The sequence below is a fragment of the Sciurus carolinensis genome, chromosome 7, assembly GCF_902686445.1.
Source record: "Sciurus carolinensis chromosome 7, mSciCar1.2, whole genome shotgun sequence".
NCBI classification, from domain to species: domain Eukaryota; kingdom Metazoa; phylum Chordata; class Mammalia; order Rodentia; family Sciuridae; genus Sciurus; species Sciurus carolinensis.
In genome coordinates, this window is record NC_062219.1 from 126232596 (window position 1) to 126304684 (window position 72089).

The window sequence follows — 72089 nt, forward strand, 5'->3', positions numbered from 1 at the left end:
AAGCTCCAGGAATTTACCGAATAATAGGATTGTCTTTTGTTATTCACAAGGAATTTCTTTTGACCACACTTGAAGTTAGTAATGGTGACTTTCCTGAGGCCCCTAAACAGCTTAAGCAAAGGTGTGATAACCAGAAATATAAATGATTGGAATTTTCAATCTTACTTATTGACCTCTAGGAAAGGGGTGGGGGCTGGAGATAAAGTTCTATAAAAACTCTTCAACAAGGAATTTAATGAACTTCCTGGTGTGTGAATGCTTCATTGTGCTGAAAGGATGATGTGCTCGGAGAAGGAATGGAATCTCCATGACAACCTCCCCTCAAATACCTGACCCTGTACATCTTTCCTATCTGGATGTTCCTAAGATGCATCCTTTATAACAAACTATTAAATGTAAAATAATAATAATATACTGAATTTTTCAATAATTTAAAACTTCTCAAAAATCATCAAGACAATAAAAAGAAAAGCCACAGAATGGGAGAAAATACTCAGAGCACCTACATATGCCCAAAGGTTTACATTCAGAATATAAAAAGAACTCCCTCAACTCAAAAATAAAAATATAAATAATCCAATTTTTAAAATAGCAAATGACACAAATAGATACCTCACTAAAGAAAATATGCAAATGACCAGTAAGGACATTGAACACTACTCGACACAATTAGTCATTGGGAAATACAATGGTAAAACCACAAAGAGATGGCAGTACACAGCCATCAGAATGGTTAAAATAAGAAAGTCTGACAATATCAAATTTTGGAGAGGATATGAAATGATCCAACCTTGTTTATATTGCTGGTACAATTATAAAATAGCACAGCCACCCAGGAAAACCTTTTTTTTTTTTTTTTTCAGTTTTCAAAGCAGTTATACATAGGTATATCCTATGATCCAAAAATTTTACTCCTAAGGTATTTGTCCCAGAGAAATAAAAATATTTGTCTACAAAAAATGGTCATTGCACTTTTAATTATAATATAAAAACCAGAGAAAAACGACATGATACTTTTGTTAACTTATTTCTTTCTGCCCATGAATGCTTTTGTTGTGTCTAGGTTAGTCGTATAAAGAGTTTGAATAGCCGTGGAAGTTTTTCATGGAGGATTGAGCTTTGAAATAACTGATGAGAAACTGAGGAGGCTTTTGAGAATGGAAAATGCTCATGGACTACGTGGTAAGAAGAGATCCAAACACCAAAGCACACGAGAGGCTTTGGGTTGGTCATGAGTACCACTGGGAGGTTGTGGGTACAGGCCACAAAAGCGGGGTGGAAGTGTTGTAGAACCAAAGAGGGAAGCCTTAAGTGAAGATTTTCAGATTATCTCCCCACTTAACTATGAAAAAAGATTGTAATGATAGCATTTCAAAAGACACTGAAGGGGTAACATCAGCATGATGTCAACCACACACACACACACACACACACACACACAAGGATCATTTTGACAACAATCTCTGGTCAAAAATACCTTTGCGAGAATCTCAGAACCCAGTAACAAGTTCCAACATTCCAGTGGAGCAAAAGAAAAAAAAACAAAAAAACAGAGAATTGACTTACTTAAGAAAGTTAGAAGAACTGTTTCACTTTACCCATATCATTTATTCCCAAAGTAGACAAATCTCACTGTAAGAGAAACTCTTATTAGACAAAATTTCTTCCATGGGGAAAATTTGGAGCATTACACCTCAGCAGTGTGGAATGCTACCCTGGAGGTTCACATCTTTCTTGCACCACCCAGAATACTGAGGTGATAGGCAAAACCAAGTGGTTGGAAGAGTCATGGAGAAGGTAAGAAGGCAGCACATGCTACTTACAGCTCCATGAACTACATCAGGAATTCCATCCACTAGGTACTTGGGACTTCTTATCTGTGAATGATCCCTCCTCACATTACTCCTAGGAACCCCAAAGACTCCATGAGACTTACTGTCCCACAACCCCAGTCTGGCTGTCTGAGTGCATCCCCATAGCAGGTGAGTGCAAATGTTTCTCACACACAGCTGACTCAACTCTGCAGCATTAGAACAAGCCACACAAACTTGAACATTTCAGGGTACTGTTTTAGGAAAACAAGAGGCTGTTAGCACCTGACTTGTGGGATCAAGAGAAGGCATATAATCTTAAGAACACCCCCATACAGAAAACACAACAACAACAATGAAATCACAGAGCAACATTGCTGTGGTTTGGATCTTAAGCAAACCCAATACTCATATGTCGAAGGCTTGATCTCCAATGCAGCAGTGGTCAGAAGTGGTCAGAATGTTTAGACCATGATGACTCTAACCTCATTTATAGCTTAACAAACTACTGGGAGGTGCTGAAAACTTTTGGAGGCAGGGCCTAATTGGAGGAAGTAAGTCACTGGGGCTATCCCCTCTCTCTTTCTCATTTTGCTTTCTGGCCACCATGAAGTGAGCCCTTTGTTTCACCATGTGCTTCCCACCATGATATTTTGCCTTGCACAGTCCTAAACTCAAGTCTTAAATGATGGAATCAATTGATGATAAATCATGAGGCAAAATAAATCTTTTCTCGCATTAAGCAGATTTTATTAGGTATTTCATCACAGTAGTAGCTGACTAATGCAAACTTAGATGTGCATCAATAGGCAAAATAACTTATGCCTATGTACAGTAGTACATAAATATATTTATAATAAGTATAATAGGTATACCATAAGCATATTTATGTACTAGTGAAATATATTTATGTACTACTATGTTATTCAGCAATACAAAGAAGATTTGATAAACATATCTATGTGAATGACTCTCAGGAGTTTTTGAATAGCAGAACATGTGGAGGCTCCTGAAAGGTAGGATAGAAAGAAAAACACTAGTTTATGATAATACAAATCTCAAAGATTTTTTCATGAGACATGTAGTGACTGGGAAGAAGCAAAATGAAAATTTTGGAAATGTTCTGTGGTGACATACATTTATCAAAACTGATTGCATGGTACACTTAATATCCAAAAATTTACCCATGCTTATACCTCTTAGCCATTATATTAAAAGTTAAGCCTCTGATCTTAATACAGGATAAAACTTAATACAGGTAAATATTGACTTTGCACCTTGATTTCATATAGACCTTTCCTTCTCAGTGTCTTTAGCATTAAAATCTATAGGATTTCTGCATCAATTTCTGCTCTAACTCCCTTTATTAAAGAATCATTATGGTAAAATTATTTTAAAACTTAGAAATAGGCTTAAATTTATATCTTCTTCCCTGATCTAAATATAGATTTCTGGGAAATGCAAATTCTTCACTCATAATTCCTCCTCAGTGATGTCACCTTCTATTCCTTAAGAATTTTACAGTTTCCTTATAGTAAGTTAAGACATTTGGCCACTGAGTGCACAATGGTGAATAAGATATCCTTATCTTCAAATGCTAGCGACTTATAAACCTGTTGTGATTTTGATAAATTATCCAGGCAGCATACTGACTAAATAACAAAATTCATTAAGGAAGGCATGGTTAGTTTTACAAGAATGAGAAATAAGAGGGAAATTCTAATAGTTTTTTTTTGTTTTTGTTTTTGTTTTTGTTTTTGTTTTTTTGGTACTGGGGATTGAACTCAACCACTGAGCCACATCCCTGGCCCCATTTTGTATTTTATTTGACAATTGATCTGTGACTTTGAAGTATAAATAAGATAACAAATACAGGATTGAGGCCCTTGGAAAATATATTGGGGCACTGAGCATATAAGTGGAATAAGTATATGGTTGTTGGAATATATAGCACCTTGGTAAGGAAGAAAGGGATCCAAATTTAAACAAATTTAAACCCAATTGTTGAAAAGCTGTGAATTACATGCTTTTAAATGTATCCCTCATGAGTAGTGACTTTTCCCCCTGCTATTACTCTTGTTTGTTTCAAATACTGCTCCTACTGGTTTACCTACTATCCATGTGAAAGACAGTCTTATAATTTTCATAAGTCACATTTAAAAATGATACTTCTTTCACATATATTTGCATTTATATAGCTATATGCAAAAAAAGAAAAATCAGACATACAAACACACAAATACTCACACATGCACATGACATTCATGATTGATTTGGAGACTGGTGGTGATTAGATGCCCAGGAAAGACTTTGAGACTTAATTGCAGCTAACCAGTTTTTCTCATTAAATATCATAAAAGCACAAATACTCTGCCCTATGGTAATATATCATCTGTGTTAAGGACCTCAGGTGAATTAAAGCTAATTAATAATCAGAACTAACCATATAAAACATGAGCTAGAAAATGATGCTATACTCCTTGTGCTTGCCATTACCCATTCTAGAAATTTCTAAGAAACTATCTGAAGCCATAATACAACCATCCATAAGGACCTAAGGAATCAATATGTCCTTGTGTCATATGTTGATAATATATAAGGGTCAATAATGTATTCGTTAAGATTCTCCAAAATTTCTAATTTAGAGCATCTGATTTTTGGAACAGTAATTTAAGTAACATTGTAAGTGATTCTGAATTAGCCACTCATCTAAAGAAATATTCACCATTATCTAGAATGTCTATGAAGGAAGAGACCTTTCTGATTTGTTCATCAATATATAAAAATGCTCTTGCCTGCTAGTTTACATTCCATAATACTTGTGATTCAAATGAAATGAATGTTGATGAACATGTGCATAGCTAAGACCACAGTGCCTTTTATCACTGTTTTTCTCAATCACCTCCAAAATTATAAACAGATCTGAGTCACTTATATTTATATTCCGTTCCCACAATGAAATCTCCTCCTTGTCTCCACACCTGTCTCTTTCTTTCCTCAAACCTTCCAAGGAACCATCTGCATAATTAATAAACTCATATTCTCAAATTACTTACCTTAAATTTTCTACACTGCCTGGCATTCATTGAAGTTAAACTCTTCCCAAATGATACCAATTCATTCAGAACCTCCTTGTGAGAAGGTAATTCTACCCTCAATACCTCAAATTATGATAAATGAGTTACTGTCTCATTGTTTCTAGACCATTAGTCCCTTCAGTCTTCTTTTCAAACTATATTGACTCATTCAAAGCCCATGTCATTTTAGTTGAGCAACTCTCTAGGTATTTCCTGTACTATAATCCCAGCCAGACTGTATGAGAATCACTTAGAGTACTAATTAAAATGCCATTTTAAGGCAAGTGTGTTCTAATTCTCTAAATCAGAAATTCTGAAAAATCTTAATTTTAACAAATGCAGTGTGTGAATCTTATGGATTCTCAAGTTTGAACACCTTTGTTCCTTCTCTTCTCGCTGCTGTCATTTATAGGAGTCACTTTGTCTAAACAGGCATTTAAATTTTGCCATTAAACAACCCAGTTTCCTTCAATACCAAAAGTTCTAGGTATTACTCTGAAGTACTTCAAAAGTAAGGTGAACTTTTGAATATGCCACATTCTTTTCTTCCATTTCCAAGATAGTTGCCACCTTTCATCCTCAGGTACACATTATAATGCTGAACTCATGAATTTGGTCTTCCTGCAGAGTTACTCCAGTGCCACAATCTTGGAGTAAAATTGCCTGAATCACCTTCTGTCCTAGTTTTCTTCTCAACTACTCCCTATATGTCTTGCAATTGAACAGAAAGATAACAAAATATTGTATAAGTATTGGTGTCTCCTAGACTGTGAGAAATCATGACTCATCCTCATAGTGATTGCATTACATTTGGTTTACAAATAAAAATTCAACTTTAAAAAATTTAATGTGAAATATCCAATCGGAAATACGTGGTACCGTTCTTTTTGAACTTGAGTGGGAATAGTGCCTGATCTAAACATATTGCAGGCAGACTGAAGAATGAACATAGTAGATTAGAAAATCCATGCAGAATAGTCATCAAGTCTGAGTCATGATTTTAGTAAACCAACTAAAGTAGTAGGCACTTAAAAGCAATGACCGAAAAGCAGCAATAAGTAAATCTGTGTTAGATAATATTTAAAAGTCAAAAAGCAGGTAGCACAGTAACCGGTCTAGGGCGGCTGGTAAGGAACAATTCTCTCTCCACTAAATGAAAATTATTTTGATTAATATCTGTGTCTGCCATTTGAGCATAAGCTCCATGATGTTGATGAGTTTCATATGCTGTATCTGCCATATATAATCTCATATCTGATGCATAACAGGTACATAACAGGAAATCAATAAATATGTATAAAGTAAATGAATAAGAATTGAATTTGAGAAAATGAGACATTTTATTAAAATAGGGACACAGAATGAAGGGAAAAAAACAAGCAAACAAAAGCCAAGTGCCCATAATTGGGGTCCCAGAATATCAATCCAAAAATTTAGAAAGGTGGGCATAGAATCTTAAAGTAATGACACCAGGGAACAGGAAGTGTGGTTGGTTACACTTTTCATGGGGTAGACTAGGTGCCTTACACAGCAGTGATGGTCATATTGAGGCAGGGAAACAGAAGCAATTCAGAAAAAAGATACATTAGATTAAATTATAGAAGTAAATATGATTTTTTTTAAAGTCTGTGTCTCAAAACTTTAGAAACTTTGTTGGGACTAGACATTTGGATGAAAGCACTTGTTGAACTTAGAGAAAGATAGAATGAAAAAAGTGAAATAAATGTAAAAGCGTGAAATATATTACTTGGTATTTTATTTTGCAAGTGTCATGTTTCTTTTGTACCCCTTCCCTCAGTTCAACAGTATTATATACTTTTTATGAAAATGACTATTAAATATATTAACTTCCATACTGTCCTGTGCCTAAATCATTATCAAGAAGCAATTAAGGGCCTTATCAATGACTGATGAATGAAACTGAAATCACAAAATCCAGTTCTTCCCTAGGTTCTGCATTTCTTTCCAGCTTTTGTGATGAGGTTGCTCTCTTTTTTCATGTTAAGCAACCGGCAAACAAATATCAACCTTCTTATTTATTCTGGGAATCCCAGGTCCTCCTCCCTAATCTTATTAGTGCCCCTTTTACCTCCTTGTTCCTCAGAGTGTAGATGAGGGGGTTAAGAGTTGGTGTTACTACAGTGTAGAAAAGGGTGAGAAACTTGGCCTGTTCATGAGCATAGGGACTTTTGGGTTGAAGGTAGACACCTGTGACGGTACCATAGAAGAGGGAGACCACAAGAAGGTGAGATGTACAGGTGCCAAATGCTTTCTTCTGCCCTGCATTCGACTTTATCCTTAGCACTGCATGCACGATAGCATCATAAGAGGAAAGGATAATGATCAAGGGCACCACCAGGAGAAAAATGCTAGATATAGACATCTGGGTTTCATTATAGGTAGTGTCTGTATTGGAGAGTTGAATGAGGGCTGGGACTTCACACACAATGTCATCTATTATCCTGGAGCATAAGGGTAACTGGAGGGTGGCAGGGGATTGGATCAAAGACTGAACCAGACCAGTTCCCCAGGCAAGGGTAGCCAGCTGCAGACAAACTCTGGGATGCATGGTAGTGGTATAGTGCAGTGGATGACACACTGCTACACAGCGGTCTATGGCCATGACAACAAGAAGGACACACTCAGTGGCTCCAAGCCACAGGAAGACATAGAGTTGAATGGCACAGCCAATGTAGCTAATAGTCTTCTCTGAACCCCAGAAATTAACCAACATCTGTGGCACACAACTGCTGGTAAAACAGAGATCTAGCAAGGAAAGGTTGGAAAGAAAGAAATACATGGGGATTTGGAGCTTTGGGTCCTTCATGAAGACAAGAACTATGACCATATTTCCTGCAAGTGTCAAACAATAAAAGACCAAAATGATCCAAAAAAGTACCTTCTCCAAATAAGGTTGGTCAGAGAAACCCAGGAGGATGAAATCACTGTGGCTGTCATTGCAAATTGTGATCATAGCTTCTGGGGCAATTGCCTCCTTGTGGGATGGCTCAAAAGTAATTATTCAAAAGCCCAGGATGATTCCAGTACAGAGACAGGAAAAAGGGCAGGATGGCTTGTTTGATTCCTTTCTGTTCAAAGATGAGATTTTTACCTGGTGTATTTTGGGAAAAATTACAAGATTTAGTGAAGTGTTTTAATATTTTTATATCTACCATTCATTCTGTTTCTCTTTCTTTTACATTTTCTTCAATTTTGTTAACTTCACTATAAATATTATGCAAAAGTATCTAAGCACTTGCTAGTGAAAATCACTTTGCTAAATATTAGACATGCTGCATCATTGCTCTTAAAGAGTGCACATTTACCACATATATTGGATAATTTTGTACGTTTATACAGTACTGTTCGCTGCATATTAGCTTTCCATCTCTCTGTTTCCCTTTTTATTTCTGTCTTTGAATCTCAGTTTTTCTTTCTCCCTTATTTCTCCTTCTCTTTCTCATCTCTCTTATCATTCTGCCTTTCGCAGTTTCTGTTCTTTACTCCTTATTTTTCTTCCCTTTTCTATTTCTCCTTTTTAATTTATCTTTTAATTTTTGAACTTGAATATACTTCAGTCACCTTTATGCTGTGTGATCTTAGGAAACATATATAATTCTTTCAGTCTTATCTGGTTCTCTCCTTAGATTTTGCATCTGAAGATTGAGAAATCGTAGAACCCACCTATACTTGTTTGAAGACCTAAAAGTGAAGCCACAAAGAAAATACTAAAAAGAACCCCTAATACATAGTAACTATGCAACATGTGTTAGCTCTGATGATGATGAAAATGATGAGGATGATGACAATATTCAAAGGATTTTTTTCCAGGGGCAAAAACACCAAAATATATAAACAATGTTTTGCAGAGTGTGAGTAAAAGTAACATTTAGAAAAAAAAAAAAAGAGTGTTGTATTTCTATATTACCTTCTTTGCAAAAAACTTCAAAAGCAAATACACCCTTTTTAAAATTTTTTCTTACACAATACCTCTATTTTATTTATTTATTTTTATGCAGTGCTGAGGATTGAACCCAGGTCCTTACATGCTAGACAAATGCTCTACCACTGAGCTATAATCCCAGTCTCTTTTCCATCCTTTATAAATTAGGCATATTTCTACTTCAAAACAGACATATCTATATTTGTATTTAATATCCTTTTTATTTGATGAAGAATATCACTTGATTATTTATTATAGTGCTTCACATTCTCTATTTTTTAAAGAATTTTCCTTCCTGTTTAACAACCTAATTTTATGTATTAATATACTTATATGCTTTGGCAGAGGTAATGATGAAAGTAATAAAGTTTTCTATAGAGGATGAAAAACTTGCAAGGAAAACATTAAAATCATTAAAATAATATGTTATATCAAATGGACAACTTGATCCACAATTCTAAGAAAAACTGACATAATATTTACTAAATATTACATAGTCATACTCTTTAACTTGATCCATATATTAGAATCAGATTCTGTTAAAATTTTCACAATTAGTAATTCTAATGATTAAATAATATTAATCTACAGGATATACCTCAGGCAAGTATTTTTTTTTCATGTCATTTAGATGCATTGATCTCTTACAGTTCATATTTCCTCATGTTTTTAAAATTTTACTCAACTTTTCTTTGCTAGTCCATGCATTTTAGAAAATCTATACATTCTCTCTGACTTTTTTTCTCTTTTCTGTGCCATTGTTTCTATAGAATTTTTAAAAAGTACTGATGAAATGTTGGTACTTTGGTTGTAAATTTGAGTTTGATATTATCACGGAAGAATAGTTTGATGTTTCAAAGAATTTCCATTCTGTAGTTTTTTCCCATGTCCAAAATTAATAAATTCTTATTCCATTCTTTGATTTTTTTTATACACTTCATAGCAACCAACTTCTGGTTTATATTTGTTATTTGTTCAGATTGTTCTTCCTTCCTAGTTTCTTTTCTAATACTGGTGTCTATATATTGTATCTATCTAATTCTATGTATCTACATTGCTATCCCTCCACCTTATCTCTTCCAGTTCCTCATTAATTTCTAATCACTAGAGGGATTAGAAATTATTTTGTGTAAAAGGTTTTGATTAAGGGACAGTCTTAGCTTAGCTGGTTTTCACTATGCAAAATGAAAGAATTCTCTTCATCTTCATTTCTATTGAGATTGTCTTCTTCCTGCAAATAACCATTGTCCCAGTGGTTTTTTTCAGCTCACCTTCTCTGCTTTTCAAAAGGGAGTTTATGAAGAAAGCCAGTTCACTGTGATTTCTGCAGTTATAAACACAGAGTACAGCATCTCCATTTCACTTTTAAAGTAGGTGACTCTGGTGCCTGAGTAGCCCTTTCCTTAGCCCAGATGATTCCAGCAGAGCAGCAGTGAAGAGTTCTGTGTGAACTCAGATTAGTCGCACGCCCACTGTCAGTGATCTGCCTCACCACACTGTATGTATCTTCCCTATGGCCTTGTCTGATACCATGGGAGAACTTTTGGCACATTGACAAGTGTTGCCCCGAAGTGCAAGAGATTTAATGACCCTAGAGGAAACCCTCAAAAAATTGAGGGTGGTAGCAAGTGGGTACCACTCTTACTTCAGGTGAAAACATTCTTTTCCAGGATGATCCTGAGAGAACTGAGCTCCCGCTGCACACAATCTGCCTATTATATCCCTGCGTTTCTTATATATCTTACCTGTTTCACTCTTCTGAATCAGTTGTTTGCACCTAATTCCCTATCCTAAGGAAGGCTATTGAAAATCAGATCTAGGATTTAACTGTGAGGGTCAGAGAGGAGAGAGAGAGAGAGAGAGAGAGAGAGAGAGAGAGAGAGAGAGAGAGAGAGAATATGAATGGGAATGCACAGTGCTTTAAGCCAGGGCACTAATAGGGAGGGTCAGACACTGAGACTTAGGATCTTAGGATGGTGGATAGCTATATAGTTGCATCTCAAAAACATGTATTTTCAGATTGATTTGACCCTTCCAAACTTACTGAACCAATCTCCTCCAGATTGCTAGATAGAATCTTCCACTGGCATGGAAATAATGCAAACCCTTTACCTGAGACAAGTTCCTCACAAGATAGTACAGTCTTCAAAACTTCACTGCCCTCACTTAACACCCCAGAGCAATGACAATGGTTCCTACAACAAGAAAGATATACCTTATTCTAAAAATTGTAGAACCTAACAACAATCACCAGGATTCTTCTAAGGAGGAAATAGTATATAAAAGTGGATAGGGGAAAGTTTATAGACATGCAAATATTCTTCCATGACTTCCCAATGACATTCCTGGAAAAGAATACTGAATTCAGTTTTAGGGTACTTCAGAGTAGCTTATTTATAATTTTTATATAATGATATTTATGTTAAATGAAATGAAGTTGCTAAAATTGCCTTGACAGAATATTGAGATAAGTACTCCCTGTTTTGTTCCAGAGACCACTCCCTTTATTAGAATAGGGAATGTAATAGTTAAAGAGACAAGGTAACCTGGAGAAGCTTAATGTTAATAGGCTGACAATAGAAAATGTTTTCATGGAATTAGGCTCTACTTTAAGGATGAACAATAGAATTTCAAATATACAGAGACTAGATGAGAGCTTTTAACTCTCAGAAGCCATCTAAATATAATGAAGAGCAGGGTTTGATCAGAAGTCAGAATGCTTTGCCCACAATGATCTTGGTGATGACTAGTAGACTATAATCTTTTTAGAGCCTCAATAGATACAAAACTTCTTGAGTTATGTAATTGGAGCAAATTACAACTTGTTGAAATTGAAATGGAAACTGCAATGAAAAATAAAAGATCTTTCATCCAGTTTTCTTATCTAAGCCAGTTCTCAGACTTACATACCATCACTTAAAAAGAAGGGAAAGTCTTTTAAAGAATTTTAGAATGCCACTTCAAAATTATAATATAAATATTTCAACTGATATCTCCTTACAGGGATCTAGGGCTATTTATCAGAGTAATTATCCAAGGGGAAAAACAGATATTGAAATAAAAATCTTGAAGACTGATTAACATAGGAGCACATAAAATACCATCATGACTGCTAGCTGGAGGGTTATAGAATGTAGAAGACATAAGATCCAGGTTTAAGTCCAATGAGTAACTAGTCAGGTAGGTGTCTAGACCTGCCAATGGTTATTTCCTGGATCCATGAATGTGTTATGGGAATAGAATATACTTAACAGCTGGAAAAACTCTCTCATTGATGCCATAATGCAGTAATAGTCAAGGGAATACCCATAAAATTGCACTTCACCATCCAAGATCAGAAAGAATAATGAATCCTGTAGAAAATGCATAGTTTTTTTCAGTCTTTAAAATACAAAGGTTGAAAATCTAAAAGGACTATAGTGGATGAAAGTGCATTGAACATTTAACAAGTGGTTGTCCCAATTGCAGCTGCTGTATCAATTTGCAGAACTTTTACCAGAAAAAAATTAATACAGTCTTTGACAAATTGTTGATATGTTGAAGGGATCATTTTCAATCTTGATCAGTAAAGAGAATCAAAAGCAATTTACAGTTCTGTGGGAAGGACAATAGTTCATATTGATTGTCTCACCTTAGAGCCATGTTAATTCTCCTTTCAGACAAAATATATTCTGCAAGGAGATTGAATGTCCTGACTTTTCACAGAATTTTTGTGTTCCATTATATTGATGACAGTATCCTAATCAAACCAAATGAGTAGGAAATGTCAAGAAGTCTGAATATACTATTACATGGATGCCAGAGTGGGACATGAACCCTACAAAAATTTAGGACCATTACATTAGTGAAATTTTAGAGGTTACATATCTTTATTTTTACCATTTATTTAACATTAATATTTTATTTAATATTAAAGAGAATACATTGTATTTATATTTCTTGCCCCAAGAAAAAAGGTATGGTTCTTGATGGAATTCAATAGATTTGAAGGCAGCATATACTATACCCAAGTATCCTACTACAGACTATTTGTAAGGTCACTGAAAAGGTTACTAACTTTAAATGGAGAGTAAGGAAGGGATTTATAGCAAATATAGCTTATTTTGATTAAGTTATATCAGTGAGTAGCCCTGTCACCTATCACCTGCTGCTGCTCCATCAGTGCTACACTCTCAATTCACATCTATAGTCTCATGGGATTCCCAATTGATCAAGTGCTGGGAGAATAAGACCCTCACTCAGGACCTTTAAAAATGGTCAACCTTAAATTTGCACATGAACAAATGCTGCAGTATAGTCCAATTCAGAGTTGCCATAAAGGCACTAGTGAGGAAAAATTCTTTCAGTGAGCATAATTGTGCACAGCACACTTGATAGTCTTCTTTGTTTAGAAGGAAAAATGGGCTAGGATATGAATATATATGAATTTCAGGGAAACACTTGCATTGTTGGTCAAGGGTCTGGAAGGGGAAAGATTAGAATATCAGACAGGGATGTCCATGTGGCTACATGTGAATGGTTCTGTGAAAGTGGGAACAAAAAGTGTGAAGTTTATGTTGCATCATAATACCTATCAGAAAGCTCTTGCCTTAGATGAAGTAATTCCCAAACATGTGGATGGTGCTCATATTCTAGTCAATTCATTTTCTATGCAAAGAGTCCTCAATAGAGTAGATATGGTGGAACATATGAAGGCTAAGTACATGCCTAGCAGCATGGATGGTCTTGGGCCAAGACTGATGCAGAAATTTTCACTGCTGAGTGTGTGACCTTTCTGACTGTTAGAAAGGCAGAGTTCAATGCTGTGCACATGCTACTTTGGTACCAGGCATGAAAGAGACCAGCCAGTCTATTGGTATTTACACCTTTAAACTCAGAGCATGGAATCATTTTTCTTTAAAGCATTTGTTAGGTGACTGAAAAGGTTAAGTGGAGAGTAAGGAAGGGATTTATAGCAAATATAGCTTATTTTGATTAAGTTATATCAGCGAGTGGCCCTGTCACCTATCACCTGCTGCTGCTCCATCAGTGCTACACTCTCAATTCACATCTATGGTCTCATGAGATTCCCAATTGATCAAGTGCTGGGAGAATAAGACCCTCACTCAGGACCTTTAAAAATGGTCAACCTTAAATTTGCATAGAGTGCAAATTTAAGGGCCACTCACTCTAAAAATATGTATTTGCCTTGCTTGCCTGCAGTGTTTTTCTTAGACAACTATGCCTGACTTATTGACATTAAATCATATTTATATAAATGCCTTGTAGTAGGGATATATGAAATATTGGTGTATGTGTGACTTCATGTGTGTAACTATTTGATTCACTGATCCTGAAATACATTTTGAAGATGGACTTGCCCAGGAAGCAGACTCAGAAATAGAAATTAACATTTAGGAGGAGGTTTATTAGGGAAGAATTTTTGTGTCAACATCTTTGAAAGGAAAGGGGAGGAATCGTGATTGATGAGAAGGAAATGTCAAGTTGTAATTCCAGATCTTCCTAAGTTTCACTGGACCCTTTGCAAGTGAGATCTGAGCAGGGCATTCTAATTTCCAATATTGTATACTCCTTTAAATGTTCAGATCCACTCCTTTGCATGAATTCTGGAAGTTCTCAAAGGGACACTATATTTAGGGAGAACTTATAAAATGACAGCTGACCTCAGATCCACAAATTATATCCACTGTCTGCTAATTCTTTTCATGTTGTATTCTTCTCTATCTTAGCTAACACCTCTATTGATCACATGATACTGAGGTAACTGAGCCCCTGGTCCTTTTGGCTTTAAGATAATTGATTTCAAGTATACTCTACAAGTCAGAAGATGACAGAATAGAGGAAAAGTGCACTCCCCGGCAGTTCCTCAACACAGCATCTAATCAGTGGAAAGACTTCATTTTAGCAAGGAATTCATTGAAATTCAGCATTGGACAGTAAAATAATCATAGAGACAAAGTTAGAAACTTTGAACATAAAATAAGAAATAATACATTAGAGATGCACCAGCTTTTCCACAGTCAACCTGTGGAAAACCTGATCTTAAGTGATTCAGGGATGATGGGAGAAAGTATTGAGTGAAACACACCAAAACATTCAACCCACAAGCAGACAATCCAGTGCAGCAGGAACGAGTTTTAAGTGGCCTGGAGGCATCTAGCAGAAACAGCAAACTGGAAACTCATAAAGACAGTTGCCTTCTTCACCCCACAACTGCTTATCGTGGGGTCCAGAGTGTGCCTGAACCAACGTGATTAAAACATGTACATACAGAATTGTGACCAGGGCAATCAAGTTTCAGGATACTAAGGAGGGAGTTCCCCCTTTGTTGCTGGCATCCCATATGAACAGCTCAAAAGATGCCAGTAACTAGGCAGGCAGGCACATCTGCACTCCAGGTCTGATCCTGGGTGATCCACATCCATTTCCAGTGAATAAATGAGGCTTAGACTCTTCACCCTAAAGGTGGAATTTGGGGGAGATCCCTGAGACCAAGATGTCTAGCAGAGATTGAGATTTGCCCAGTAATAGGGGATGTGGGTCAGGTTTCAAATGCCCACTGACAGAATTTCAAACACCAGCCAAGGTTAAACCTCACCTACTGGAACTTTCAATTTAGAACTCTGCACCAGCCCCACTGTGGAAGTGCATAGTGTGTCAGCACTCCCTAGGGTTTTCCAGCCTATATGGTGAGACGAGAGAGACCTACTATGGCGGCTTTGGTTCCTAGCCACGGTGGCTAGCAGCTTGATGAGATACACAAAAGTGGAACTTAATAACCCCCAGCCCTTGACCCAAGGGTCACAGAACCCACAAATAAATGAATAAATAGATAAAAAATAAATAGAAAGACACAACAGCATAAGCAATGAACATCCATCCTTGTCAATAGTTTTGACCATCTCAGTGGAAATAAATCCTTAGTTTCTCAGTAGGAAGTTTTGTTTTTTTTTTTTTAATCCCTTCCCCTTTTTATTTTTATTTATTTTTATTTTTTGCTGTTTCCATTTTTTAATCTTGGGTTTTGGCATACTATTATCACAGGCATATTTTTTCCAGTCTTGTTGAGAATTGCTATACTAATTCTTTTTTTTAAATTTATTTTCATTGTACTCAAATGGGATACACACTGTTTCTCTGTACATGAAGTAAAGGCATACCATTTGTGTAGTCATAGCACAAGAAATAAAAGCAAGAATCCCCTTTTTAATTTTAATTTTATTTTTTATTATTAATTTTTTTTACTTTTTTTCAATCCATGTGATGGTGTGTGTGTGGGGGGTGTGTGTGTGTGTGTGTGTATGTATGTCTTCATTGTGCTGATAGGTTTGAGAATATGTATATGTATACATGTAGATATTCATATAATTTTTCTCTCTTTTTAATTGTTTTCATCTTCACCTATGTATTATTTAGCTTTGGCTTAACTTTAGTGAGGTAAAATTTTGTATGGGTTTGGTTTGTTTTAATCTTGTATTTGTTTCTTTGTTTTTACCTTGGTTTTTATTCTTTTTATTATCCCTTCTTCACTCTTTTTCCCCTACTAATAGCCAAATTTTCCTGTTCCCTCTTTCTCTCTTTCTTTCCTTTATTATTTTTAGTTATTTTTATCTCTCCATTTTTGTTTATCTCATCTGTTACCTATCCCCTGCTTCTCCTTTGTTCACTTTAAAAATATTTCAAATTTTCTCTTGCCTTCCTACCATGTCTTCTCCTCATTTAAGGAACTGTAATTCTATTGTCTTATATAAATATATAGTTTGTGTAATTCCTACTATATTCATGTTGTAATTATTAATATAGTGAATGACAGAGTAGACACATGCTGTCTAAAGTCTGATCTATTTCATGGTTGTTTATTGTTGGTGCTGATGTTAAATGCTGACCTAACCATTCATCTGTAGGTGGTAATTAGTGTTGTAAATGTCAAAATAGACACCATTTATTTTAAGACTGCACATTGGTTGCTAACATTATTGCTATTCATTGTTCTGTCTCTCTCTAAGAGGGGCTGGAAAGTGGGTGGGACACTTGAAATTCACAGAGTAGAGATTCTGTTGCTAAGTAACACTCATAACTAAGACAAGTAACAGCAAAGTTCACTCCATACATAAACTAGTCCCCTTAAGTCCCAATAATACTTCAACACATAGAATAGGGGAGATAAAAAAACCCAAAACCAATAATCAGGTCTCAAGCAGGAACAAAAAGAAAGGGGTCCCATTCCTGGACATTTATTCATACAACAAAAACATAGAGAAAGATAACAAGAGATAAATATATACCAAATACATGTGTAAAAAAGGAAGAGGAACCCATCTTTGCTGATACATGAGTCTAAGACCTTTGAAAACATGAGGAAATAGGCAAACAAATAGGCAAACAAATCTCTCCCCAAATTCACAGTTCCTCAATAAAGAAACTCATGATATGGAAGTGTATGAAATTCCAGAAAAGACTATAAAAGACAATGTTTTATGAACAAAAAGAAGATCTAAAGAACAAATTAAGAGAACAAATACAGGTGGTGAAAGACTATCTCAATAAATAAATAGATATATTGAAAAGAAACCAATCACAAGTTCAGGAAATGAAAGATACAATGAATCAAATTAAAAATTCACTCAAAAGTATCACCAGCAGAATAGATTTCCCAGAAAATAGAATTTCAGACTTTGAAGATAGAATTTCAGGACTTGAAGACAAGGTATATCAACTTGAATACTCAGTATGCAATGAAGGAAAAAAAAATAAAGAGCATAACCAAAATATGCAAGAATTCTTGGACAACATCAAGAAATCAAGTCTGTGAGTCACCTGAATAGAACAGAACATGCTAAAAGCATTAAGAGCCTCTTCAGAAAGATAATAGCAGAAAATTTCCTCCCCTTAGAAATGAGATTGATAACCACATATAGAAGGCCTTTAGAACCACACATAGACAAGATAAAAAGAACCTAAGACACATAATAATCAAAATGTCTAAATTAGAAAAACAAGGAAAGAATATTAAAAACTGTAAGAGAAAAATATTAGGTCACATTTAGAGGCAAAACAATAAGGCTAACTTTTGACTTCTCAACTCAGACCCTAAAATCCAGGAGGGCCTGGAATAAGATAGTTATTTCAGGCTCTGAAATAAAATGATTGCCAGGCAAGATTTCTATTTATAGAAGAACTATCTTTCAGAATCCATGAAGAAATAAAATATTTCTGTGATAAAAATAATATAAAAGAATCCATAAACAATAAGAGCAGTACAAACTGCAAACAAACCGAAGTAACATGAAATAATATCTATCCATAATATTATGGAGTGATCTCAGTTCCTGAATTAAAAGACATAGTCTGGTAGAATGGATTAATACATAAGATGCTGTTTGTAGGAGATTCATCTCATAGGCAAAGACACACATGAGCTGAAAGTAAAAAGATGAAAGAAAGTTCTATGCAAATGGAGTTCAAAAAGAAGCGGAAGGAACTATTCTTACAAATGACAAGGCAGTTGTCTAGCAACAGTTAATCAGAAGGGAAACAACATATTAGTAAATGGAACAATCCAGCAAGAAGACATAGCAATAGTAAATATTTATGCCCCAAATGTCAGTGAACCTAATTACATAAAAATAAAACAAAGACTTCTTGATCTTAAATGCCAGATAGACCCCAATACAAGTGTCAGGGGCGGGCTCTGAGGGCCCCAGAGCCGCATCGTGGCCTGATCTCTAAGATGGCACCTGGCAGCTTGCCAGACATAGCTGCACTCATAAACAAGTTTTAGGAAGTAACTCTGGTTGGCTGTTGTACGTGAGGCAATCCTGATATCTGCCTGGAGACTGTTCCTTGATAGGCTGACTTTCCTGGTAGTCTACTCTCTGATAGGCTGATGTTCTCAATATAAGTCTGAGACTTGTGGAATAAAGCCTTTTTGGTTCCTGTGATCAAGAAAAGTGTACGCGTTGTGACTGTCCCCGCAGGCGGTGGGCGATCATAAGTGGTGCCGAAACCTGGGAACTTGAGTTACAAAGAAGGAACTGATCAGGTAAATACAGGGAAAGTAAAGTACAGTCCGGCCAGGTTAAAGTTCGCAGGATAAGCGACGAGTAAAAGTTCGCAGGATAAGCGAAGAGTTAAAGTTCGTGGGATAAGCGACGTGTTAAAGTTCGTGGGATAAGAAACGAGTTAAAGTTCGCGGGATAAGCGACGGAGATTGAGTGTAAGTGTTTTCGCTTTTGTTTTGCTAGTTAAAGTGCTTTGCATTCTGTTAGTTTAATAGAGAAATATGGGCACTGAAATGTCACGAATGCGCATGGAAGTTCCCTTAAAGGATTTGCTCCGGGTCAATGGAATTCCTCTTGAAACTAAAACAGCCCGAACCAAATGCAGAGAGGTCATAAAACAAGGGGAAGAGGTTTTGGAGGAAATAAAAGAGGAAAGTTCTAAAGCATCAGAAAGGGCGTCAATAAGATCAGAGACAGACAAGGAAAATGAAACTGAGTGTGAGGATAGTTCAGATGAAGAGGAGGATTTACTATGTAAAACAAAAAATCTTGCTATTACAGGATCTACTAAAGAAAAGATGGGGCAAACACACACCACACATGGTGACCCTGTGCTCTCAGCTCTTAGAACCAGCCCAACCATCAGTGGCATGTCCTAGTAAGGAGTATGATATAGTAGTCCCAGTCCCCACAAATATTGGGAGATAATTGTTTCACAATTTTCTGCGTCCAAATCTGAATTGATTACTAACCAGGATTAAGGGTTAAAATGCCCTAGGCATCAAGTTTCTGCTGGAACATTTTAGCTCCTTTCAGATCCAAATCTCAGTCAAGGCTTACATTGAAATGTAAATAGAGAAACCTGAAGGCTCAGTAGGAGACCTATCTCAAACCCAAAAAAAAAAAAAAAAAAAAAAAAGCAAAAAGTCTTACCTGAACTCCAGCAAAAGTAAATTTTATGGTGCTTTACTAAAGTACTTAATGGCCGCTTCATTTTTCCAGGACTCTTGTTTTTTTTTTGAATTCTACATATTTTTTGAGCTCATGACCTTTTTGATCAGTTCTATTGTTTTTTTTATTCAACTAGAGTTTTGAACATCTGTTACATTGCAATGGAGATTCACCTATAAAGTTACAAGGCCTTTGATTTTGTGTTATTTGTATGTCATGTTGTCTGATGTCATGTATTGTCTGTATCAAAATTGAGCGCTCCTAAAATTGAAATTTAAAAATGGATCCAGATACTTTTAATTCACGTGATTTAAAGGTTCAATTCAAATTGGGTAAACTAATGAAAGTACCAACAAGTAACTCAGATCAACATACTCCTGATGACCATGATGCTCATAGACCCCCTTGAACTAACTTACAACCTCTTTTTAGTCTCTTAGGATACTATCTCTCTCAATGTTGGAATGCTTCTAGGTTCCCGCTGGCAGTCTTAATGTGTGTTCCTACCTTCCTACCAGTCCCAGTCTCTGTTACAGATGCAGAATTGCCAGTGTTGGCATCACAGCGGCCGTGGTCGCCACGGTAGCAGTCTCTGCAGTGGCAGCCACAACTGCAGCAGCATTGACACAACCATACAGACAGCAACAACAATCACTTGGCCGAAAATACAGCTGCAGCCTTACAGACTAAAGAGATCCTAAACAAACATCTAACAGCAGGCATACTCCTTGTAAATCAAAGAGTGGACTTACTACAAGAACAAGTGGATATCTTGCAAGAACTTTTGGGACTGGGATGTGTTTATCCTTTAAGAGCAGTGTGTGTCACCCCTATTGCTTATAATAACCTTAGCTCTGCGACTATGTTATCTAAAAATCTCTCTGTCTACCTTACTGGTAATTGGTCATCTACGTTTGATAATTTAACCAGTCAGCTATGAGCTGAAATACTCAAAGTCAATGCCACCAGGGTTCAAGTTGCATCGGTATCCAAGATGTTCTCTTTGTTATCTAAAGCCCTGGAATTGACAAAACAGTGGGCTGGAACAGTAGCTGTTCTGATTATTATCTGCTTAGGGATAGCCTATGTTATACGCAGCCAAATCAGAGCTCGCCAAGATGCCCGATGTCATCAACGGGTTATAGTACAGACTTTGACAGCCATTGAGACAGGCACAACCCCCCAAGTATGGCTAAGCATGCTGGACCAGTAGTCAAAGACGGGTAAGATCCGTGGAAATGCATACCAACCTAAGACAGGGTTCTGACGCCTGGAGGTCAGAATTCCAATGACAGGTAAGGATGTAATTTGCCATGGACAACCTAAGACATGCATGGTCCCAAGTCATCTTTTCTTTATTTAAAGAATAAGGGGGAGATGTCAGGGGCGGGCTCTGAGGGCCCCAGAGCCGCATCGTGGCCTGATCTCTAAGATGGCGCCTGGCAGCTTGCCAGACATAGCTGCACTCATAAACAAGTTTTAGGAAGTAACTCTGGTTGGCTGTTGTACGTGAGGCGATCCTGGTATCTGCCTGGAGACTGTTCCTTGATAGGCTGACTTTCCTGGTAGTCTACTCTCTGATAGGCTGATGTTCTCAATATAAGTCTGAGACTTGTGGAATAAAGCCTTTTTGGTTCCTGTGATCAAGAAAAGTGTGCATGTTGTGATTGTCCCCGCGGGCGGTGGGCGATCATATACAAGTATTTCACCACACCCCTATCATCAGTATACCGGTCACTCAAACATTAAATCAATAAAGGTATTTCCATCCTAAATAATACTATAAATCAAATGAATCTAATGGACATTTACCCAGAATATTTCACCCAAAATCAGCTGAATTTACTTTCTTCTCAGTGGTTCATGGAAACTTTTCCAAAATAACCATATTATAGATAACAATATAAGTCTTGGAACACACAAAAGTTGTTCTGATTACATGCATTCCATCAGATCATAATGGAATGAAACTAGAAATCAACAACTAGAAAAATAATAGAAACTACATAAACAATACAGTGGTTGAGCAATACTCTTAAATGAGGAATGGATAATAGAAGAAATGAGAGAATAAATCAAGACATTCCTAGAAACCAAGAGAACAGAAATACAGCATGTCAAAATCTCTGGGACAGTATAAAGACAGTTCTAAGAGGAAAGCTTATAGCATTGAGTGTCTATATTAGAAAAAAATGAAGATTCCAGTAACCTGAAGCCCCACTGTATGGGCTTAAGAAAGGAAGAACAGATTGATGCCCAAATCAGTGGAAGGCAGGGAAGAATAAATATCAGAGTCAAAATTCATGAAATTGAGAATGATGAAACAATACACAGGATCAATGCAACAAAGAGTTGGTTTTTGGAAAATGTAAATAAGATTGATAAACCCTCAGCCTAACTAACCAAAAGAAAGAGAGGACCCAAATTTATAAAATTAGAGATGAAAAAAGAAATTTCACCATAGCACTTCTGAAGTTCAGGGGATTACTACAAAGTATTTTGAAAATTTATACGTTAATAAGCTGAAAAATCTAGAAAACATTGGCAAATTTTTAGACTCATAAGACCTGCTCAAATTGAATGAGGAAGACATAGCAAACCTAAACAGACCCATATCAAGCAATAAAACTGAAATAGCAATTAAAAACATTCCAAAAAAGAAACACCTAGGACCAGATGGAGTTTTAGCTGAGTTCTACCAGACTTTTGAAGAACTAACACCAGTCTTAAATTAGTTAATGAAATTGAAATGGAGGGAACACTTCTGAATACAATCTATGAAGCTAGCATAACCCTGATACCATGAAACCAGACAAAGACACATCAAGAAAAGAAAGCTTCAGACTAATATTCCTGATGAACATAAATGCAAAAATCCTTAATAAAATATTAACAAACCACATTAAAAAACATATCAAGAAGGTAAGAGATGGTGATCAAGTGCTTTTCATCCTGGGGATGCAAAGTTGGTTCAACATGTGCAAATCAATAAATACAATTCACTGAACTAAAGTCAATATACTATAGTGATGTAGTATGATAGAGACATATTGAAACAGAATATCACTATTCAGTTATCTATTTTTATATATATGTATATGTACCTATATATGTCAATATATATGTATACATATATATATGCCAATTCAAATAAATAGATAACTATATAGAAGAAAGAACAGTAGAGTACATAATATGGAACAGGGAGAAGGAGGAAAGAATGGAAAAAGGAGACACTGGAGACTAATATGGGCAAATTAATTTTAACTTTAGTAGATATAGGATTATGTCAAAATGAATTCACCAGTTATGTATAACTATAAAGTACAAATAAAAGCAAAAAAAATAGTATAGGCTGGGTCTTGGAGGATGGGATTGCATTTGAGCTGGCATTTCAAGTATATCTTCAATTGGTCACTTCATAATAGTCTAGTAGGAGACAAAGTAATAGATTCCATTTTCTATTTCACATTTTCTTTATCCACTCATCTATTTTTTTGCATCCAGGCTGGTTCAATAACTTGACTATTATGAATTGTGCTGTTATAAACATTGATGTGGCTGTATCAGTATAGTATGCTGACTTTAGTTCTTTTGGATAAATATCAAGGAGTGGGATAGCTGGGTCATATGGTGGTTCCATTGTAGTTTTTGGAGGAATATCTGTATGATTTTCCCAGGTAGTTGTACTAATTTGCAGTCCCACCAACAATGCATAAGTATACCTTTTCCCCCACATTGTTGTCAGCATTTATTATAATTTATATTCTTGAAAATTGTCATTTTGACTGGAGTGAGATGAAATCTCAATGTAGTTTTGATTTGTATTTTTTTGATTGTTAAGGAAATTGAACATTTTTCAAGTTTGTTGGTCATTTGCATATTCTCTTTTGAGAAGTATCTGTTTAGTTCTCCTGCCTATTAATTGATTGGGCTATTTGGGATTTGTTTGTTTTAGAGACCAATCTTTATTTTTTTTTTCTATTTTTTTAATTGGTTCTTCTTAGTTATACATGACAGTAGAATTCATTTTGATAAAATTATACAAGTATGGCATATAACTTATCCTAATTTGGTTCCCATTTGTGCAGGTGGACATGATTCACTAAGGTATTTTTATATGTGTACATAGGAAAATTATAATTGCTAAATTCAATTATAATTTCCTTCATTTAATTGAAAATCTTAAGAGTGTACATTTTAAGTTATAAATCATTTTATTTTAAAAACTATTCTGGGGGGGTAAGAGAAGAATGGAGGAACTTTAGATTACATAGAGGGAAAGGAGAGGAGGCAGGGTAGGGGTATGAAAGATGGTGGAATGAAACAGACAGTATTACCCTATGTATATGTATGATTACATGAATGGTGTGAATCTACATCGTGTACAATCATAGAAACAAAAAGTTGTACCCCATTTGTGTACAGTGAATCAAAATGCAGTGTGTAAAATTAAAAAATGTTCCTGCTCCAATCTCATATTATTTCTATTTTTGATACCCCAGTGAATTCATGTTAATTTTAAACATCTATGTGGCTTAATTTATATGTAACTTTGCATGACATAATTTCATCTTCTATTGGTGTATATTCTTAACCTGAATATCTCAGGCATTTTTAGTTCAAACTTATTCATTACAAAAATCAATGAAGTACAGAAATACTGTTTTTCCCTCAAAACCAACAAAAGACTCCCTATTTGATCCTGAGACTATTTGAAAGGAATTTGGGGCTATAAATTTATTTAGCTTTGTGCTGCCCTAATTAAACAATTCTGAATTTTTTAAAATGTTTTATTCTTTATGACTCTAGTTTTCACCTATGTTTTAAGATTTTTTTAATCACATTTGTGCCAGTAGTATACTGCTAGGGCAGTTGGAAATAGAGTTCACTGAGTTCCTCCTTGGACACAGTGACCAATTAAACTTCAGGGACTCAGAATCCCTTGGGTTAAAATAGAGGACCTAGCACTGTATGAATAGTTGTCCCTTAGTAAATATTGGTTGTTTTTTTTTTTTTTTAAAGCACATCCTTTTCAAAGGTACAATGATATTGCTCATTCTTTAAAATCAACTTCTCATAGAAGTTCATTAGAAATGTGGTGAGCAGAGACTGAGTCAGTCAAAAATGCCCCAGTGATTGAAGACAGTAACCATAATACACTTTCACTTTATTGTAAGGACTTTTCTCATATATTCTTGATGCAATCCAGATTTCGTGTTAGTTTCATTCTCAATTTGTGGGCAAAAATATAGTTGAATAAGAATGTCACAGAGGCTGAAATCACAAAAAAAATCATTGCATTTATCCACCTGTGTTTGAACCAGTCTTCCTTCTACACATGGTACAAAGTCATGGATGGATGCTCCTTGACACTTAAGAAAAAGGTGAGTGGTGTCTATTACAGAGAATCATGCTACCACTTAGAGGAAAAGTATCTCAAGATCATTTTCAGCCACAGCTTGAAACATTAAATAACTAGAGGGTCCAATTTGTTCTCTGGGAACTAGTTCTTTTCATCCTTTTGAATGAATATATATATATATATATATATATATATATATATATATATATATATACACTATTATATCTCCACATATACATTTCTCCAAAGAGTTAGTGGGATTTTTTTCAGTTAAAGAGAAAATAATCAGTGGTATATTTTTTTAAAAAAAATTGATGTAGGATAAACAAATAGGACAAAAGTTGAGATGACAGCAGAGTTAACATGTTCTTGTCAAGGGATGAGTTCATTTTCTAACAGCATAAAAGAATAATTTGTAGGTGAGCTGGCACCAGTGCCATGTAAAATGAAATGTGGAGTATGGGGTATGAAAGAAATAGAAATAGGCAAAAAACAACTGCTGAGTAGAAGCCTCTTTGGCCCCATGGCCTTCAGATAAACTGATATCTCCTACCATTGACTTGACTTTCATTTACTGGAAAACTGTGTTTTAAGTCTTATGTTAGAAACAAAGACACAGTGACATATATATTTAGTCATTTCATATCATAATATTATAAAAATATAATAAGCACAGGACCAACAATAAGAAGTTGTTTTCTCATACATAAAACGGAGATAATTTGATGCAGTATTACTATCAATAATCATTATTGGTATTAGTATTACCCTCTCTGTAATTGATAACCAGTTCACATTCTTTAAATTCTTACTGTTTCAGGCTCTATCCAAAATTCATACTTGTGTGCATTGTCTCATTTGAGCTTCACAACAGCTCAGTTTTGATCAACACAATGATTAAAAATAGGTATACATGGTACAAGGATGTCCATCTACTTGTCCAGGATCACACAACTCAGAAATAAAGCCCTGGAAGATTCTAGCTCCAGAGAGGCAGAAATTCTAATGGTTCACTTTTTTAAGGTATCTATTGAAGGGATATTTTGAAAGCTTGTTGTTGAAGTGACAGGATAAGAAAGGATAGGCAGTCACATGCCTAATCTTCAACTCAAATTTGCAGACTTAATTCTTCCAGCAAGTTTAGCTACACATTCCTACCCTTCCAAACCAGGGTTAGCAGGGAGGTTTCTTCTGCTTTACAACTCTGAGAATGTCTCACTCCTTCAGAGAAGAGTGCAGAGAGATGATTATTATTAATGTCTGATGTGGCCACTGTTGCCATTCCCTTCCTTCAATCTGACCACATACACGTACCTGTTTTCCAAATTTTGCCTTTTCTTCCTTTTCAGTAGGTAGAGAAGGTGTGTGTGTGTGTGTGTGTGTGTGTGTGTGTGATGTCTGTGTAGCTGTATGCGATACATTTAATGATGTTTCATAACTTAACCCTTTTCCTACAGTTTTAAAAGGTATTTCAATGTTACTTGTGCTTCTGGTAATAGTTTGGGCCAAGGAATTGTGAAATAGTGTATTTTATAAAGTACCTGGCATAGATCTCATTATATTATGCTTTAAATTTCTTGGTAGATTTATATTTCCTATTTGAAAAAGGTATTGCAATAGTGCCTCACTAATTTTTTATGCATTTGCATATGTTCCTTTCAGTATTGGGTATGATCAGTTAATTTGTGTTAAAGCACTAATTTTTTCCTGATGTTGTTTTGTAAATTATAAAAGTAATATATTAGATTTTACAAATTAGTAACCCCAGAAATTAAAAACCATCCCTATATACATACATGTGTATGTGCATGTGCACACAAACACACAAAACTCCTCTAGTATCAACCTCTTGTGGTGACCAAGGTTAGCATTGTTTCTTCCACATCTTTTTCACATGGTCAACAAAATAAACATGATTAAATATTTTTTAAGAAATTTTTAAAAACATGAGATAATTCACATGACTTTCCACCTCTAATTTTTTTCATTTAACCATATTTTAGATTTATTTTGAAGGTCATAAGAGCAGAGAGATATAATTTACTATTTTAATGCTGCATAATATTCCATAAAGAATAGTTTGTTGAACCTTTCTGATATTGATAGAAATTAACTTCTGGTGATATTTTTCTGTATTATCAAATGAATGGACAATATATTTCCTCATCCTTTTTATTTGATTTTTTAATGGTGTGTGAAAGTTGTATATCTTTTCTCACCATGATATTATAGTTTTATCTTGCCCCACTTCTCTTTATTTCTTTTGAACTTTTTGTATTTATTATTATCATGTAAAAATTATTTATATTTTTACATTAAACTTTTCTGTAATAGACACTATATATTTTCTCATCTTGTAATTTCTTTTATCTTTGCATGTAGTCTTTCTTCATAAAAACATTTAAAGTTTTGTGAAGACTCAAAAAAGTTCATGTATCACTAATTAGAACAAATTAAAAATGTCTAAACTCATATCATCTTATATTTTTCAAATGTATATTATTGTTATTTGTAGCTTAAAAAGTCAAAACTGAAACCACATATAACAGAAGGAATTAAAAATGTTAGGTTCATATCTGTTCATTCTCATGTAGACTTTCCATTGTCAAGTTATACTTCGTATGTCAATGTCACTCTGGAAAAGACACCTCATTCTGTGGTAAAGTGTACCAAACCTTGTTTTATCTTCTTAAGTCTGCCAGCAGTACTGGAGATTGAATCCAATCCCCCTCTACCACTGAGATACATCTCTAGTCCTTCCTATTTTTTTTTGTTTGTTTTCACTTTGAGACGGAGTCTTGCTAAGTTGCTGAGGCTGGCCTTGAACTTGCAATCCTCCTGCTTTAGCTCCCAGCTCCTCCCTGAGCCTCTGGGATTACAGATGTGTGTCTTGGCACACAGCAGTATCCTCTATTTTTATGCTTCTAAATTCAAATCGTGTAAGACATCTCAATGTTGTGTTATATGTAGCCATTTCTGTCTTGCTAGCTATAGAATTGGAAGGAAATATGGTATAAAAGAAAACATAGTCTTTAATCCTGGGTTTGAGTCTTTGTCTCACCATTACTAAGTGTGCAAATTTTTCATTCTCATTGAGTCACAAAAATGGTAAAATGTAAATCATACCTATTTATCAGGATTTTAGTGAGAATAAAATTTCAAGCAGTGAACAGTGTCTGTCATGTTGAGTCAAACAATGGTTAGGTTATTGGTCTTACTATTTTCATCAAAGTGTTTTTAAGTAGGGAGATGTTAATTTTGATCATTACTGTCTAGCAAGTAAGCCATAATTTTATTATCTGGAATCAAAGCATCTAATATCCAGGATGGCATTTGGTGGGAATGAACTTGCATACATGTCTTTAGGGGAAAAATAACTCAAAATGTTATGCAAAGATGTTACCAAATTTAGAAGAATTGCTTTAGCTCAATTACAAATTTATATGAAACTCTTTTAACCTCTATATTGCTCAGCATTTTAAGTCTGAATTTTAAATAATTGAATTTAAAGTGGTATTTATTATTGAAGATGTTTATTGAGGTAGAGTAAGAGGTGATAAGAGAGAGAAGAGTTGAAATGTATTGAGAACTTACAATTTTCCATACATTGTGCATGTAATTTTACATACTTTATGTCATTTAATAACAATGTATATTTCATTACATCTGACTACTGAAAACAGAGGAACAATATTTTAACCAAATGATAAGTATTTCAGAAGGTTTTATTATTTTTATTGTAAATTATATTTGGTGCAAAGTTAATCATTATAATTAATCTATATTCAATTCAATTCCAAATATCTACTAACCTATTGACTATTTTCTTATTCTCTAATTTTTTAGGAATAAAAAAAAATAAGTGTTATCATGAACTGGGCAAATGACAGTTCCCCAAAAGGATTTATTCTACTTGGTTTCTCAGACAAACCCTGGCTGCAAATGCCGCTCTTGGTGGTTTTGTTAATATCATACACATTCACCATCTTTGGCAATGTGTCCATCATGATTGTGTGCATTCTGGATCCCAAACTCCACACACCCATGTATTTCTTTCTCACTAATCTCTCCATCTTAGATCTCTGTTATACCACAAGCACAGTCCCTCACATGTTAGCAAATATCTGTCGCAACAAAAAGACCATCAGCTATGGTGGCTGTGTGGCCCAGCTCATCATCTTCCTGGCCCTGGGGGCCACAGAATGTCTCCTGCTGGCTGTTATGTCCTTTGACAGATTTGTGGCAATCTGCAGACCCCTCCACTACGTCGTCATCATGAACCGTTGGTTCTGCTTAAGGATGGCGGCCTTCTCGTGGCTCACTGGATTCAGCAACTCAGTGTTGCAGTCTTCCCTGACACTGAACATGCCACGCTGTGGTCATCGGGAAGTGGACCACTTCTTCTGTGAGGTCCCCGCCCTTCTCAAGTTGTCATGTGCCGACACAAAGCCTATTGAGGCTGAGCTCTTTTTCTTCAGTGTCTTAATTCTGCTAATTCCAGTGACATTGATCCTCATCTCCTATGGTTTCATAGCTCAAGCAGTGTTGAAAATCAGGTCTGCAGAAGGAAGGAGGAAAGCTTTTGGGACATGTGGGTCTCACATGGTTGTGGTGTCACTCTTTTTTGGAACAGGTATTTATATGTACCTACAACCACCTTCATCTACCTCGAAGGACTGGGGAAAGATGGTTTCTCTTTTCTATGGGATCATCACCCCCATGTTGAACCCCCTCATCTACAGCCTTAGAAATAAAGATATGAAGGAGGCCTTCAAGAGGGTGATGTCAAGAATTTTTCTCTATAAGAAATAAGTACTTCATGGCACATACTTTGAATCTTTCCTTATCCTTGAAAATGGTAATAATATTTGAAGTGATTTTTCAATTTTCCAGGCTCTCATGATTTCATTGAATTATACCAACAGGTAGAAAATTCTTCCTCTGTCCAGAAAATAATGCTGAGGAAACATAACATGTGCTTACTAAATTATAAACTCCATTGTTTTCCAGAAGTTCCCCAATGTACCCTGTTCCTTAAGTCTGAGTCATACTAATTTCTTTTTAGCCATGTTAGATGAATTAGGAAGGCTTGGATTTTTTACCTCCCCACCTGTATACTTTTATTCCATGGTCATCTTGTCTATTTCTTAGTTAAGGATTTTCATGTCTTCATGATAAAATAACCAATGATATCAAATCAAAAGTTCTTCCATCAGAGCCCAAATTCTCAATCCCTTCACCCCCTCATCCCTTCATAAAAACTCATTGTACACACCTTCCAAACTGCTCTGAGCAAGTAGGGTGGCTTCAATCTAACTGGTTTTAAGCTAGTTAGAATCTCAGAGAGGAGAAATAATTGGGTTATAGCCTTAACTTGATCAATGAACTAATCCCAGATAGGGATTAACTGAATGGTAACTGAAGTGGTTGGAGAAGGTGGGAATGGGGGGCATGGCTTTGGAATATATATTTGTATCTGGCAAGTGGAGACCTCTTTCTCTCAGCTTTCTAATCACCATGTGAGCTGATTCCCTCTGCCACACTTTTCTTCCATGATGTTCTGCCTCACCCCAAGACCCAAGAAATGGACTGATCTTCTAGGGACTAAGACCTCTGAAACCATGAGCCCTCAAATAAACTTTCTCCTCTACAATTGTTCTGGCTCAGTCCTTTTAGTCATAGCAGTGAAAAAACTGACTAAAACACCTTTATTATTTAAAGTGATTGATATTTTTATTACTAAATTATAATGTAGCTTGTCCCGATTACTGAAATTAGTAAATAGTAATGGGAATCTGATGTTAAGAAAAAAATTAAAATAGGAGACACTGGCATAGTGTCAGGTATCATGGTAAAAGGAAATCAGTTTTAAAGATCGGAACCATGCTATGATATACAATAAGACAATTTTGAAAAAAATATCACTTTCAGTAATTTGAAAGGCAGATAATGAACACAGTGATTGTGACTCTAGATGAAGAGATTGGAAAAAAAGTATGTATTTATTATAATGGTATATATTTGACAAAGTATAATAAAAAACTCAGAAAAACTTCCTTGTTTTCAAGTGGAAATTAAAAATAAAATATAAAAATGCAAGAACATTCTTTGAGCAACAAAGGAATTAAAATGCAATTTGTAGGGATAAGAACGAATACAAGAATGTAAACCATTTACTTCTTTCTAAACTTTGGATTAAAATAGCACCTAATATATTCCTTCACAGTTGAAATAAATGGTTCAAGGAAAACAATCCTGCTGATCACTGATAGTACCAATAAACCTACAAATAAATTTGTAGAGAACAAGATATCTTACTGAGAATTGTGGAAGTGACATTAGTACATTTGCCCAGGTATTTGCAGAATTTCTAGGGACCTGTGACAAATTTATTTCCAAATTTTCCTGTTATGAATGGGAGTTTTCACTCTGGTCATCTTCTTCCAGGTTTACATATTACATTTTGAGCATGTGAAGGCTAGGCAATGTGTCATTTTAGTCTTGGATCTCTGAGTCAGGAGAATTAAGTACTTTTGATGAAGAGATTAGGAGCACCAATTATAGATTCTGAAATTTGAGGTTTATTTTAACTGGTTGGAAGTTTTTATTTTTATTTTTTCAAAAGGGAGTGTGTAGGAAAAATAATAAAACTACAGAAATCTTTTAGGCTTTGCTTGGTCCTTCTAAGTATGCAATAGGATTATCACTTTCTCCCCTATGGAACTACATCATTATCTGGTAACTAACTTTAGTCAATAAATGTAGTTTCACTGATTGTAAACTTCTGGCAAGAAATTTTGAGAGCCAATGTGCTCTTTATATTTTTTACTTTACAACAACGATGTAGAAAATTTTAGTTTATACTCTGCTGGTTTCAATCTTTAGTGGAGAATGATATGGAAGAGAGACAAGGGACATTCATGGATGTGAAACCTGAGTAAAAATTAAATATTTTTTGGTTAAATGCAGTATGATTTTGGACTTGTTCACTAATAAATGTGCATAAGTCATTTCTTTTAAAAAACAATATGGAGAAATGCTCATTGCTAAGTGGGACAGTAGAAGTCAGAAAATAAATCTATACTTAAGATATGACCCTAATTTTGTATACATCTATGCATGTAAGAAAGTACTATAAACAAACTCTCCAAAAAGTTAATTGTGCTGGGGTAAATGTCAGGATAGCACAACATTTTACTATAGCCTTTATAATTTTCTACATTTTAAAGTTGCATCATACATTTTTGTAAGTATCAAAAAAGTGATACTTCATGATGTGCAGTGATACTAAACATCAAAAACTGATGCTCTGAATATATTTTACCTTGAAAAGTTTTCCAATATGTTATTTGGTTCCTATTGAACATCATCATAGAATTATAATGATGTAAATTGAGTTTAACTTGAAATGACAATTATTGATAGTGAAATTAGTATTAGACCAGTATAATTAAATTTGCAACCAATTTCAATTTTCCAAAATCTGCTTGCAAATAATTTTATATTTATAAATTATGAGACATTAATAATTTAAATAATAAATATAAGGTGAATTGGGTCCTAACATTTAAATCACCATCAGTATTCTAAATTTTTTTATATTGTCCATATCTACATTATTGTCACATATACCTTAACCTGAGACACTTAAAGTTTGTCTGTACTCCTAAACTTAGTACACATCCAAAAACAGGGCTATTTTAGTTATTTATTTGCCAAAAACTTCTCAACTACCTACGTACATAGATATTGCTAATTGTGAGGTTCATTGTGAATGAAATATGCGCAATTCTCCCTCTCACAGAATAGCAAATCATAATATTAAACATCTAATTGTGTGTTGTCATAAAGATTGTGCTGTACAAATGACAAGGCTTCATGAGTAAAATAGAAGGTGATTCATTTAAGCCAGGAGGATTCAAGTAAAGCTCTTCTCAGGAGGTGTCATTTAGGCTCAGATCTGTAAATAAAGTAGAAATGAATTAGATATAGTATCAGAAGAGGAAAGCATTCAAAGAAGAAACAGCATGTGCTAAAGCCTTAATCTGAAGCTCACTATCTTGACTCAGTGTTTCTTTTTAGTTTTACCTTTTCATATTATTCAGTTATTGTTATAATGCATTTTAATATAATCTTCAAAGTTGCTATAATACACTAATACTATATATACCCTTTATGGAGAGTCCCTATTCATTTACATTTGGTGCCATTTCAAAATATATAATATGGGACTGGAGATGTAACTCAGTTGGTAGAGTGCTTGCCTAGCAAGCACAAGGCCCTGGGTTCAATCCCCAGCACTGCCAAAAAACAAACAAACAAACAAAAATATATATAATATGTAAATATAATTTAAGTATAGATATACATATACATGAATTTTCCAAAATCATTAATTACTGAACACTTCAACAGGTCATTCTCTGACATTGACAGTTTAGTTATCAAAACAATTTTATAGTAATATAATATAGTATCTAATACATGATTTGATCTAATCAATCATCTCTAAAAGTTTCCTTTATATCTCGACCAAGCACGAATGAATTTTTTTTCTTTTCTTTTTAGGTATACATGACAGTAGAATGTATTTTGACATATTATACATACATGAAGTATAATTTATTCTAATTAGAATTCCATTTTTGCTGTTGTACATGATATGGATTTTCACTGGTCATGTGTTCATATATGGGAAATTTATGTCCAATTGCTTCTACTATTGTTTCTATTCCCATCTTCTCTCCCTTCCCATCATTCCCCTTTGTTTAATCAAATGAACTTCTATTCTCCCCTCCCCCCACATTGTGTTTCAGTATCCACATATCAGAGAGAACATTCAGCCTTTGGTATTTTGGGATTGGCTTATGTCATTTAACATGAGAATCACTAGTTCCATCCATTCACCTGCAAATTCCATCATTTCATTCTTATGGTTGAGAAATATTCAATCGTGTGTATGTACCACAGTTTTTTTTTTATCCAGTCATCTGTTGAAAGGCACTTTGGTTGGTTTCATAGCTTAGATATTGTGAATCGAGCTGCTATAAATATTGATGTGGCTGCATTTCTGTAGTATGCTGATTTTAAGTTTTTTTGGTACATACTCAAGGAGTGGGATAATTGTGTCAAATGGTGGTTGCATTCTAAGTTCTCTAAGGAGTCTCCATACTGCCTTCCAGAGTGGTTGCACACCAAATTGCAGTCCCACCAGTAATGTATGAGTGTACCTTTCCTCCCCACATACTCCTTAACATTTATTGTTACTTTTATTCTTGGTAGTTGCCATTCTGACTGGAGTGAAATGGAATCTCAGTGTAGTTTGCATTTGCATTTCTCTATTGCTAGAGATGTTGAACATTTTTAATATATATGTTGACCATTTGTATCTTTTCTTCTGTGAAGTGCCTGCTTAGTTTCTTTGCCCACTAATTTATTTCTTGTTATTAAGTTTTTTGAGTTCTTTATATATCCTGGAGATTAATGCTCTATCTCAAGTGCAGGTGGCTAAGATTTTCTCCCATCCTATAGGCTCTCTCTTCATAGTCTTGATTTTTCTCCCTTGCTGTGAAAAAACATTTAAGTTTGATACCATCACATTCATTTATTCAGGATTTTACTTCTTGTGCTTTAAGAGTTTGTTGAGGAATTCGGTTCCTAAGTCAACACCATGGAGGTTTGGGCCTACTTTTTATTCTATTAGGCGCAGGGTCTCTGTTCTAATGCCTAGGTCCTTGATCCACATTGAGTTGAGTTTTGTGCAGGGTGAGAGATAGGGGTTTAATTTCATTTTGCTACATATGGATCTCCAGTTTTCCCAGCACCATTTGTTGAAGAGGCTATTTTTTTCCTCAATATATGTTTATAGCACCTTTGTCTAGTATGAGATACTTGTACTTATGTGCATTTGTCTCTGTGTATTCTATTCTGTTTCATTTGTCTTCATGTCTGTTTTGATGCCAATACCATGATGTTTTTACTACTATAGCTCTGTAATATAATTTAAGGTCTGGTATTGTGATGTCTCCTGTTTAACTTTTCTTGCTGAAGATTGTTTTGCTATTCTATTCTTATTTTTCCAAATGAATTTCATGACTGCTTTTTTAGTTCTATGAAGAATGTCATTGGAATTTTAGTAGGAATTACATTAAATCTATATATCACTTTCGGTAGTATGGTCAATTTGACAATATTAATTCTGCCTATCCAAGAATATGGGAAATCTTTCCATCTCCTTCATTTTCTTTCTTTAGTATTCTGTAGTTTTCATTGTAGAGGTCTTTCACCTAATTGTTACATTGATTCCCAAATATTTTAAGTGTTTTTTGATGCTACTTTGAATGGGCTCATTTTTCTAATTTCTCTCTTGATGAGTCATTTCAGAAAGGCACATGGTCTGTCTTAAAATTCAATCTAGTTAACTTTAATTGCTTGACTAAGATGGTATTTTCAAGGTCTCTCTGGTGTGAAGTTATATTTTTTTTCTTAAAAACTTAGTAGTAATCTGTAGGAAGATAGTCTGAAATTATGTAAATATGTTGATCTTGATCAAGCTTTCACCCACTAAGTTAGTATCTACTAAGCTAACTCCAGAGTAGCTTCTATATTTATTGTTTGACATTCTAGAAGTAAGTTTTTTTTCACCATTTACTTATTTATTTCCTTTCTTTCTAAATTCTTTTATTTGTTATATTCTTACTTTATATTATTGTTTTACTTTATTTTGTTGCCCCGTATTGTCCCAGATGTAGTTGATTAAGCCCTTTGAGCTCTACCACTGCTTTATTTAGGAGATTATTAAGGCATATTTCTAAAATAAACCCAAATTTCTAAATCATGGGTTTTTCAGGACACATACAATATTTAATAGGTCACAAGATGATGGTTCCCATTGTATTTTCCAAGACATTAGCTATTTCCAACTGGATAGAGGAAGAATCCCAAAAGAAAAGCCAAATAGCATATTCAAAGGATTTCAGAATTGTCAATTATAATTCCAAATTTTGTTTTGGTCAACATTCAGGCCCATGGTCAAGACTGGATTTATGGAAGAATAGGAAATGTGATCTTTTTAAAAATTATGAATACTCTATGAGCTAAAATTTCTATTAATATGTAGAAAGGAGGATGGTTAGTCTGAGACATCTAACAGTCTCGTCCACAGTCTACCCCTTTAGCTTCATAAGTATCCTTATATATTCTCTCTCCTTATCTCTCTCTCTTTCTCTTTCTCTCTCCATATACATACATATATATGAGAAACTCAAACAACTCAGTGGCAAAAAAGCAAAATAATCCAATTTAAAGATGGTCAATAAACCTAAATAAATATTTTTCTAAACAAATGAATGGCCAACAGGTATATGAAAAATACACAGTATCACTGATGATCAAGAAAATAAAAATAGAAATCACAATGAGATATTTACCTCACTGTAGTCAGAATGGTTATTTCCAAAATAGCAACACGTACCTGAGAGGATGTGGGGGAAAGGGAACCCTCCCAGTCTTTGCTGGGAATTTAAATTAGTCTAGCCATTATGGAGTATGGAGGTTTCTCAAAAAATTAAAAACAGAATCACCATATGATCCAGCAATCAAACTACTGGGTGTATATCCAAAGGAAATGAATTCATACGCCTAAAAAACATCTGTACACATATGACTAATGCAGTGCTATTCTTAATAACCTAGAAATAGAATCAGTCTAAGTGTCATTCACTTATGAGTCATTAAAGAAATGTATATATATACAGCAGAATACTATTCAACCATGAGAAATGTCTAAAATTTTGTCATTTCCAAAAACATGAATGTAACTAGAACTGATTATATTAAATGAAATAAGCCAGACAGAGAAAATTAGTAATGCATGATCTCACTTACATGTAGATTCCCACATGAGTTGAAAGTAGAATACTGGTTACCAGAGGTTAGGGAAAGTAAGGAGAAGGGAGAAACTAGAAGAGGTTTGTCAACAAGTCCTGAGTAGCAGTTACATAGGAGTAATAAGTTCTAGCGTTCTTTTGCACAGTATGTGACTATGGATAATATATTGTGTATTTCATAAAAGCCAGCCTTTACCACAGGAAATGATCAATGTTTAAGAAGACTGACAAGTTTACTCTTATTTGAATATATAAAATAAAAAATATACATGTTTCAAAATATCACATTATACCACATAAATGTGCACGATTTTATGGATTAGTTTAAAAAATGAAATGAAATGAAAAAAAATAGCCATTGGGAACATTTCCTAGCACTTGTTACCTGACAGATGTTGATCATAGAGCTCAGTGCATACTGTGTGAATTGATTCATATTGGGAACCAAGATGTATAAAACTCACTATATTTTGCTTTTTTAACCCAATGTTGGCTTTTATTGATGAATTCTGGTAAAGAAAGGAACAAAGTAAAATAAATATGTAAGTTTTTTATCAAAAAAATCAGAACTACCAGAAGTCTCAGCAATCCTGCCATTGGTTTTATAGACAATGGAAATTAAATCAATATAATGATGTTCATTACAGTATTATTGACCATAGTCAAAATATAGATCAATCTAAGTTTCCATCTCTTGATGAATGGATTTAAAAAATGTCGTATATATATACAAGGGACTACTATTTAGTTATAAAAAAGAAATAAAACTTGTCACTTATGAACATTAATGCAAGCAGACTTCATATAAAGTTTAATAAGATAGGCACAGAAAGATAGTGTATGGTATCACTTACATGTGGAATAAAAAATTGATTTTATAAAAGTAGAGAGTAAAATGGTGGTTACCAGTGGCTGTGTGTTTGAGGAGCATGGTTTGGGGAGATGATGGGAAAAGGATATTTTATCTTAGTTATTGAAAGAATAAGTCCAAATGATCTACGGTACAACTTGGTGACTTTGTTAAAAATATACTGTATTCTATTTTTTTCTATATAGATCTTTTAAAAAATTATTTTATTTGTTTTAATTAGTTACACATGACATTAGAATACATTTATACATTTTGATAGATTATGACTTTGTTAAAAAATATACTGTATTTTTATAAAATATAAGACAGTGTATATAGCCTGTTTTCATCACAAAAATAACAAAATGTTAAGTAACTATGTATTAGCTACATTTATTCATAGTACAATTTGTATACTCTGCAAACCATTATATTGTACATGGCAAATACATTCTACACTGTCAATTTTAAAAAATATGTAAAATGCAAGAAAAAATAAACAAAAGGTTAAAAAAAAATCCTGAAGCAGGAAACTTTCTCAATCTGCTTGTAATGGACAGTTAATGTCACCAACATTCCCAGCAGAAGAGATGGCACACTCCAACTAGAACACTGAGGATAGTTTCACAAAGGAAGTATTTACAAAGTATGGGAAAGACTGAGAAATACCTATAGGGGGATCCTAAGTGTGTTTTATATAGGGACTACCCTGATAATAACCAGAGTACGGAGTCTGGTTGCCAACCAAAGCCTGTAGTAGTGAAAAGAAGAAATAGTATTGGAAACCAGAAAGAGAGACCATTTGAACATACATGGCCACCTTCAGGATCTGTGTCCTTTGGTTGAGCAACAAAGTCAGTCTCACATGTTCAGCTGAGAAGAATCTAAGAGAGTATACACCCAACCAGCTATTCTTTCACTCTTTAATGCTCATGGGGTGACTCCCAATAGTTAAACTTGACCAGAAGCAGATATGAATCTTTGTGATTTAACCTCCAGTGGAACAACATAGTAGAAAATATTAATAAAAATATATGGGAAGCCATTGTTTAGGACTGAGTTCCTGCATGTGATCCCAAAAGAACAGACCAAGTCAAATGGAGACATTTGTGATGAATACCACATAGTTAAACAGAACCTTTAAGAAAGCAGATAGATCCAAAAAAAGGAGAAATATTCTTCCTAAAAATGAGAGATTATGACCTACCCAAGTCAGTGTAAAAAGGAGGTTCACTCTCTTTTTACAATAAGAGGAAAGAAGGAGGAGAAGGAGAAGAAAGAAGAAAGAAAAAGAGGAGGGAAGGAGGAGGAGGAAAAGGAAGAAGAAGAGGAAGGGAAGAAGAAGAAGAAGAAGAAGAAGAAGAAGAAGAAGAAGAAGAAGGAGGAGGAGGAGGAGGAGGAGGAGGAGGAGGAGGAGGAGGAGGAGGAGGAGGAGGAGGAGGAGGAGGAGGAGGAGGAGGAGGAGGAGGAGGAGGAGGGGAGGAGGAGGAGAAACCTGGAAAAGTGAGGTGACATCTACCAATCAGCAATCAGTTTTTTCTAGTGTTAATTCTTTGTTCCCATCTTGCTAAATTCTGTTCTGCCATTGCCCAGTGTGACCTCACATTCTATTTAGGAGAAAGGAAGCTGCCCACATTCATGAATCATGAATAAAGTCAATTAGATATGATAAAGTTTGTTGTAATTTTGTCTTCTGTAAAAAATTATATATTGTGATAGAGGGTGGATTTAGGAAAGGGAAAGCAGACTGAGAAATATTTATCACATATATGATGCATAAAAACACACAGTCCTGTGATATTATGGTAGCCCATTAATTAAGAAGATGGATGACATACCATTGACAGGGTAGTCAAAGGAAAATCTTATCATTTGTCTGTCCTATTCTATGACTTTGATTTTGTTTTTCTAAATAATTTAGTTTAAAATAATACAAGTAATTAAAAAATCTTAATTCTGTCTACATATGTGACTAATATGTGAAGAAAGAGAAAGACAATAATTGCATCAGAGAGAAAATCATAATTACATCTTTTTGTTAGAGAAACAAATGCTGTGAAGTTTTTATTTAAATATTTCTTTACTAGTTCTCATTGGAAAGATCATTTTTTCTTGTCTTTCAAACTAATATTGTGCTTCTTTATTATTATTACTAGAAATAATTAAATCTAGGTCAGCTATTCTAAGAATTAGTGAAGTAAGATATTCAATAAATTCTCATATAAATTCCCCTGAATCATTCATTCAAACTATCTCTACTCTAATTGTATTCTTTTTCTTATTATTTATTTATCTTTAATTGTATTCCATTTGACATTAGTATTCAGATTTTTGGGTAATTGAATGAGCTCATTGTAAACAAATCTAACAACTGAGAGGCTTACACCCAACCACAGTTCAGTAGTTAACTAATTGTACAAAAGAAACCTTTCCATAGAGAACTCTGTCCCAAAATTTTTTCTCTGGTAATTCACCTGGGAGAAGGACAAATGAATTGTCTATGTGAAAAGAATGCCCAAGAGTTTTCATGAACAGCATGTAAATATTATGCTCAAAAAGCACTCTGAATAATTTCTAGTTTGCCTTCCTAACCTAGGCATTTTTTCTTTGGCACTTGCATCAACAGAAAAACTAGTTGCTTTGAAGCAGATAGTTAAAGATGCATCTGTGAACTAAAGTTTCTCTGTCCTCTGAAAATTTAAAAATTCAAATATACTTCCTCACATTTCCTTTATATTGAGGAATCTCAAAATAAAGTAAGTAAAAGATACTTGTTTTTATGGGCAATGCATTCTCAGAGGAGGTTGGAATGTGTGTACATTATAGTACCCAATACATATATGAAAGGCAGAGTGTATTTCATTTCAGGAATTTTTTTCTAATGTTTGGAAATATGTAGTTCAGTGCCTTAGTGAGCTACTAGACTTCACTTGCAATTAATTAGTTTCTCACTTAAATTGATGATAAAAAACAAAGATATTTCAGACAGATATTAACTACTTGAATGAGATAAGAAACTTTCATTCAATTACTTGAGTATCTCCTATCAATCAATTTTAATATATGTTCAAAATTTCATGGTTTGATTTCTCCATGTTTCAATCAGAGTTTGGGGTCAGATGAAAATAACCTAGATTTCTTCTTGGGATCTTCTACTCTCTATATAACTGAACAGTACTTACAAGTCTAAATTAAATATTGTGTAGGATGAAAATGAAGTAGAAGCAAGATATACTAGAATAAAATATGAGGGTAGATACAAAGATAATGTCAACAGGAATACAGTCTACCAACTTACTAAGATGATTTTAAACATTTGTACATAAATAGATTCCCATGTAGTAAATAGGGATGGAAAATCACTGGAAGTAAAAGATCCAAATGTCATAGAATCCAAGAGTTAAAAGTAATGAAATATGAGAATGATATGGAAAAGGTGAGAGAGTTCTATGGATAGAATTAATGACCTTAAATACACGTCAGAGTGACTTGCATGGATTAGACATACCTACTTCTGTCTATAGGCAAGTACACAGAAAAAAGGAAGGGGCTGCAGGGCGAGCATCATTCACAGTCAAAACATACTTAATAAAGAAAAAATATGAACAAAATCCAAAATAATACAAATTAAATAAAAATTCAGAAAGCACACTGGAGGGATGATTGTCATCAGAGTTAGAGAAAATAAATTATGGAAAAATTCCTGAAGTCTAATTGAAAATTCTTCTTTAAAAAAATTGAAGAATGGAGTCTAGTTCAATAAAGCATTTTTTGACATAAAAAAAGAATAGAAAAAAATAATTGAAGAACGGTCTCTGGTAGAAAAAGATATGATGTGGATATAACAATGTTTTAAAAATAGAAAACATGTATCTTATATTGTAATTATTTAATACTGTGGGTGGACTGCAATTTTTAGAAAATTGTTTTATCAATATGATAATTCTGACTTTGCTTATTTCACATCCCTTCCACATCATGGAATTTTCGTGTGAAAGAAAACCTGGGCCCAGAGATGTTCCTAAATTCTCTGTGGTCCTATAACATCTTAAGTAATATAGCTGAATTATAGGGGCCACAGTAATTCAGAAAACAAACTTGCAGTACAGATGTTTTGTTTTGTTTTAAATCTTTAAACTCCAAATTTATTGTCTGGACAATCTCACTATCTCATTTAAGGCATTGATTATATTTTGATTTTTACCTTTACCTTTCTAATTATAAGGACATTCTAAGAATTAATGATTAATAATATCCTAAAATATGGATACTAAAATTTCCTTTGTCATAGGGTCTGGGGGTGGGTGAGTATTACTGGTTCACACACTCAATTTATACCTGAAGAAACTGATGTTGAAAGTGTTTGATTTCTTGTTCAATTTCAAGTAGCTAGTAGTGATGGGATTAAATCCAAAGATCACTCACTCCCTATGCAGGTGGTAAAACTATTCAAGCAACTTGTTGGGGTAGGACAGGCCTAGCATGATGATTCTCAGAGCTCAAAATTTCCTACTCCTTCTTCTACTATCACTACCTTGATATTGCACCCTTTCTAACATTTCTGAAATGATGCAACACTGCTTGTGAAGAGGATTTATGTGATTCCAGGATTCCGTGCTATACCTGCTTGATCAGACAGCTGGAGACAAAAACCAGTAAACTTTTTAACAACCTCCCCAGCTGATTTTTATGTTAGCCAAAGTTTGAAAACCACTGTCTGGGAATTTCCCTAGCATAGTCACCTCTACTTGTTATTGAATTTTCAACATAAGGAGATCATTATTGTCTTCCTGTATTTTTCAAAGGAGGAAATTCAGTTTCAGAATATTTATCTATTTTTTACTGTAACTGCCATTTCTTATAATGCCATGAATGGAAATTTGGTCATTTAATGACAGACCTTTGCCTTCTTCCATCCAAGAGTTATTGCACAATATCCTCTATAATTGTATGACCAATGTGTGGTTATGCTTTTAATTCCTTATAACTCTTTCTAATTTTTTGCCATTTCCTTATTATAGGTGAAACAAATTGAAGAGAATGGCACTCATTAATGAAAGTCAGCCTGAAGAATTCATTCTACTAGGCTTTGATGATCTACCTTGGCTAGAGCTTCCTCTATTCATTATTCTTTTGATAACATATCCCATGACCCTGATGGGAAACATTGCCATCATCCTGGTGTCCAAATTAGATCCCAGTCTCCGCAGTCCCATGTATTTCTTCCTCACCAATCTATCCTTTTTGGACATATGTTTAACCACAAGCATTGTGCCTCAGATGCTATTAAACCTTGGAAGCTCTAAGAAGACCATCAGCTATGTAGGATGTGTAGTTCAACTTTATTTCTTTCACTTTATGGGGGCCACAGAATGTCTGCTCTTGGCTATCATGTCCTTTGACCGCTATGTGGCCATCTGCAGACCTCTGCACTACCCCCTCATCATGAATCAACGCATCTGCACCTTACTAGCATCCGTTACGTGGCTGACTGGAGTGCTCTTTGCTTTCTCAGAGGCTACTCTTACATTGCAATTGCCATTGTGTGGTGTCAATCAACTGGACCACTTGTTGTGTGAGATTCCAGTTCTGATAAAGACTGCCTGTGGGGAAAAGGAGGCTAATGAGCTTGCACTCTCCGTGGTGTGTATTTTTGTATTAGTTATTCCCCTATGTTTAATTCTTACCTCCTATGCTAGTATTGGACATGCTGTACTTAAGATTAAATCTTCTGAAGGAAGGAAAAAGGCCTTTGGGACATGTTCCTCTCATCTCATTGTAGTTTCCTTATTTTATGGTCCAGCCATTAGCATGTACCTTCAGCCTTCATCCTCCATCACCAGGGACCAACCCAAGTTCATGGTTCTCTTCTATGGAGTGGTGACTTCTACAGTCAACCCCTTCATCTACACCCTGAGGAATAAGGATGTGAAGGGGGCATTAGGCAACCTAGTGAGGAACATTTTCATTTCCAAGTGAGGAACATTTTCATCTCCAAGTGAAAGGTTACAAACCCAAATTAAATTACCTAACATTAACAGGTTTGTGTGGGTTTTCTAAGAATTCACATTTAAAAAACTTTTTTAGATGTTGAGAGACCTTTATCTTACTCATTTATTTATATGTGGTGCTGAGAATTGAACCCAGTGCCTCACATATGCCAGACAAACACTCTACCACTGAACCATGACCCCAGTCCCTAGTAATTCATTTTCCATTAGTAATGGAATCTCATGCTATGTGTTCGATTTGACAACTATATTTGTTTCTCACATTTTATAATCGCATTAGGCATGAATGTTATTAGATTATGTACACTAGTATGGAAAGCCCATTTGTGAGAATATTGAAAAATAGTATTTTCCATTTGAATTTTGAAATAATAACTGTATTGAGTAGTAAAAGGAGCATATTAAATTTTAATTATAATATAAACTTGTTAGTTTAAGCACATCATCATAAATTCACACCACATAAAATGCTACCAGTGGGTTTCCCATTGGTGTCACCTATGAAACTTTACATGACTCTTGCATTTTGACCCAAGTCTCTGCAGACAGTATGGCTTCACTTTATGTTTAAGGGGAAACATTCTACGCTTCAAAAAAATCACGTGTTTATCAGCTTCAGCTCATGTAGATTCTATCACTTTTTCAAAAATGGATTGTAATTCCTGTATACTGAATTAGTATGCAATGTTTGATATGTTTAATTAAAGAATTTATCATTAAATATTAAAATGAATAAAATTTAGAGAAAAAGTATGAATAAGTATTTTTAAAGTTCATAACCATGAGTCTTTTGAATCAATGAGTAAAGAAGTTAATAATGGACCATTATCTGGAAACATTTTTGTATATAAATTGGAACAGCAAGAAATGCCTTTTGAAACTGGACAACAATAATATAAGAAGGAAATAATTTGTATTTTTGGAAGGTCAGCAACTAGATAACATCAACAAATATATAATATGAGTATCTTTTTAATGATACAAATTTTGGATACAAATGATATTCAAAAATTTGTGACATCCTGAAAGTTTTAAAACATTTATAAAACTCACACTTCAACTTTGAAATGCTGTTACAAAATTAGTTATAATTTATTAAAGCAAATTCATGTTTTTTGTGGTTAGTTAGTATTGAATTCATATTTAAGAATTCAATATGATGTTGCATATTGAAGACATATAGACTTGTATGAAAAACACCCCTTCCTCATTTGAACTTTCCTAATGTGTCTTCTGGTATGATCAATATCTGAGAAAAATCACTAAAAGAAAATTCCCATGGTACACTGAACCAACAACCAGAATCAACTGCAACCAGATCTACTCTTTGAAAATAACAGAATATCTGGTACTAGATCATGTCTTGAGACCTTTGGAGTTTGGTAACAACTTTGAGTGACTTAAAAATTAATTTCTGGGTAATTGCTAGGGGATCAAAGTTTTTAAATTTCAAGACTTTCATACTTAGATTTTCTTTGTAGTTTTGAAATATTTGCATATTCATTAGGTATGTTGAGGATGAGACCCATTTCTAAATATGGCAGAATTCATTTTTATTGAAATACAATCTATATACATAGCTGAAGGTAATCTTGAGAAATATTTTTGTGCATTCTGACTATAATCCATTATGACAGATGAGTGTAGAATTTTCCACTTGCATTACATGAGTATTCAAAAAGTTCAGATTTCAGAGTTTTTTGTATTAAGGATGCTCAACCTGTATAGGTATTTTGAGCTTTGGTGGGGAAAGAGATCAATTCTGTGTTAAAAGCATAGCTATTAAGGCTTACTATAGTTGTTCATAGCGCTTTATTATATTATCCTGAGTCCTGACTCATTTGATGTGTATGCTATATTCTTGGCCTGTAAAGATTATTCATTTTGGAAATATAAATGTAATACAGACTCAGTGACATATCAGAACATCCTAAGAGAATTAACATAAATGTCTCAGGATAAAGAATACTTAAAATAGTGGTGAGAAAAACCCACACAATCACTTCATTTGTACTACAGAACTTCACATTTCTAAGGTATGTATATTCAGTATTTTTCATAATTTAGTTAATCTTTAAGAAGCCCTGCTGAAGGAAAGGCATATCATTATATCAAAGTGAAACTGTACTCTACTTCTGATGCAAAGCACAAACAATCTTGAGAGAGCTTTCTTCAAGAAAGCTAATTAAAAAACTTTTGTAATTTCCCAAAGAAACCAGACTTATTCCAAAGAACAAATAGGAAACATTAAAACATTTTAACTTTTGTTGTAATGATAAAAGATTTGGGAAAGTCTTTTAGAAATCAAGATGGTAAACTAGAGATATCCTCCTGTATACATAGCATAAAAATGAAAACAGTTTCAAATGCTTCTGAATGTAGACATTTAATTACTGACCTCAAGATCTTAGTATCATCATATATATTGAACTTTGGTTATTAGTATATGTAGAGAGTTAGGAGGTTAACTTAAATAACCACTGTTGCTTTCTGTTATTTTATATAGGCAGAAACCAAGTCCAGTACACTAAGAGGATTCTAATTGTACTTCTCATTACCACTCTTTCAACTTCTACATTGTATTGTATATATGACCATCAAACCACCATCCCTTTCCAAACCAATTATAATTTGTTATAATAATTCCATTTACTATACTCTTCTGCATTGTCTCCTCTGTTCTTTCATTTATTTTTGCAGTTAGAAATGCCTCTTCCAGCAATGTATGAGTGTTGGTGCAAACATTATGGAGAGCAGTATGGAGATTCCTCAGAAAACTTGGAATGAAACCACCATTTGACCCAGTTATTCCACTCCTCAGTATATACTCAAAGCACTTAAAATCAGCTTACTACAGGGATGCAGTCACATCAATGTTTATAGCAGCTCAACTCACAATAGCTAAACTAAGGAACCAACCTAGGTGTCCTTCAACAGATGGATGAATAAAGAAAAGTGTGATATATATATATACACACACAAAGGACTGTTACTCAGCTTTAAAGAGGAATGAAATTATGGCACTTGCTGGTAAATGGATAGAGTTGGAGAATATCCTACTAAGCAAAATAAGTCAAATCCAAAAAACCAAAAGCTAATGTTTTCTGGGATATTCGGATGCTAATTCACAGTAAGAGTGGGGTGGTGCCAAGGAAGAACAGAGTTACTATTAGGTAAAGTGAAGTGAAGGGAGGGGAGTGGGGATAGGGGTAGGGGGATAGTAGAGAGAAACAGACATTATTACCTCATGTACAAACAACTGCATGATCAATGTGATCCTACAACATGTACAATCTGAAAAATGATACATACATTTATGTATGATTTATCAAAATGTATAAACGGCTTTTTTGTCATGTATAACTAATTAGAGCAAATAAAATTTTAAAAAAAGAAATGCCTCTTCCAATTTTCTAAATCTTAAGATCTTCCTTAAAATGAACTAATGCAATAAGTGGGAAAATACATTTCCTAAAATATGGTTCTGTCTATTGCTAAGGAAAAATGCATATTACCAAAGGAAACAACAGGAAAGAAATAAAGTCACAAAGTACCTACAAAACAAACAGAAAACTAGCAAAACTCTTGGCAACTCTATGAAACCCTGTCTCAAAATTTAACAAAAAAGACTGGGGATGTAGCTCAGTGATCAAGTGCTCCTGAGTTCAATACCCAGTACCAAAAGCAAAACAAAACACAAACAAAACGAACAAACAAAAACGCAAACAAACAGAAAATAAAAAAAGAAAAAAAACCTGACAGAATGAAAAGTAAGTCCTTACCAATCCATAATTACCTCTGATGTAAATGGACTAAAGTGTGCAATTGAAAGACTTAGAGTGACTGACAGATAATAAAATAAGCTCCAAATAAATGCTGACTACAAAGATTCCTTTCATTTTTAAAGACAAACAGACTGAGTGAAGGGATGGAAAAAGACTATAAAAGAGAATGGAAACCAAAGGAGAGTAGTATTAGCAAAACTTACACCAGTTATGATAGACTTTAAGTCAAAAACCATGAAATTAAGTAAATAATTCATTATGTAGTATTGAAGTCAATTTCACCAAGGACATAATAACCACAAATTAGACAAAACTAACATTAAGAGTCCTGAAGAGAGAATTATACAGGAATACAATTAAAGTAAGGGACTTCTATATTCCATTTTCACTAATAAGCTGATCATCCAAACAGAATATTAATAAGAAAACATTGTTCTTAAGCTAAACTTTAAAACAAGTGAACCTAAGAGATGGTTATAAAACATTCTTTCTCAAATCATTGGTATACACATCTTCTCAAGTACATGAAGAACTTTCTCCAGGAAATGTTATGTATTAGTTCATAAAACTATTTCTAACTATTTTAAGGAGTTTGAAGTCATATTATGTAAACTTTTCTGAATAAAGTGGTATGAAATAAATGACAAAAGAAATTTTAAAAGTTTCAAATACATGGAAATTAAGTAACATGCTGTTGTTTAAACAATGAATAAATTAAATTAAAAATGACAAAGAATTCTAAAAATCTATTGAGACAGATAAAGATGAACATGCAACATTCCAAAGTCTGTGCAGAAGCAAATTAAGCTAAGACTAGAAATATAAGAGAAAAATAGATAACAAAACTAAGATTTTTAGATTTTTGGAAATATAGTAAAAAAATCAACAAACCATTAAAGAAAAAAGCAAAAATTCAAATAAGCATAATTATATACAAAAGAGGAGCTACCACAGAAATACAAAGGACAATAAGGTTACTATGGATAATTCATATTAATAATTGGATAACCTAGAAGAAATGTACAAATTCCTAGAGCCTTACAACCTATCAAGACGGAATCATGAAGAAAGAGAAAGTGAACAAACCAATAACAACTAAAGAGATAAGATCAATAACAAGAAGTCTTCAATCAAAGAAGAGCTCAGGAACTGATGATTTTACTGCTAAATTCTATCAAATGTTCAAATAGTAATCCTCAAACTTTCCCCCCCAAAATTAAAAAAGGTTATACCTCCAAATTTTTTTTGAAAGCAGGAAAATTTATTATAAGAAATGGAAATTTAGGTCAATATCCATGATGATAAGAGTTGAAAAAACCATCAAGAAAATGCTAGCAAATTGAATTCAACAACACATTAAGAGTATCATTCAATGGGGACAGAGAGGGAAAGCCTGCAGTACTAAAGGAGGAGCCAGGACTTGCCCTGCCCTGCCACTTCCTTTATGCTGCAGCCTGTTCACGCACATCCATCTGGACCTCCACTCATTTGTCAGTGGGGCGCTTTCCTCCCTGTGTCTCCCTCTGCAGACGGGCGCTGTGGAGTGGCGGCTCCCAGGCAGCCATGTGGACCCAGAGATAGACATTCCAAGGGTCTCCAGCCATCCTGGGAGATGGCCCCCAAATTTGCAACTCTTTCCCCTCCCTCAGGAAGGAGATGACTGGAGGCGTCCCCTTCACAGACACAAGCACATCAGCAAACCCTATGAAAGCGGAATTTTCTAACAAAATAAACTTGCTTGTTTGGTCTGTTTTCTGTAACTTTTGCTAAATACTTTATACATTTTTTGATGTTAAAAAGCTGTGTCTCCTGCCAGCCCCCCTTACTCCCGGTATGAATGTGTTTACTTCACATTGTATATCCTTCCATCCTCTGGCTGCCTAGATCAGTAAATAAAATTGATGTAATATAATTTATAAGTAACACTGTTGACACTCTGATCCCGATGGAGGCTGTAACCCGCCCCTCTCCAGCCCCTCCCCACCCCCTAATAGCATTCGTGTGTATTAAAGCTGAAGAATTAAATGTTTAAAGAGTTAAAAAAAAAAAAAAAAAAAAGAGTATCATTCAACTTGAGTGAGTGGTTTTAACCCTGGAACAAAAGGATGATTTCCATATACAGATCAGTAAATGTAACACATCATTTTAACAACAGAATGATAAAAATAATAAAAATCATGATAATTTCAATAGACATGGAAAAATTACCTGACAAAATCCAACATCATTTTTCTGATTAAAAAAATTGACAATTCAAGCATAGTAGGAAGGTATCTCAAAACAAGTGTAACAATAAATGTTGGTGAGGGTGTGGGAAAAGGTTCACTCACACATCGTTGGTGGGACTGAAAACCAGTGCAATCACTCTGGAAAACAGTATGGAGTTTCTTCAGAACACTTGGAATTAATCCACCATTTGACCTAGTTATCCCACTCCTTGCTTTATACCCAGAGGACTTTAAAATCAGCATATTATAGTGACACAGCCACATCAATGTATATAGCAACTCAATTTAGTAGTGTCAAGCTATGGAACCAATCTAGGTACCCCTTAACAGATAAATGGACAAAGAAAATGTGGTATATATACACAATGGAGTAATACTCAGTCTTAAAAAATAATGAAAATGATGGCATTTTCCAGTAAGTGGATAGAACCTGAGAATACCATGTTCCGTGAAATAAGGCAGTCCCCCAAAACCAAAGGTCAAATGTTCTCTCTGATATATGGCTGCTAAACCATAACAAGGAAGGGTAGGGAGGGGAAGTATAGAATTTCATTGGATTAGAGAGATGGGAATAAAGGGAAGGAAGGGGGGATGGGAATTAGATAGCAGAATGAATTGGACATAAATTTCTTTTGCTCACATATGAATACACGACCATTATAACTCCATATCATGTATAACAACAAGAATCAAAAGTGTAATGACTTGCACTCCATGTATGTATAATATATCAAAATACACCCTACTGTCCTGCATATCTTAAAACAAAAAATAAAAAGAAAGGTCTTGAATGAGAAGGCTTCAATGAACCTCATCCTCATTGGTGAAAAATTGAAAACCTTTAAGTACTGGAATAAGATGGGATATTCAGTTTCCCAACGTTTTTTCAGTATAGTACTGTAAGTCCTAGTCAAAATAATTATGTGGGAGAAAGAAATAAAAAAGCATTCAAATAAGAAAGGAAGAAGTGCAGTTGTCACTGTTCCATGAAAAAAAAAAAAAAAAAAAAACAGAAAAAAAAACACTAGAACTAATCAGCAAATTTCATACAGTTGCAGGATACAAAGTCAACACACAAAAACCAGTATGGAAAAAAAGATTTTCTCCCACTCTGTAGGCTCTCTTTTCACATTATTGATTATATCCTTTGCTGAGAAAAAACTTTTTAGTTTGAATCCATCCCATTTATTGATTATTGCTTTGATTTCTTGTGCTTTGGGAGTCTTGTTAAGGAAGTCTGTGCTAAGTCAACATGATAAAGATTTGGGCCTACTTTGTCTTCTATTTGGTGCAAGGTCTCTGGTCTAATTCCTAAATGGTGAGGACTGTTTCCGCAATGCTGCTTGACAAGGTCCAAGCATGGGGAAGGGCTTGGCAAGGTCACCATTCCAGGAAATTGCCACTGTCATCTCTCCTAGGAATTGGATGTTTTCTTGCAATTATCATTCTTACAACTATGCAACTACAAATCATATTCCCTAGATCATTGTGATAAGAATTTAACTTCAATGAGTCTGTGGAGCTTGGGGGAGGATGAGGAATGCTTTAAAAAATGTACCAATATCACACATAATAAGTCTGAAAGTACAGAGTTTGAGCAGTTCTTCAGAAAACTACAGTTACAGGAATTGCTTGCTCCTATACTCCTAACTGCTGCCCCAGTTAATGCTTTACCAGTAAAACAACAACCTGACAAATGGAACAAGAGACTTGTTGTCCCCACAGTGCAAGGACTGCCCTACTTAGCTTATAGGATTGGGGGACATTTGTGGTATCCACCTAGAGGGAAACAAGCAAATAAGTATAAGGACCCACCTCTCACAGATCCCTCTCTTCCCTAAACAGGAGAGTACAATGAAAATGAAAAATTAATATTAATGGTAAATGGACAAATGTCCAATAATGATCCTTCCTTCAAAGGCTTAGATGTCAAGGGCCACCCTGGAAATGTAGGACTAAAGAACAAAGAAACAGCATATGCAAATACCTAGAAAAATATTATAATAATATCAAATGCCCTCATTGCATGTTAACTGGTTAAGCAGTTTATGCTGGCTTAGGTCTCATGTATGTATTGTAGTAGGTAGAGGATAAATCAATAACATAAAGAATATTAGGATAAAATGAAGCATGCACACTGATTGTTTGGTAGTAAATAACCTAACTTAGATTTAGGTGAGCTTGGTTAGGTAATAGAGTAGACCTTTAAGGTTAAATCAACAGCATAAAAATACGAGTTAAAAATTAAGTACATGTTTTGCTTAACAGTTCAGCAAAATTAGTTTAAAACAAAATAGAGTCATTATGTTGACAATAGGTCTGACACCAAAGGGTAAACAAAGGCCAGTAGGATGAAAAGAGGAAAATACCTTTCACTGTAATATGCTTATGTGAGTAACTTTAAGTAAATATAGAAAGTTGACTAATGTACCCACTATGAGTTAGACACCTGCTGGGAAGTGTGGTCAATGACAAATCTTGTAATAATTTCTCTATAACTTGTATCTTGTTTAATCCTACTTTACTTAATACAATAAAAGAAGAGCTAAAATAAATCTGAGTGGCACTTGCTTCAAGTTGCTCCAGGGGTTCGTTTCATTCCTCTGTGTTGACTCCACCCATCCTTCAGGGAACCCGAGAGTTACTGGGGCTGGCTCCTGGCACCTAAATCATTGATCCATTTTGAGTTGAGTTTTGTGCTGGGTAAGAGATAGGGGTTTAATTTCATTTTAAAACTTCATATGGATTTCCAGTTTTCCCAGCACCATTTTTTGAATTTCTCCATTGTATGCTTTTGGCTCTTTTGTCTAGATGAGTTAACTGTATTTATGTGGGTGTTGCCACCTGCAGCAACAATCCTGAGGGAATTTATCGGAGGTGGACATGAACTACTTTTATTACTTTATCTGGGCTACTTCCTTGCTTACTTGCTTATTCGCTAGTTTATAGAGGAAGAGAGACTTTGTTTACTTTTAGTTTTAGAGGAAGTGAGACTTTGCTTAGAGGAAGAGAGACTTTGCTTAGAGGAAAAGAGACTTTGCTTAATTTTAGAGGTGCTACTCTTTCAGAGAGGCTACGCTTATCAAAGGTCTACTGCTTCTTAAAGGTGGGTCACTTCTTGGAGGTGCAGGGTGCGGCATGCAGCCTGCGGCCTGCAACCTGCAACCTGCGTCCTGCAACCTGCAACCTGCAATCTAGAGGTGTCTCTTCGTTCTGCATTCTGCGATCTGCGACCTAGAGTTGTCTGCTTAGTCCTGCATTTGCGATCTCCTCCCAGGCAAAGAGAATGTCTTATATATGCTAAGGCAGTCAATCATCTTAGGATTAAGTAGCACGATTGGAGCATGTGCCACGGTACCAATCAAGAAAGAATGAGGAACATCTGTTGATCACTAGCGCAGAGGAGACATTAACTAATCAGGCAAAAGTAGACCACGCCGTGTTAACACTAATTATGCGCCACCTCTTGGTCCAACGCCAGCCGCCATCCTAGGGCTCTCTGCATGTGGGTTTGTCTCTGTGTCTTCTATTCTGTACCATTGGTCTGCCTGTCTATTTTGGTGCCAATACCATGCTGTTTTTGTTACTATTGCTCTGTAGTATAGTTTAATTTCTGATATTGTAATACCTCCTGTTTTACTTGTTCTGCTCAGGATTGCTTTGGCTATTCGAGGTCTCTTATTCTTCCAGATGAAGTTCATGATTGCTTCTCTATTTCTATGAGGAATGTCCTTGGGATTTTAATTGGAATTGCATTGAATCTGTATGGTGCCTTTGGTAGAATGACCATTTTGACAATATTAATTCTGCATATCCAAGAACATGGGAGATCTTTCCATCTTCTAAGATTTTCTTCAATTTCTTTCTTTAGCGTTCTGTAGTTTTCACTGTAGAGGTCTTTCATCTGTTTTGTTAGATTGATTCCCAAGTATTACATTTATAAAGAACTTACAAAATTTTACACCCAAAATACAAAGTATCCAATCAATACATGGGCCAAGGAACTGGACAGATACTTTATAAAAGAAGATATACAGAAGATTAATAAATATATGAAAACGTGTTCAACATCTCTAGTAATTGGAGGAATAAAAATTAAAATAACTCTAAGATTTCATCTTACTTCAATTAGAATGACTATTATCAAGAACACAAACAATAATAGATGTTGGCGTGGATGTGGGGAAAAAGGAACACTATTACATTGCTGGTGGAGTTGAAAATTGGTGCAGCCACTCTGGAAAGTAGTGTGGAGATTCCTCAGAACACTTGGAATGGACCCCCTTTTGACTGAGTTATACCACTCCTCGGTTTATACCCAAAGAACTTAAAATTAGCATACCACAGTGAGGCAGCCACATCAATGTTTATAGCAGCTCAATTCCCAATAGCTAGATTGTGGAACCAACCTAGATGCCCTTCAGCAGATGAATGGATAAAAAAACTGGTGTATATACACAATGGAATATTATTCAGTCATAAAGAATAATAATATTATGGCATTTGTAAATAAATGCATGGAATTGGAGAATATCATGTGAAGTGAAATAAGCCAATCCCAAAAAACCAAAGGTCGAATGTTTTCCCTGATAAGTGGATGATGATATATAATGGGGGTTGGGAGTGAGAGAAGAATGGAGGAACTTTAGATTATGTAGAAGGAAATGAGAGGAAGGGGGGCTATGAAAAATGGTGGAATGAGATAGATATCGTTACCCTATGTGCATGTATGATTACATGAATGGTTTGAATCTACATGGTGTTCAACAATATAAATGAAACAATGTACCCCATTTGTGTATAATGAATCAAAATGCAGTCAGTAAAACATAAAAAATAAATAATTTAAAACAAACAAATAAACAAAAATACCACAAATACTTTTGGTTAAATGCAAAATGTATAATGTATAATCAAAAGCTTATTTTACCATAATCAATTTTCTAGGCATTTTATATGCTAACTGAATAATCTTCAAAACAACCCTTTTGGTGGGAATTCACATAATTGTGTATGTTTACATGAATGGTATGAATCTACATCATGCACAATCATAGAAACGAAAAGATGTACCCCATTTGTGTACAATGAATCAAAATGCGGTCTATAAAAATAAAAAAGATAATATTTGTATCATGCTGAGTTGATTTCTTTAGAAAAATGTGCTGCGTGTTTGGGTGTCCTTTCCATTGTACACCCTCTTGTCAAGTACTGTGATTATAACTGCAGACCCAACTAAACAGATATGAACACTGCCTGTGCTTTCACTTTGTGGTCAGTGCTGTGTCTCTAGTCTTCATTACTTTCTTCAGCTTCTTTCAGAGTTCTAACTGACTACCTAGGTTACCTCAGTGCATTCTGTTGTATAATAAAGAATATATCTATTAAAAGAGTATGTTTCTGTGTACTAATAGTGAACTATATGAAAAATAACTCAAGAACACAATCTCTTACAAAACTAGAAAATTTTAAATACCTATGAATACATTCAACAGATGAAGTGAAAAACCTGCACACTGAAAACTACAAAACACTGATGAAAGTAACTGAGACAGACAAATAAGTGGAAAGATACACGTTCACTGGAAAAATTAATGTTGTTAAAATATCCCACGTTACATACAGATACATTGCAATTCCTATCAAATTTCTAATGCTATTTTTCATGGAAATATAATAAACAATCCTGAAAATCTCATAGAATTTTTTTAAAAACTTCTAATATTACAAAGATGGTTATTACCAAAAAGAAACTGTAAACATTGCTCTATCTGATTCAAAATATACTTTGAAGCTATGGTAATAAAAACGTGGTACTCATAAATAAAAAGGCACATCAGCATATGGGGCAGAAGAGAGAGTCCAAATATGAACCCACAGATACATGTTGAATTGTGTTTCAGCAAACATGCTGAGAATACACAAAAGGAAAGTATAGTCTCTTCAGTAAATAGTATGGGAAAAACTAGATATCCACATAGAGAAGAATAGAATTGGGCTCTTACCTCATATAACCAATTCAAAATGAGTTAAATATTTAATGTAAGGTTAGAAACTGTAAAACTACTAGGAAAAGCAGGGAGAATTCACACAAAATTCATCTGGGCATTTTTTTTCAAGATATGACCTTACAGGATAAGCAACAAAATGAAAAGTAGACAAATTAGTCAAAACTGAAAAGCTTTTGCACAACGAAGGAAACAATAAAAACAAAGAGACACTATATGGAATGAGAGTAAATATGTACAAACCATACATCTGATAAAGAGGTTAACAACCAAAGTAAACAAGGAACGCAACAATAAGAAAACAAATGACTCCATTAAAAAGTAGGCTAAAGACCTGAATACATTGGACTCAAAAGATGATCTGCAAATAGCCAACAGGCATATGAAAAATTCCTCAACATCATGAACTATCAGAAAAATGCAAGTTTAAACTACAGTGAGTTAACGGCTCCCCCCTGATAGAACATAACTATCAAAAGGAAGAAAGAAATCAAGTCTCTGCAAGGATGTGGAGAGAAATGAATACTTGGCACTGTTGGTGGGAGTGTAAGTCAGTACAATTACTATGGAAACCAGTATGGAGTTTCCTCAAAATATTAAATATAGAAGTAGTATATGATCCAGCAATCCCATTTCTGGGCATACATCTAAAGGAAACAAAATCAGTATGTAGGAGAGATATCTGCATTCTCATGTTTATAATAGCACTATCCAATTAACACATGATAAGTGTTCATTAGTGGAAATAAAACATGGTATATATACACAGTGAAATATTTTTCAGCCATTAAAAAGAAGGAAAATCTGTAATTTATAACAACAGGGATGAGCCCATAAACTCTTAGGTTAAATGGAATAAGCCAGGTGCAGAAAGATAAATACTGCATGATGTCACCCCATATGGTGGTTGCCAAAGTTAATGTCATCGGTAGTGTTGGGTGGGTAGGGAATGGGGATGTGTTGGGTGAAGGACAGAAAATTACAATTTGATCTGTGGAATCCGTTCAAGGAATAAATTGTACAGCATAGTGACAACATACTATATGCTTGAAAAGTGCTGAGTGAATGTTAAGTATTCTAACTACCCAAATGATGTACATAGGAGGTAATGCATATGATAATTAGCTACATGTAACTATTCCACAATGTATATATTCACACAAATATCATGTTGTACACAAAAAATGTAAATGTAATTTTATCTGTCAATTTTAAAAATAAGTAAACTTGTAAAAACCAAAAATGAAGAAATTCAGATATGAATACATTTTTTTCTGAATGTCCTATAGTATAAAGTGACAGATTCAAAAAATAAAAATATTTAATTGTAGAAGAATTATTGAAAAAGTATATAAAGGTAGATATAATTTATGAATAAATTATTAGTTTAAAAAAGCTTCAAAACGTATTAGAAATGATGTAATTTACAAAATGATTATATTCCACAAATATGATTTTATACTTTATAAGAATACTTGATGTACAGAAAAAAAGGGAAAATGAATGCATTAAAAAGTTAACTCAATATTTTATTTAAAATTTTATTTAGATTAATGCTTAAACTAATTATAACCTCTAATTTATTAAAACCTTAGATAAGCATGTCACATTATAAGATGCACACGTCAACTTATTTTCAAAAACAAATCCTGTAGGCTCAGTATGTTAATTTCTATTTTGAGGGATGTTTTATGACTTATTTCCTTAACCTGCAGATCTGTGACAGATTCACTTCAGAATTACTCATTAAAGAAATCACTGAAGAATAGAAATGTTTTCATATGCACTATTTTGCACTGAGACCATTTAAAGGGAACTTTAGGGCTGTAAGTTCATTTACTTTTATGCTTTCCTAATTAAACAACTCCAAACTCATTTTCATGGTTTATGTTGTGTGGCTCGAACCTTCACCCTAGTTGTAAGAATTCTGCAGCATTTTTGTGCTACGATTACATTTGGTAATGGAGTTCACTTCTTGTTTTTCTGGAACAATGAACAATTAAACCTGAGGAACGCTGGAATCCCTCAGGGCTAGAGGACAGCACTGTGTGAAACATGGGTCTTTAATATTGGTTGCTTTTATTTACAGGTACGAACATTTCTCATCAATGTTGTTAATATCTATAATATCAGCTTATTGTTGTGTAAGTCTACTAGGATCCTGGTGTAGAGAGCCTATGTCAGTCCAAAATACCTCATTGAAGACAATATCTATAATTTACTTTCAGTTTATCATGAGAACTTTTTAAATGTTTTTGATGTAGCCCAATTGCACCCTAATTTCATTTTCGACTGGTGGGTGAAAGGTCACATGGCTGAAAGCTTAAAAATTCACTGAGCTTATCAACCTCCTTCCAGACATGGCACAAAGAAAGATGTAGACAATCTCTGTGTTCCTGAGAAAAGGGTGAGAGTATCCACTACAGAAAATTAGGATACAATGAGTGGAAAGTGCCTCTCAAGGTCATCTTATCCACATCTTGCAACACATTAAATAATCAGAGTATCTGATTTGTGTTGGGAGTGGCAAATGAATTTTGTTCTTTGAACTGCCCAGAGAAAGAGGTGATACCTCTCTAGGGGATTTCTCAGTGCAAAGGCACTGATCAAAGATTTTTCCAGTTGCCATGTCCAAAGGAGAATTCTGTGCCAACCTAGAATTTTATCAGTTTATAACCTTGAGTTCAAACACCAGCTGCCTGGAGGTAGAGAATTATGGGTGTAAGCAGATAGTTCTAATTGGGCTGCTTTTTCTCTTAACTTTGATTGTGTTTATCCTGAAGAAACTTTCTCACAATATATATTTTTGATGTTTAAACCTATATAATGCTGAGTTTGCCTGTAGTCCGTCTTCCTCGGTTAGAGGTTGTCTGACCACCCCAACATTTTATTTACTTTTGTGTCTGTTTGCCTTTTCTCAATCCCTTTACCACCCAGTTCAGAAACCTGAATAAACTGCCATGCAGAATATATATATATATGTATAATAGAGACAGTTCCAAAATCTCAAGTTATAGAAAGTGACACATACTACTCTATTAGTTCTGGACATATATTATCCCATTATCTGGTGAACTGTAAACTAAAAAACTGCAAAAATTTTTCAGAGAATTTGAAAATAGAAAACACAGTATGATCTATAGAAATTTTAACATAGTGCTAGCCCCAGTATCAAAGTGTCCCTTTTCTAACAATAAAGTATGTCTATCAAATAGTCCACAGGGAGGAGTTAAGAATCAACAAACAAAAAAAGCAGTCGACCAGATTTATCATTCTTACTGAAAAATGTTTGTTTTTAAATTTCCTTGTTGATAGATTTGCTCCCATTTGCTCCCCAGGGGTGGATACTCAGAAGTGGTCCTGTGGAGCACTATTAGAGCCTAACATGGTTGCTGCACTCTGTATGATGTGTTGGCATATGTAATATGTGCACCATTGAAACAAGGAATAACAGTGTAAGCACATCTCTTCATGGATTACTTCACATTTTTAGTTGTGCTTCCCTATTTCCATTCATTCATTTATTGAATTAACTGTGTATGAGAATTTATTGTTCACTATTTTTGTTTGTTCGCTTTAAAATGCTTTTATTAGTGCATCGCAGTCATACATATAGTTGAGTTCATTTTGACATAATTACACATTTATGGAACAAAATTTGCTCTATTTTGGTCTCCAGTTCTTCCTCTTTTTGTTCCCTTTTCCTCCCTTTTGGTCTTCCTTCTATTTTTTTTTTAAGCTGGTGCTTTATATATTCATATAAAAATGGGATTCACTGTGGCATATTCATAAAAGTACATAGCATAATTTGGTTAATTTCATTCAGCAGTTCCTCCCTTTTCTCATCCCTCCTCCCTCCCACTCTACTCCTTCTTTCATTCCTTATTTCTACCCTGGATTTGATAACTCAGTGAGATAATTATATACAAAAGAAATATATATTTTTTAAAAAATTAAATAAATAATGGATAAATTCTTATTGTATACAGACATAGGTTGTGGGTTAAAAAAGAAAAAATCATGTATATTTGTCAACTTCCATGAATAAACAGAAGGGTGATTTTAGATGGGAAAGAAGTAAAAATGTATATACATATATATCTAATAGCTATTTTGTAGATCTTGAGTATGTATTATTTGCCAATTAATTTTTTCTTTACTAAACAAACCAGAGTTTATTAGTTGGTGGAGAGGATGTTCTTTGCAATTCCAAATTTATAAAATCAATAAATTGAGGAAAGTTATTGTTTATATTTCCCAAGAATTCATATTTTTTAATATATGGGTTCATTAAGCCTCTATTCTGCCTTTGGAATCTCACATGAATTTATTTTTATAGGCAGAATGTAAATTATACCCAGAACACTGAAAAAAGAAGATGGTAAATTAGGTCCTCAGGCTTCTGTGATACTGGGGAGAGTATAAAAGAGTGAGGAAATGAATTCTGATTTTATATGTATACACATACACTATACATCTAAATAATCATAATATATAATATATTTCCCCCTGCACGCACATATGTAATAAGCTGAGCAGCAGGTTTCCTTTCACTGTTTATCAACTGTACCAATCTGAGACCATGTGATCCATTCAGAATGTTCCTGTGTGGAATCATCTGTAGGCTCTTCTTGAGAGATGGTCACAGCACTGTTTTGTAACAGTCACCCCTGTCTTACCTTATGAACCCTCTCAATGTTCTCATTCTTATTCAGCAAAGTACAGTTCAAACAAACAAAAAAGGTAAAAGTGAGCCAGTTAAACCTGAGGATTCAATTTCTGGTTTATGAAATAGATGAAGGCAGGTTTTTCCCTAAGACTTTAATTATTTTGTCCTTTTTTAATTTTTCTTTTTAGTTTTACAGGACAGTAGAGTGTGTTTTCACATATTTATACAAATATGGAATACATCTTATTATAATTAGGACCCCAGTCTTGTGTTTGTACATGATATGGAGATTCACTGTGGTATATTCATACACGTACAACGGAAAGTAAAAGCCAGATTCATTCCACTGTCTTTCCTCTTCCTGTCTCTCCTGCCTTCCTTTCATTCCCCTTTCTGAAATATACTGAACTTCTGTTCTTCTCCTCCATCTCCCCCTACCCCCTTATTGTGTGTTCACCCTTCAGTTTTTTGGGATTAGCTTATTTTACTTAGAGCAACCAGCTGGCTCACATTTTCTAAGCCAGTTTCAGTGGGTCCGCTTGTGTTTACAGCTGAGTTGTATGTTATTTTGCAACATTTTGTGGTTATTCAACTTTGAAAAACTTTACCTCTAATCCAACTGCTGTTGACCTGTGTTTGCTGATCCATTATTGCAACTGCATTTATGTGTCACCAAAGGGCTTCGGTGGAACTCACAGGCGCAGGATAGTGTTTCATTGTTGCTTCAGATTGTCAATTATTTTTTTCCTCAATAGAATAATGGCAATTACATCAGTTTAGTGATTATAGCCCACACCTTCTGTTCCAAAGACAAAAATAAAGCATTACTTCACTTTCCAGTTTCAGAGGTCTTTGTGCATAGATGGCTGACTCCATTGTTCTAGACCTGAGGTGAGGCAGAACATCATGGTGAAAGGGTATAGAGGAGGAAAGCAGCTCAGGACATGGCAACAAGGAAGCAGAGAGAGCTCAATTAAATAATTTTTTAAAAGAATCAGAAGGTGACAAAATTCTAGAATGCAGAGAATGATGACAGCATAAATATGAATAAAGAGAACAATCTCAGAAGACTGATGTGAATGAACTTCTATGGAAGGATTCCAGACTGTTAACTACTGGTGAGACCTGAGTGAAAAATTTGCTTAAATAATAAAACCAGGGTTAAAAACCTTTTGGATTAATATTGTAACTTTTAGTCTCCTTGTCATAAATCTATTGATGCAAAACATCTTTGTGCCATATTATCAGCTCGTGCCATTATGACTTGTTTAGTAATTGAATCTAATTTGGAGCCAAATTCATCAAGACACCAAGATTAAACACAAATCTATTCTTTATTTATTGGAATATGATTTCATTACAGTAAGTTTTTGGATATTGATGTTCAATGTTTATTTGAAGCATTTAGGAGAGTGTCACATAGTAGGGATTCTATCAATATTTATTGATTGAATGAGAAGAATAAGTGAAACATTAGTGTATATTAATGATACAAAGTTGTTACTGTTCAAGTCAATGAAGAACTTTAATATCATCAGGTAAAAAGTCTACACTGTGTTAGGCTACTGTGGGAAAAATAAAACCAAAGACAAGAGCCTTGTGTTTTCTTAAACATATTAAGAGGTATTGCCTCTCCCATCTCTATGTAGAAATAGGATCACTGTATCTTAATATAGCAGAATCTCAAAATAATATTTTGAGAAAAAATATAAATAAAAAATTGAATTTTGACATCAAAAATAATTTTCTTGACTTTCTCCTCGTGATCCAAGAAATTTTCTCTGAACTTTTGGAGGTAAATTGAGTTTTCCAGGAGTCTTTCAGTCTTAAATCCATTTTCCACAACAGGTGCCAAATTTTATCATTTCGTTATATTGGGATAAGAATGTGAGAGGGAAGAACATCCACAAGGGAATTGCTAGAGTGTCTCTTGACAAGACATTTCCACTGAGGTTCATTATCTGTATGGAGAACAAAGTCTCACAGCTTTATAAGGAGAGTGAGACCCCTCAACTATTATTTTAGGTTTTGATTTATTTTGTTATATTTGGGGGAGTACTGGAGATTGAATCCAGGGCCACATACATGCTAGGCAAGTGCTCTAGAGCTGAACTACATACTAACCCTCATAACAATTATTTGAGGGTAAAATAGGTTTCCACATTTGAAAATATTTGGAATCCTTCAAATAAGTATTAGGGACTTATGATATGAAATAAAGCTACTAAATATAGAAAAGATATTCAATTCTTATCCCCAGTTAATATTTAATTTTGATGAAAATATCTATATTATTTTTCTTGCAAGAAAGACACCAGTATAGAAGATTATTTGATTGAAGGTAAATGTTTTGTGTGGGTGGGAATTACCTATTCTGTTGTTATGATTTAATCTTTGCACAACTCCATGCATACTGTGAACTTTTTAATACAAAGTTGCATGTGAGAAAACATGTAAATAAATTGACACATTTTAATACTAATAAGCAGCATTCTAATTTGAAACACTGAGGCATGTTTTTGAAAATAATATAGGGATACTATTTGCATTAGTGGGCATTTACACTAATGCAAATAGTACCCTTGGGATGGTGCAAAAATCTTGAAAGCATTAACATCAGATTCAAGTTAGGTGATCTGAGTAATAAAGGAAATGGAAGGGAAGAAAATTTAATCCTTCCAATCCTTTTTCTAGGAAGATGAGAATATTGTTGGTATTTGAGTAAAACCTGAAGAAAAATTATTTAGAAGACTCATAAAAAAACAGAGCACTGTATTTCATGAAAATATCCAACTCAACATTAAGTATTGCACTTAAGCAAGTGTAGCCACACATGTTGGACTAATTGGTTCTCATAGCAGGGACAACAAGGGAGGTTCTGAACAGAAACAATACCTAAAAGATAAGTGAATTAACTGTTGGCAGTAGATTATATTCAGATTTTTAAAATTTCATATGCTGTTTTCTTTTCTACTACATCAATGTTTTGCAATCTTTTACATTACCTATAGTAAGAAATACATTTTGCTTAATAATTCACATGACACAAACTTACATATTTCCACTTGTAATGAAAATAAATAACTTGATAGAATAACATATAATTGTTCAAATGTGTGATAGATTACAACTCACAATGTGAAGAGCACTTGTATACATCAGACTGTGTTGATAAGTGCTTGGTGTCGCTAATCTTTTATCTTCCCAATCAATTAATGTTTGTCTTGTTTTTCAAGTTATGAGTATATTTCAGGGGTCATTTGCTTTTGATTGCATGATTCCTTTTATAAAGAAAATGCTTCAGTTGGCAAAAAAGTCAGTCTAGGTTTGGGTAATAGACTTATGGAAAACAATATGTGCTGTTTCTATGCCAACCAGACTAATCTACCTGGAACTCAAGGAGTTCTGAACGCAGTTCATAAATCTAACCAGAATATGTCAAGGGCCAGAAGACCATGGAAGAAAGAAATGAACACAAGTGGTAAGTCAGCATGACTGGTTCTTGAGTATATTAGCATCATTCATTCATTCATTTTATTCTCTTTTTTAAACATAAGGTGAATCTTAAGTTTCCCTTTATCTCATTATTTTGTGAAATTTTGCTATTTTGCATTTCTTGGTTTAAATAGAGATATTTGTTAGTTTTTCTTTTAGAAGCACCACAGAAGTCATATTTTTGTTTTTATTAATTTTCATCCTTCTAAATATCAACTCACTTCAGTGGAGTCTTTACTTTAACTTGAATCTACCAAAAACAGCCACAGCAAGCATGAGTCTGGACAATGCAAGTGTTCCGGAGGTCTTCATTCTCTTGGGTTTCTCTAACCACCCTTGGTTGGAAATGCCCCTGTTCATTATGGTGCTTATTGCATATATCTGTACATTGGTGGGCAACATCTCAATTATTGTGGTATCCAGAGTAGACCCTCATCTTGACAGTCCTATGTACTTCTTCCTTTCCAATCTCTCCTTCTTGGACCTGTGTTTTACCACAACCACCATCCCTCAGCTGCTGTTTAACCTTTGGGGCCCAGATAAATCTATCAGCTATGGGGGATGTGTGACCCAGTTTTATATGTTTCACTTCTTGGGAGCCACTGAGTGCATCCTGTTGGCAGTGATGTCCTTGGATCGTTACATTGCCATCTGCAAGCCTTTGCGGTACCCAGCTATCATGCATCAGCGACTCTGCATCCTCCTAGTGGCCCTGGCATGGATAAGTGGATTGGCTAACTCCCTGCTTCAGTCGACTCTCACTGTCCAGCTGCCACTTTGTGGTAACAACAAGGTAGATAATTTTCTCTGTGAGGTCCCAGTGATGATCAAGATGTCATGTGCTGACACTACATTCAATGTAGCTATGCTCTCCATTGTGGGGACGTTCTATTCCCTGGTTCCCTTGTCACTTATCCTTGTCTCCTATGGGTTCATTGTAGCTACTGTGCTTAGGATTCGGTCTTCAGAGGGGAAGAAGAAAGCCTTTAATACATGTGGTTCTCATGTTATTGTTGTATCTCTTTTCTATGGGCCAGTAATTATCATGTATGTACAACCCTCTGCTACTAACTCTCAGGACAAGAACAAACTCATGTCCTTGTTCTACAGTTTGGTGACTCCTATGCTTAACCCTTTTATCTATACTTTGAGGAACAAGGACATGAAAGGAGCAATGAGGAGGCTTCTTGGCTCGTGTCATCAAAGAACAGAACAAACCTAAGTATTTTTGTAGTCCATGCTCTCCACATTTGGCTCAGAATATCTCCAGTTCTAAATTACCTTTTGATTTAACATCCTCCAAAATTGTTGACATCCTTTAGGATCTGTCTTATCTACACATATGTCTTTGTACCACATTGTTATGGTTGCTTGGCTATCATTTCAAGTGTGAGTCCTAATCCTCAGTTTGTCTGGAATTTGGATGGGAGTGAAGACTGTCATTAAGTTACTTTCTATCCCTCTAAAGATTCTGTTGTAGAACCTAAGAAGTGGGCAATAAATAAATGCTTATTGAAGGACTCATTCTTTCAGACCAAAAAGAGACTAAAACTCTATCATTTTTTGTGCTATTTTGGAAAAATATAAGTAATTCAGAATGCATTTTACTTCCTTGCTATTGTGGATATGATTTCAGGATCAACGTTTCATATGCAAACAAACTCTTCTATGAAGTAACAGCAAGATCAAATGGGTTAATATCTCATATTCTGTAACTGACACTTTCAACCACACATCCACTGATCTTTTAAGAAAAAGAGAATTTAAAAAGAATATCTGCCTCTTTCCTCTTAATGGAATTTTCTTCTGAGGTATTTGACTGAAATAGGTATTTTATGTTTCCAAAGGGAAAAGTTGATGAATAAAATCCTGAGAAGATTCTGTGTTATCATAATATCAATAATCACTTAGCTTTCATTGGGGATCTGAATCTATCCAGAATGAGAACATCAGATGTCTTTGATACATAAACACAGTTTTCAGTAGTTCAGTCATTTAAGAATCAGAGTATTCTGTGGTTAGCAAGGAAAAAAATGGAGAAAATGCACAAAAAATATATTAAATTGGGTATCAGACCTTCAAAGTCGACATAGAAGTGAAGTAGAAAGGTTGATGAGGATATGCACGGGGAGAGAGTCCCTTGATGTTGTCAATAATATCAAGTCTTATCATTATAAATCATTTTCCCACAATTTTATACTCTCCAAACTTACAATACCCTTAGTTTTTTTTTACTTGTATTTAAGGAAAACAATTATTATTATTATTATTTTTCTGACAACTAAGTACATTTGTGTTTATTCATCATACATCTATATACCCTTGGTGTGTCTACAGTATCAACTTCCAAATTACAAGAACAAAATATATTGACTCACAGTACACCAAACTTTGACACGGGTACACTGATTCTAGTCAATAATTAATTAAAATATTTAATACTTCAGTGTGTGCTTTTATGTCTATGAAGCTTCCCTTCGTAGACATAAAAGGAAGGATAGTACAGTTTTGCTCCTGTTGGAGACAAGCAAACATCGCTGCTTTGGAGGCAAGTTTATTCCCTGGTACGGTCACTTTTACTGACAACTAGGTCTTCTGGTTTTACCAGGTACTCCCACTTGTTAGTATTTATGACATTTGAAACTTCACATTCCTTTAGATGACTACTTTTCTCTCCAAAAATGACCATGAGGTCTTTTTTCTCATTTGATAGCCCATGTGATTAGTGCTATAGAATGCACTCAATAAATATTTTTAAAATAAATCATCGACTGAAAAATATTTCCTATTGTCCTCATTACCTACTGTCAAAACCTGTATCACAGGCTTGTGCAAAACTGCATCATGTATCTAATAATGAGTTTGACAAAAGAAGTGATATCTTTAAGGAAGTGTTTTCAAGTTATCTTCATATAATACTCTGGTATATATTATTAGTACTACCTAAATAAAAAGCAAACAATGTTTAAGCAAATTTTGGGAAAAACCATATATTATGCTTGGAAATGTGGAAAGTTAATATAATGTTTATTTTATAATTATGGAGTAAACTATTAAAATATGTTTGCAACACACAACAAATGTTTTCCTTTTTTTTTTTTTTTTGCTTCCTTAGTAGAGGAAATAGCTGCAAAGTTTGGAAAATAGTTCACTAGGAGATAGAATCCCAGAATTTGAAGAGAGAAAATTGATGAGCTGAGGGGAGCAGGAAAATCTCACTTTTGTGTTATAAGTATGAATGGGCTACTATAAAAATATTGTAGGATACTGAGAGAAAGCTGTTTAAAATAGTGTCATTATATCTTCCCAACTATCTGAAGTATTAATTGCATTTGTTACTTTAAGATGTCATTTTTGTTGTCAAATGTTACATTTGCAATTTCAAGATCAGTATTCATTAGACTTTATTTTATTGTAATGGTATAAATACAATAGCAGTTATCACATATGTGATATTAGTTATTGTACTTTAAACATTAAAATAAAGAGAATATTGTGCTTTCTTACTGAATATAATTTATTCTAAAATATAATTCTTGTGTTATGGGGTGCAACTTAAGAACAGACCAATCACCACTGAGAAGTTCAAATTTGAGAGTCTTTATTAAGCTGGCCAGCTGACTGTCTCACACAATGCCCCAAAAATGGCTATTGGGAGAACAGACCCAACCACAGGTTGTAGGGGTTCTTATACCAAAAATCACATCAATCAAAAGTGTCTGTTGCTATGATTCAAAATTACAAACTAACATCATGAGATCATCCACAGAGGGGGAAGTGGGTCAAACTGACCCTTACCTAGGTACAAACTAAAGAATGGTTGCTACAAACTAACATCATGAGATCATCCACAGAGGGGGACGTGGGTTAAACTGACCCTTACCTAGTTACAAACTAAAGAATGGTTGCTAACATCTACACAATTACTGTTTACATGGTACATTGATTAAGAGCAATAAAGGTCAAAGGAGAGCAATTTTTACTACATAGGAGTTGCCATTGTATATTATTAAACATGTCACGCTAAGTAACTGATGATAGGTACAGAGGCGGGGTGTTCCCATGGGAGAAACTTATTTCTTACATAACATGGAGTCTCAAAGCAAAATGGAGTCTGTTTAGTCATTTTCCTTAGAGTCTGGCCTATAACATTCTCATGGAGTCAGATCTGTCAGCCCATCACATTCCCCACTGGTTTTTTGTACATAATCAAATCATTGATTTATTTGTGGTATGCTTGATTGTAGTGTAACACCATTAGTTTAACAGACTGTATTTTATCTCCAATGTATTTAGGTAAACAGTTTATTATGCATGGTCCGATTAGCAACCCTAACATAATTAGGATGACAGGTCCTGCCAGTGAGGTTATTAAAGTAGTTAACCAGGAGGACCAAGAAAACAAATTTTGATACCAATTTTCCTCAGGTGTTCTGTTCTCCTCTCGTTCCTTGAGTCTTTTTCTGATTAAAGCTAAACTATCACGGATGACACCTGAATGGTTAGTATAAAAGCAACAGGTTTCCCCCAAGGCCATACATAATCCTCCTTGTTTTAAAAACAGTAAATCTAATCCTCTTCTATTTTGTAAAACTACTTCAGCAAGTGAATCAAGGGAATTCTCTAAGTGACTTACGGAGTTTTCTAACTCACTTAAGTCCAAATCTATTTGTTTACTTAAAGTTTTCAAATTCTGGTTTCCAGTGATCAGGGCAGTGGTTCCTATAGCTGTGGAGCCTGCTATATCTATTCCCACTAGGAGGATAATTAGGACAGGGGCCCGTTTAGATCTTAGTCCCATATGTTCTCTCCCCACCTCCCCATCATAATAGTACACCTGGGGAATGATGTGAACAGTAATACAAAATTCATCCCATTTGGCAACTTTAAAAAGTTGAACTTTAAAAAGGCATGGAGTTACTCCTGATGTACAAGCAAACCATGTTCCCTCAGGGGCCACAAGATGGTTGTTGTATGTACCTGACAGGGTCCCAGGTATTATGGTAGATGTACAAGAGTACATTTTATATTAAAATTTGGGGTCCAGAAACAAGTTCCCTGTCCTTGTAAATCTCCAAGGGTTAGTTTGGGCTTTTGACCCCACTTGCATAAAGTAGGATTAGTCCTTATGTCCTTGTGGGAAAGATTTCTAATTTGGTCTGAGGAGGGGCCTAGAGTAATATTAGCTCCTATCCCTATATAATATGGGAGTTCTGGGTTCAGACACAGCCAGCAATCTTGAGTCATATTAGGCTCAGTAGCATTAATAAAGTAAAAGACAGAGTCCAGTAGATCTAATAAAGGCTTCCGTGGCCCAGGATTTGGGGTGGTTAGGGAGGGAAGGTTGAAGCAGGGGCTATTGTAAGAGTTAGGGGGGGCAGACCTGTGGGTACTGGGGGCAATCCAGGAATTAAGGGTCTGTTGGGACCTATTGGATTTACTTCTCGAGGAGGGTCATATCTCTGAATAGTAAATTCCATGCCTGGGTCTGGCCCCCATATATAGAGTTGTAACCCCCATTCCCCCTCATTCCCATCCTCCCCTAGCTAGCGGATGCCATTTTTTTAATAGTTATTGTTACAGGGTTACAATTTCCTTTTTTACAGAAGGGTCTGTAAGGTCCCCTTTTGAAGTCAATAAATGGGTCTTTGTTGGTCCATGAGGCTATGGTTTCACATCCCCAGGAAGCACAGTGGTATTGAAATTCCCCTCGACAACTGGGTTCCCCATTCGCTGAGCAAATATAATATTGGGTATGTTTTAAATCTCTTTCATATGATAAGTCTCCACAGGTTAAGTACATTCGTACTATGATCACTTCCCATTTTTCTGACACTCATGTCTCCAGTGAGGTCACATAAATATAATGAAAAAATGGGTTGAGTCGAGGTGACTAAGGTCTTAACGACTGCCCCTTCTACAGTTTTCCTTAATTCCCATGTGTAACTTTTAGGCTGGTGAGGTGTACAATTAACAATGGGAAGTATAATTAAAAGGGCCCAAAAGTAACCCGAGAAAGTCTTATCTTTAGTGGATTATGTCAGTGGGTTGGGCAGTCCATCTTTCAGCCATTGATGCTTCTTCTGATGTGGCCTTCTTGACCTGGGAGTGGTGGATCCAGTGACCCTTTCCCGCTACTTTGATGGCAGTTGGAGTCGTTAAGATTACTGGCAGGGGTCCCGTCCAGTGGGGTTCCAGTGTAGATGGCTGAAGTTTTTTAATTCACACTAGGTCACTGGGGTGGAAGGGGTGAGTCAGAGCCTCGGCTGGGCAGTGAGTGGGATGGGCTGCTTTGACTAAACTGCTGATTCGCTGAGAGACTTGTTGAAGTGCCTGGAGGGACTTTAAGAGATAATAGTTATCTATTTCAGTAAGTTTTTCTTCCCCAAGTTTAGGAATTAATGGAGGTGGTCGGCCAAACACGATTTCAAAGGGAGTGATGCCCATCACATAGGGAGTGCATCTGACCTGAAGAAGGGCAAAGGGAGGGAGACTCGCCCAGTTCTCGCCAGTCTCAAACTTTAGTTTTCTAAGTCTTTCAGGGTCCTGTTCATTCTTTCTACTTGTCCTGAACTCTGAAGCTGATAAATACAGTGTAACTTCCATTTTATATTTAAAGTTTTAGCTAATAATTGTGTTGTTTGAGCTATGAAAGCTGGGTCATGTTGGACCCTATAGTTATTGGGAGGCCAAATTGGGGAATAATTTCTAAGACTAGCTTTCTGACTGTAACCTGAGCTGTCTCAGTTTTGGTGGGGAACGCTTCAGCCCATCCTGAAAAAGTATCTATAAAACCCAAAAGATAACAATACCCATGCAGTCCTGGTTTTACCTCAGTGAAGTCCACTTTCCAGTGTTCACCGGGGGCTAGTCCACGAAGCTGAGTTCCTTGTGAGAGACCCACCTGATTACTTGGGTTGACTTGTGCACATATTTGACACCTGGAGGAGACTCGTTTGGCGTGTTGACTTAATTTTGGCACATAATAATCTTTTTGTAATAGTTCAGTCAATTTGGTGCCACCAAGGTGGTTGCTCTGGTGAAGCTGCTTAACCAGAGTTTGTCCCAGTACTTCTGGTAAGAATATTCTCCCATCAGAAAGCGTTTTCCATCCCCTAGAGTCAGTCACAGTCTTTAAAATTCCTCCCAGACGTTCTTTGTCCTTTGTGTATGTAGGGGTACTGGGCAATAAGCATGCTGGTAATACAGGTAAGGTTTGTAGAGGCCCCACTGGTTTTTGGGCAACCTCTCGTGCTCTTTGACATGCAAAGGAGTTCCCTAGGGCTTCTGGAGTACTGTTAGTCTGATGTCCTTTACAATGTGTGATTGCCACCTTGCAGGGTAGCCAGAGGGCTTCCAACAGGGTCAGAATTTCTGTCACATTTTTTATTTCTTTTCCTCCTGACGTGAGTAGTCCCTTTTCTTGGTATAAGGCCCCATGTACATGTGCTGTTGCAAAGGCATACCTACTATCAGTGTAATTATTAACTGTTTTCCCCTTTCCGTGCCGTAATGCCTGAGTAAGGGCAATGAGTTCTGCCTTCTGGGCTGATGTTCCATGGCCTAAAGCTTGGGCCCATACTACCTGATCTTGTGTGACCACAGCGGCCCCAGCGTACCTGACTCATTGCGGATATAACTGCTGCCTTCTGTGAAGAGCACCTCATCCGGGTTTGGCCATGGGATGTCAGTCAAATCTGACTGTAGGTTTTGGAGGGATTCCAATACCTCCAGGCAGTTATGCAGGGGTTCAGATGGGTCATCATCCGGGAGGAGTGTAGCTGGGTTGAAGGCTGTGGTCTTGAGAAATTTAATCCGAGGAGGATCTAGAAGCAAGGCTTGATACTGGGTGAGGCGAGCATTTGATAACCAGGTGGACTCTGTAATAGGGCCTCTACTGAGTGGGGGGCTACCAATTGTAAATCTTGTACCAGAGTCAGTTTAGATGCTTCCTTTACTAAAATGTGCATATGTCCTTTGACAAAAACTGAAATATTTCATAGTCCC

General features: G+C 35.0%; 4 protein-coding genes and 1 non-coding gene across 5 annotated transcripts; 4 read left to right on the forward strand and 1 right to left on the reverse strand.

Annotated features, from left to right (window-relative positions):
- Positions 1-6920: 6920 nt before the first annotated feature.
- On the reverse strand, positions 6921-7862 carry LOC124989375 (olfactory receptor 2H2-like). Its single transcript, XM_047559252.1, has one exon. It carries the CDS (start codon positions 7860-7862, stop codon positions 6921-6923), a length of 942 nt encoding a protein of 313 aa, XP_047415208.1.
- A 21156-nt stretch (positions 7863-29018) lies between these two features.
- Positions 29019-29960, forward strand: LOC124989638 (putative olfactory receptor 2B3). The gene has a single exon (XM_047559563.1). The coding sequence runs from the start codon at positions 29019-29021 to the stop codon at positions 29958-29960; it is 942 nt and encodes a 313-aa protein (XP_047415519.1).
- A 3421-nt stretch (positions 29961-33381) lies between these two features.
- Trnaa-agc (transfer RNA alanine (anticodon AGC)) lies at positions 33382-33454 on the forward strand. Its single transcript has one exon. It is a non-coding gene; the product is annotated as a tRNA-Ala (tRNA).
- A 9472-nt stretch (positions 33455-42926) lies between these two features.
- Positions 42927-43865, forward strand: LOC124989101 (olfactory receptor 2B11-like). Its single transcript, XM_047559039.1, has one exon. It carries the CDS (start codon positions 42927-42929, stop codon positions 43863-43865), a length of 939 nt encoding a protein of 312 aa, XP_047414995.1.
- A 20491-nt stretch (positions 43866-64356) lies between these two features.
- On the forward strand, positions 64357-65304 carry LOC124989645 (olfactory receptor 2B11-like). Its single transcript, XM_047559573.1, has one exon. The coding sequence runs from the start codon at positions 64357-64359 to the stop codon at positions 65302-65304; it is 948 nt and encodes a 315-aa protein (XP_047415529.1).
- Positions 65305-72089: the final 6785 nt, after the last annotated feature.

Bases quoted from the DNA above. Each gene is read 5' to 3' on its own strand.
- LOC124989101 (XM_047559039.1), top strand. From the start codon at position 42,927: ATGGCACTCATTAATGAAAGTCAGCCTGAAGAATTCATTCTACTAGGC.
- LOC124989645 (XM_047559573.1), top strand. From the start codon at position 64,357: ATGAGTCTGGACAATGCAAGTGTTCCGGAGGTCTTCATTCTCTTGGGT.
- LOC124989638 (XM_047559563.1), top strand. From the start codon at position 29,019: ATGAACTGGGCAAATGACAGTTCCCCAAAAGGATTTATTCTACTTGGT.
- LOC124989375 (XM_047559252.1), bottom strand. From the start codon at position 7,862: ATGATCACAATTTGCAATGACAGCCACAGTGATTTCATCCTCCTGGGT.